Source organism: Notamacropus eugenii, chromosome 2 (genome assembly GCF_028372415.1).
Source record: "Notamacropus eugenii isolate mMacEug1 chromosome 2, mMacEug1.pri_v2, whole genome shotgun sequence".
Taxonomy (NCBI): domain Eukaryota; kingdom Metazoa; phylum Chordata; class Mammalia; order Diprotodontia; family Macropodidae; genus Notamacropus; species Notamacropus eugenii.
The window spans coordinates 430391589-430463677 of record NC_092873.1 but is presented as its reverse complement, the minus strand read 5'-3'; the positions used below and the strand labels follow the sequence as shown (position 1 = coordinate 430463677).

At 39.6% G+C, this 72089-nt stretch overlaps 1 pseudogene; it reads left to right on the top strand.

Annotated features, from left to right (window-relative positions):
• The first annotated feature begins 46775 nt into the window (after positions 1-46775).
• LOC140524139 (actin, cytoplasmic 1 pseudogene) lies at positions 46776-47903 on the top strand (annotated as a pseudogene).
• Positions 47904-72089: the final 24186 nt, after the last annotated feature.

The following is a 72089-nucleotide window of genomic DNA, read 5'->3' as shown; positions in this document are numbered from 1 at the left end:
CAGAGGTTTCAGTAGGCTAGATAATAAATTTTTGTTGAAATTGAAAGCAGTGTGATTGTGTTCATGGAATTTGGCATCAGTGGTCTTGGATTTGAATCTAAGCTCTGCCATTTATTAGCTACGTGACCCTGGGGAAGTCATTTCACTTCTCTTGTTTTCTAATCTATAAAATAAGGAAGTTGTCTAGATGGTCACTAAGGTCTCTTCCAACTCTGATACTATGAGTCCAAGAGATTCTCTTATATAATCTGCCATCTCTCAGGGCACTGGAAGAAGTGTGGTTTGTGATGCTTAACAGAATTTAGAAATAGAACTAAAAGAGTATGGGAAGAGAAGTTAACCAACGAACGAGCCAATAGCATGGAGGGCAGTAGTTCTGCTCTCCTGACTAAAGAACAACTGAAATATGACCCCCTGGCTCTTCTAATTTTCTTTGGGGATGGGTTGCCAAATTTAGGGATGTGATTTTTTTTTCTTCTCTCATTTCACACATTTCTGCCAATGGTTTTTCTCCCACAGGGCCCCCTTGAAAGATGTTTCTCTGTGAGTTTTTCCAATCATATATGCTTTGAAAAGAGGTTAGTGAGTTAACTTGGTCAGCCAGGGGTGGCTCAATGCCTGGTCAGCTTGGCTAGGCAAGAAGAAATGGGCTTCATGAACTGGTTTGAGAGTGCCTTCAGGCTTCCTCCAAATTGCTATGATGTAAGGAGTCCCCATTCCACTACCCAGAGTCATTACTAAACCCCTATGTGATAGACTCCTTCACTTAAGAGAGTGAAGGCCACGAACAACTGGAGGAAAGGAAAATGCAATGTATTTAATGGGCCAATTTGGAGATCCATTTGGGAACCTGGATGCTTTGCTTTCTGCCAGATACTCTTGCATTTGTAGGGCACAGAGACAGACCTGGGGGGGGCGGGCTTGCAGTGTTTGGCGGAAAGGCCAGATCAATGAATTTGCTCATTCTATTTAGGGACAAAAAGAAAAGGTATAGTTCGAATTTCTTTCCTTCAAAACCAATTTCTCCACCTTGTAGGCAAGGGAATTGCATATAAGCATCTTTTGTTCAGAAAGCTGGAAGGAATCCCAGCAGGGAAAGGTCAAGTTTTATGTAAGAAGATTTAAACTGATAATCAACCTTTCACTCCAGCCATGCCTGTTGTACTAAAAACTTAATAAATATTAATTAAATACTAAGACTATTCTTATTTCATTTTATAAATATGGTTCACCCAAATCCTTTTAGAAATATAAATAAAGGTACTTCTCTTCCCCTCCTCCTTTATAATAAGTCCCGTGGTATAGTAAGGTTTTAAAAAGCAAGTTTATGTTTTCTTTTTAGTTCTGAGGTCACAAAAGATTTTTATTTTTATTTTAAATATTGTACCCAGAGTGGTTTTCATCTACTGTGGTCAATAATAGGAAGCAGATCTGAGAGACAACAGAGTATTTCCCCACTCTGACCTCCTCTCAGAAGTCCCCTTTGTTTGAGTGAGGGTAGCAAAAGATCATGCACTCCCTAAAGTCCTCCCCTCTCACCCCTATATCTCATCAAGTCCCTTTCTTCAAGACACAACTCAAGCATCATTTTCTGCATGAAACCTTTCCTGATCTTCTCAAGTGCTAGTGCCTTCTTTCCTAAACTACTTTATTTTTCTAAAAACTATTTGCATTTATTTATATTTGTTGTTTTTATGTTTATTCCATATTTACCTATATATGTATATATATACGTATGTATGTATGTATACTTATTGTCTTTCTTAATAGAATGTTAAGTTCCTTGCAAGGAGATGTTGCTTCATTTTTTTTGTAATTATATCTCTAGCATTTAGTATGATTTCTGGCATATAGTAGGCACTTAATAAATGCTTGTTGACTGACAATATTAGTTGAATTATCCATCCTGAGATCTTCTTCTCCATACCAGAATAACAATTTCCTTCAAAAGTGATATAGTAAAAACATACCTTTTCCATCAATATTGCTCACCTCATCTTTATTCATTCATTCATCCACTCACTCACAGTCATTCATCATTTAAAAAAAGGAAAACCCCATTTACTTAGTGACTCTTATGTATTCAACAAACCATATGACTCTTTGGGGAGATAAAAGGTATACTGAGAACATGGGATCCATCCTCAAGTTGGTTGTAATTTAGTTGGAGATATTAGTCTTGAAATCTGTGATTTCATTGATATAGGGAACTCCCAGATGAGGACATTCCCTCTGCCAGTGCAGGTTGGTACCTTCTCTGCAACTTTTAGTCTTAGAGAACCACCTAGAGTAGTTAGAGGTTGAATGACTTGCCCATCAGTATGGTATCAAAAGCAGTACTTGAACCCATGTCTTCCTAGACCATCTTTGTTTCTCTCTGTGCGTGTCTCTGTCTCTCTGTCCTTCTTTCCTTCCTTTTTCTTCCTTCCTTTCTCTCAGTTGGGATTAAGTGACTTGCCCAGGGTCACACAACTAGTAAGCCTCTGAGGCTGGATTTGAACTCAGGTCCTCTTGACTCCAGAGACAGTTACTCTATCCATTATGCCACCTAGCTGCCCCCAAAACTTTCTATCCTCTACCCCACAGCAAATTCTTTTTGGGGGATAACTTCAAAAAGGCACAGGGACAAGTGTGCAACAATAAAGAATAGATTGAACTGATGGAATTCTAAGTAAAGGAAATAGAGATGGAATTAATCAGGTTAAGCTTTATGTTGGAGGTAAACCTTGAGCTTGTGAAGGATGTTGGAAAGGAAAGAGAGAAGGAGAGGGACATCCTCTGATGTTAGGACCAGTATGGGCTGAGGAAAGAACAAACAAAGGGTAGGTAATTTGACAGTAAGTCCTCAGTATAAAGTAGATAGAAGAAATATTTGTTTATGTTTATGGGAAAAATGAATCAATCTACTGGAGTAGAGTGGAGGAGCTATGTTAAGAAGCAGTAAAAGATGATTTTGAATGGGTAAGATTGGATCAGGTTGCAGACAGCCTTGAATGACAAGTGAATGCCTAAGGAGTTTAGATTTGATGCAGTAGTTCAGGACAATCAGTTCTTGCAAAGGAATTCATATGATGGGAAGAATATTTTGGGAATATTTATTTGTCAATGGCTTGCAGAATGGATCACACAGAGAGGTTTGGGGACAAGACAAGTAGCTACAAGGTGATTTTTGAAAATCAAGGTAAGTTGATGAGGGATTGGGCTCAGGTGGTGGTTGTGGGAATTGAGAGAAAAGAGAGATTCTGTGATATGAAATAGGAATTAGTGTTGAGACACTGGGAAAATGTCCCAGGATAGTCCCTCTGATCTTGACATTATGAGATGAATTCAACAGTGATTTCCTCAAGGATATTAGAGAAAGTGGTATCCCTCTGGATCCTGACAGTCTCTGTCTGATTTAGGATGCAGAACTGCCTCCTACATCAGATTAGCAAGATGCCTATGCCAAAGAAAATGAAACTACAGTAAGAATGGAGCCAGGACAACCTGGAACTTGTTAAAATTAGGAGACACTTCTGCTCACATTCCTACCATTTCTTCTACCCCAGGGACTAAGCAGTTTGGAGAACCCCACATCAATAATTTATAAGGCATTACTTAATGGGAAGCCTTTGTCAGACCAACATGGGAGACATTGTTCCTGTTGACTATGTCTTTGATACTGCCTCACCTTCTCTGTTTCTCCCATGCTGAATTGACCTGTACTAACCATCCAATGCTGTTGACCTTCTCATGCTATCTCGGTCTAATGAAGCACTAACCTGCTCTAGTGAAGACTCCTTGTACTCTCCTGATCTAATCCCATGCCAGCTCCTAACCCAGCTGGTAATATCTTCAGATTGGATTGGCCTAGCCAAAAAGTCTGAGCCAACTCAATGTTATGAGATGGAAGACTCCTAAGTCCAGGTATCTTTTCAGCATTATAGGATGAGAATTTACTAGCACAAAAGTGGTCTTTGGGGTAAGTGAAAAGAATCAGAATATTAAGGTCCAAACCTTTTGGATGCTTAAGGTTTTCTGTTCTCCTCCTGAACCTCCCAAACAAAACTCTGGTTAACCATGAAAAAAGGGAGTGGATCTTAGAATCGTTGGCTAGATTTTTGTTGTTTATTTTTTGTGGTGTATGTATATATATATATATTTACAAAACACAAACACACACACACACATATGAAACCATAACCCACAAACATTCCCACAGAATGATTGAAATCTGCTTCATGATGAACTAATTAAATGGGCAATCTTTATAGTGTCACACAGGGCCTTCTGCTGTGCAAAACGCCCCGGAAATTCTTAGCCTCAGGTCAGATCCCCAAACCCCAGTGTCTTTCACCTGTGAACATAAGGCTGACTTTATCCAGGCTCCCTCATCTCTTTTTGAGAGAAAAACTTGTTTCCTGGGTGACATTATTCCTATTTTCCTTCAGATGTCTTCTCACTGAGATCCCTTGTGGTAAAAGGACACTGGCCTTGAATTGCTTTAGGTTGGGGTGGCTTTTCTTTGGTTTATCAGAGAAAAGGAGAGATAAGAAGGGGCCTGGATAAAAGCAAATTCCTGCCTTTCCTGGAGCCAAGTGAGGGCACTCTGCTGGACCTGCTTTTCTAGTTGACCAATTGTATCTAAGGTTAGGAGAAACACATTGGCCCTGTTCTAGTGGAACTTTCAAAGAGCTGGACTACCTACTTAGGTTATGACCTAGATTTTTAATCTCACTCTTCACTTTTGTAGCTGTTTATGAATTTGGGGGCCTAGGTAGAGTTTATTGAGCAGAGTCCATGAAAACATCAGTGCTTCCTATTAACAGCTGTTCACTGGTAATACATGAATGAATGAATGAATGAATGAATGAATGAATGAATGAATGAATAATGAATATATTAATTGCTTACTATGTGCCAAGCACTGTGATATACAAATGGAGAAGATAGTACCTGCTCTCAAGGAGTTCAAATTCTATTAACTTATAACTTTCAGGTGATCCTTGGAAATCACTAAGAGAATGCTGAATGCTACTTGGTTTCCCTGGTGGTCCTGCTTCAGACAATTACCAGCTATATGACCCTGGGAAAGTCACTTAAACTCTCAGCCTCATGTTTCTCATCTGTAAAATGCGGATAATAGTGGCACCTACAGAGGTTTGTTTAAAGGATCACAAGATTGAAGATGCATAAAGCACTTTAAAAAACTTAAAGCACTGTATTAATGCCACCTGTCTAAAAATATTAGTAAGTGGCAAAGCTAGAATTTTAAACCGCTAGGTCTTCTGACTCAAAGAAACCAGGCTTTTTCCATTCTGCCACAGCTATGAATTCTATCCATTGAGAGCAATTTGTGATGAGGTTTCATTTGTTTGTCTGCTTCCCCTGCAGGGGTCTCAGTCCTTTTAATTAAAAAGAAATACAGGGAACCGTGGAATAGCATTCTCAAAGTCATTCATAGTAAAAATAATAAAGATGCCTATAATAGTAATAGTCTTAATGTTATTATTAATAATCACCATTGTATTACCTTACACATATGCAAGTTGTTTTTTTAACTTACAAAGTGCAGTTTCAAGTAAAATAGCTCATGTACTATTTGCTTGTGCTTCTTATGGGATCCCTGTATGAGGCTGTATGAGCTAACTGAAGTGAAAATACACTTTGTAAGTTAAAAAAAAGACAACTTATGTAAGTCTAAAGTACTATTATAAGGATTTTATAGATGATGAAACTGAGGCTCTGAGAAATAAACTGACATGTTCACAAGGCACTTAATAAATCCTTATTGATTGATTAGAAATAGTATGGTTGAAAGAACATTAAATGGTGAATTAGGAGATTTTAATTCTAGCCCTAGGCTTGGTACCAACTGGCTGTGTGACTTTGGGCAACTCGCTTTTCTTCTCTGAGCCATAGTTTTTTCAGCTGGAAAAAGGATTGTATTAGATGAGCTTCCAGGTGTTTCCCACACTTCAGATTATTTGACTGCACTGGCCCTATGCTGAGGTCTGAACTAAGGTCTTTTAGTCTCAAATCTAGTGCTCTTTCCACCATTAATTTCTCCCACCGATCCAAAATTTGTTCAGCCACTTGTGGATGGCTTTGGTCTACACCAAACAGGACTTCCCAGGAATATATATCTAGATCTAGAAAATGGAATGAATGGATAGCTCCATTCTGGACTTTAAATTGGTCATTGTGAACATATCACCATGCTGACCAGGATATTTAAGGTAAAAATTGTATTCCAATGAAACATTTGGCATTGATCTTTTGATACCTGTCTGAGACTTAATTGTCATCTTTGAAAAACCAAGTGTTAGAAAAAGGCTTGTTGTCCAGACAATGAAGTAGTTGGACAGGCAACCCATAAAACTTCACCTACTTTTTTTTCCTGCCAGTTTATGCCTTTAGGGCAGAAACCCAGGATCTGATGGGAATGTTGTTAAAGTCTGGGTCAAACATACTAATATAGATCTTATGAGGTTCTGAGCCAGGAATTAGCTCTCCACGATCACAAGAAACTGGGAGAAGCCATAGCACTGTCTCTAAAGGTGTACCTAGAGCATGGGTGGGTGTGCCCAGAGAAGGAAAAGGGTAATAGTAATGCTTACTCCAGCTGTAAGACTTTATGTACTTCTTGGCCTCTCATATCAGATTCAGTGGATTCTTGTTCCAAGTAGGATGAAGCCACTGCCTTTACAAAGGTACATGATTCCAACTCCCTCACACACAACCCAGTCCTCTTTAAGGGTGGGAAAGACAACATCCCCATGGTACGGCTCACATTAGACTGTGTGAACTTTTTTGAGAAAAGGGACTATTTTTGCCTTTCCTTGTGATACTAGTGCTTAGCATAGTTCTTGGCACATAGTAAATGCTTAATAATCTTTTTTACTTGACTGAAAGTCTTCATTTTCTTGTTAAAACTTGGCATTTGGTAAGCCTCTGTCATTGTGTCTTGCTGTTCAGGAAAAGATTCCAGCTATTGTCAGTGACCCAGTCCATTGACCATACATACCCATTCTCTCATCTCTGCCTAGTGTTGACTTCTATGTCCTACCTTCTGTAGTTCTTCTTTACCTATACTATTACCTATTCGTTGCCAAGATATACCCTAGCTTGCCTATTCTGGTGAGAAGTCTGTGTTTCCTTTCCCACCTGCACCCTTTCCTGGCCCCCTGACTACCCTTGCTCTGACTTTGGCTCAGATTCCTCAGTATCTTTGCTAGTACTTGCCAATTCCTGACTAAGGAGCCAACCTCAACACCTGTTCACTAGTCCTAACTGCCAGCCTCATTTCATTTCCCATGAACTCATTCACAACACCTGTCAACCTGACTTTAGCTTCTCCCAACCTGAGCAGGAGAGGTTTTGGGACACACCCCAGTGAATCTTGGATGAATGCCACTCATCCTGGACAGTTGACAAGACTGGGAAAATGATGAGTTCTTTTGAAGGGGGGGAGGACTGATGAAGGAGAAGAACCAAAAATACTTTATTAAAAAATAATTTTTTTCCAATTACATATCAAGACAATTTTAACATTCATTTTTATGAGATTTTGAGTTCCAAATTTTTCTTTTCTTCCTCCCTCCTTCCCCTCTTCCTAAAGTGGTAGGCAATTTCATATACATATGTTATCATGTAAACACATTTCCATATTAGAAGAAATAGGTAAAGAAGAAATAGATAAAAAACATGAAAAAGAGTAAAGTAAATGAAAAAAGTATGCTTCAATCTGCATTGAGAGTCCATCGTTCTTCATCTGGATGTGGATAGCATTTTCCTTCACAAGTCCTTTGTACTTGTCTTGGATCATTGTGTTGCTGAAAAGAGCTGAGTCATTCATAATTGATCATCATACATGTTGCTGGTACAGTTTAGAGTGTTTCCCTTGTTCTGCTCATTTCACATTGTATCCCAGTACATACAAGTCCTTCCAGGTTTTTCTGAAATCTACCTTTTCATCATTTCTTGTTGCACCATAGTATTCCATTCCATTCATGTACCATAGCTTGCTCAATCATTCCCCAATTGATGGGTATCCTCTCAGTTTCTAATATTTTGCTACCACAAAAAGGATTGTTATAAATATATTTGCACATGTAGGTCCTTTCCTGTTTTCTGGATCTCTTTGGGATACAGACCTAGTAGTGGTATTGCTGGATCAAAGGGTATACACATTTTGGTTGCACTTTGAGCATAATTCCAAATTGCTCTCCAGAATGGTTTGATCTGTTAACAACTCTTCCAACAGTGCGTTAGTCTCCCAATTTTCCCACATCCTCATCAACATTTATCATTTTCTTTTTTTATTATATTAGCCAATCTGATAGGTGTGAGGTTGTTTTAATTTTTTTTAATTTGCATTTCTCTAGTCAAAAGTGATTTAGAGCACTTCTTTTTAAAAATTTATTTATTTTCAGTTTTCAACATTCACTTCCACAAAATTTTGAATTTCAAATTTTCTCCCCATCTCCTCCCTACCCCCATCCCAGGACAGTGTGTATTCTGATTACCCTTTCATCCAATCTGCCCTTTCTTCTATCGCCCTCCCATCCCCTGCCCTTCTCTTTTCCTGTAGGGCAAGATAGTTTTCTATACCCCATTGTCTTTTTTCTTATTTCCCAATTGCATGTAAAAACAATTCTTGACATTCATTTTTAAAGCTTTGAGTTCCACATTCTCTCCTTTACCTCTCCCTCTCCATTGAGAAGTAAACAATTCAGTATAGGTTATACACACGTAACCGTGCAAAACACTTCCATAACAGTCATGTTGTGAAAGACTATATTTTCCTCTATCCTGTCCTACCCTCCATTTATTCTATCCTCCCCTTTGATCTGTCCCTCTACCAAAGTGTTGGCTTCTTATTGCCCCTTTCCCCAATCTGCCATATCTTCTATTATCTACCCTTTCTTATACCCTTGCCCCTTGTTTTCTTGTAGGGTAAGATAAACTTCCATACCCAATTGAGTGTGTATGTTATTCCCCTCTGAAGCCAAATCCAATGAAAGTAAGGCTCACTTATTCCCTCTCACCTTCCCCTTTTTCCTCTCCATTGTAAAAGCTCTTTCTTGCCTCTTTTATGTGAGATAATTTACTACATTGTACCTTTCCATTTCTCTTTCTCCTGGTACCTTCGTCTCAACACTTAATTTTATTTTTTAGATATCATCCCTTCATATTCAATATGCATATATATTCCTTCCAACTATCCTAATACTGAGGAAGGTCTCATGAGTTACAAATATCATCTTTCCATGTAGGAATGTAAACAGTTCAACTTTAATAAGTCCCTTATGGTTTTTCTTTCCTGTTTGTCTTTTCATGTTTCTCTTGATTCTTGTATTTGAAAGTCAAATATTCTATTCAGTTTTGCTGTTTTTAACAAGAATACTTGGCAGTCTTCTATTTCATTGATTAGAGCACTTCTTTATATGCTTATAAATAACTTTGTTTTCTTCATCTGAAAATTTCTTGTTCATATCCTTTGACTATTTATCAATTGGGGAATGGCTTGTATTTTTATAAATTTGACTTTGTTCTCTATATATTTGAGAAATTAGGTCTTTATTAGGGACACTTGCTATAAATATTGTTTCCCAACCTTCCACTTTCCTTCTAATCTTGATTGCATTAGTTTTGTTTGTGCAAAAGTTTTAAATTTAATATAACCAAATAATCTATTCTATGTTTTTTAATGCTTTCTATCTCATGTTTTGTCATGAGCTTGTAACTCTCTTAACTTCTCCTTTAAGAATTTGGATGCTATACCATTTGTTACACATATGTTTTATTGATATTATTTCATTTTCTAACATTTAACAAGATATAGTTTCCTTCCTGATCTCTTTTAATTAGATCTATTTTTGCTTTTGCTTTGTCTGAGATTAGGATCCAATTCCTACATTTTTTTTACTTCGGCTGAAGCATAATAGATTTTACTCCAGCCTCTTTCCTTTACTCTGTGTATGTGTCTCTGTTTTATATTTGTTTTTTATAAACAAAATATTGTAGGGATCTGATTTTTGATCCACTATGCTATCTGCTTCCATTTGATGGGAGAGTTCATTTCATTCACATTCACAGTTGTGATTATTAACTGTGTATTTCCCTTCATCCTATTTTTCCTCCTGTTTGTCCTCTCTCATCTTACTGTTTCCCTCTTCAACATTGTTTTGCTTCTGTCAGCCACCTCCTCTGGTCTGCCCTCTCTTCTATCATTCCCCACCCCCTTACTTAATCTTTTCTCCTCTTACTTTCCAGTTGGGTAAGACATATTTCTATATTAAATTGATTGTGTATATTATTTTCTCCTTGAGTCAATACTGATGAGAGTAAGGTTCAAGTGATGCACATTGCCCCTGCCCCCCATATTGCCCTCCACTGTAACAGATTTTCCACTCTTCATGTGAAATAATTTACCCCATTATACCTCTCTTTTCCTTTTGCACACTGTGTACTTCTCTTTCTCATCTCTTAATTATTTTTTAATATCATTCATTCAAATTCCCCTCATAGCCACGCCCTCTTCTATGTATATTCCTTCTAGCTGCACTATTAGTGATATGATTTTTAAGAATTACAAGTATTATCTTTGCTTGTAGGGATATAAACAGTTTAGCTCCATTGAGTCCCTTACATTTTCTTTTCCTTTTATTCATTTTTAGGCTTCTCTTGATATTGGAGATAAATTTTTTTTTAAATCTAATTCTGGTCTTCTCTTATGAGCTTGAAATATTTGTATTTCTTCGAATGATTCTTTTTCCTTTGAAGTATTATGCTTAATTTCACCAGGTAAATGATTCTCTGTTGTAATTCTAGCTCCATTGTCTTTTGGAATATCATGCTCAACGATCCTTTAATGTTGCAGCTGCTAAGTCTTGTCTAATCCTGATTATGGTTCCTCAATATTTGAATTGTTTCTTTCTGGCCACTAGAAGTATTGACCTGGTAGTTTGGTAATTTTGCTATAATGCTTTTTGGAGTTTTTAATTTGAGATCTCTTAAGGTCATTTGTGGATTCTTTCAATGACATTTTGCCCTTTGGTTCCAGGACATTAAGGCACTTTACATTGATAATTTTTTGAAAGACACTTTCCAAGGTCTCCTTTTGATTATGGCTTTCAGATAGTTTGATGATTCTGACATTGTCTCTCCTGGATCTATTTTCCAGGTTAGCTGTTTTTCCCATAAGGTATTTTACATTTTCTTCTATTTTTTTATTCTTTTGATTTTGTTTAATTGATTCAGGATGTCTCATTAGCTTCCACTTGCCCAGTTTTAACTCTTAAGGAATTGTTTTCTTCAATTAGCTTTTGTACTTTCTTTTCCATTTCACCAATTTTACTTTTTAAGAAGATGTTTTTTCTTCAGTGGATTTTTGTATCTCAAATTCTACTTTTTAAAAAAGCAGCTGTTTTCTTTTTCTAAGCTGTTGACTCTTTTTTTATAGTTCTCTTGCATCACTTTCATTTCTTTTCCCAATTTTTCTTCTACCCCTTTTCTATGATTTTAAGCTCTTTTTTGAGCTCTTCCATAAGTTCTTTAATAAAATCATTTCATATTTTTCTTTGGGGCTTTGCCCGTAGGTGTTTTGATATTGCTGTTCTCTTCTGAGTTTGTGTCTTGATCTTCCCATATTAATGGGAATTCACTGTAATAATTTTCTGTGGACACATTCTTTTTTTTGTTGTTTTATGCTCATCTTTTTTGGCCTTTTCCCTCTCTTTTAAATTCAAACTCTACTCCTGGGGTGGAAAGGGCACTATTTCAGGCTTCTTGTGTCAGGGGCTGCAGGCCCTGGATGTTTACCTGGTGCTGCACTAAGGGCATGGGGTGGGAAATGGCTGATGCTGCTTGAGGCCACAGGGGTCTGGCAACATACCTAGTGCTGAGCTGGGGTCCTAGTACTGGTATCTGGCATGTGCTGAGGCTGCTGGGGCATTTCTGCATTTTCTGGGACTACACTGAAGCACTAGAAGAGTGGCCAATGGATACTGCATGTTTTCTCAGAGCTGTGCTGAAACACATGGGGCCAACCCTGGCAGCTGCCTGTTTGCTTAGGCACCCATAGGGTTGGCATCTACCTTTTTCCTTGGGGCTGTGTTGAAACACATGGATATTCTCAGAACTAGAGTTTGCCCATTCCTCTGGCTATGGTGAGGCATGTGGGGGGTCCTGGCATTGGTGTTTGCCTGTTCCACTCAGCTGGGATTCAGGATCTCCCACTGGTTTGCTGAAGTAGGGATTGCTGCTGGCTTCCTATCCTGGACTGTACTACCGTTTTACCCAAGTGAGATTGACCTTTCTGACTGCTCTTCCAAGTTTCTTGGGCTAAAATACTGCTTCACCATGTCTTTTTGTCAGTTCTGCTACGGTAGGATTTATTTTGGGGTGCTATTTTATAGTGTTTTGGTGATGAATATGGGAGAGTTACAATGATTTATTGCTTACTCTGCCATCTTGGCTCTTGGAACCCAAAGATACTTTAAACTTTCAAGTTGATACCAGGGGATTGGTGATAGCAAAAATGGGGAGATTGGAATGGGGAATTTTGGAAGGATGAGGATAAATTTGATTTTAGACATGCTAAGTTTGTGATGACAATGGGCTATTTGGCTAAAAATGTCTTGGTAACAGATGGAAATTTGGGACTAGAGAGCTAATCAGAATTAGTGATACAGAATTAAAAGTCATTGACATAGGGGTAACAGTATATGATAATAATAACTACTATCTTGTTATATAAAATAATATTAATGATAAAAATAGCCCCAAAATATCCTTGAGTATTCAAGGAATAAACTATCTTGGAACATCATTATAGACAGAACTGTTACCAGTCCAAATGGAATAGTATCCATTAAAATTTAAGAAGAATGTTCTTAATAGATATGAGTATACAAAATACACACAATATCCAAACTACACAGAATGAAAAGCTTTCAAAATATTGGAAGAATTCAATACCATATGAGAACAGGATGTAGTATATGATATCTCCATCATTCTATCTGCCCCTGCAATTGTACCAGAGATGTCTTTAAGGAGCTTCCAGAAGATGAACTGACATTCCAATGCCCTAAACCCATTACAAAAAACCCAGTCATTTTACCCACCTGTAAAATAGTCTTAAGAATATTAAATGCAAAAAGATAATAGCAGGACAGTGACATGTTTCTATATGAATTTCATAAAATCAGATGTGGACAATATTAGTTAAAGTCATGAAGATAGATGAGTTCTCTAAAGGAATGAGTATAAAGAAAGAATGGTAATAAATAGATAACATTTATATAACACTGTAATGTTTGCAAAGCACATTAGATTTATGTAATTTTTATCCTTAGTACAACTCTGTGAGTTGTGAGGTAAGCACCATTATTACATCCATTTTACAGATGACAACTAATGAGAGAAGAAGCTAAGTGACTTACTCAGGGCTACACTACATGGCTAATAAGAGTCTGAGACAGGAATCAGGCTTAGCTTTCCCTAATTTTAACTAAGCATGGCAGCTGATTCCCAGAGGACAACCACAGGTTGAGGTTATATTTAGGAGGAGATAATGGAGTTATAGATAGGGCGTTTTAATTACATTATAGTTAGGAGGAGATAATGTAGATCACACACCTTTGGAGGAGGAAAGAAGGTGATGTGCAGGAAAGACCACGAGATTAAGTGAAATAAAGTCAATAGAACTTTAGCCCCTCAATAGCAGGGACTCTTTCATTTACTATTCATATTATCTACACCTACTATTTGTATTGTCTAAACCAATGCTCTGCATACGTTCTTATTGTTGCTGCGTCATTTTTCAGTCCCGTCTGACTCTGTGTGACCCCATTTGGGGCGTTCTTGGCAAAGATACTGAAGGGTTTGCCGTTTCCTTCTTCAGCTCGTTGACAGATGAGGAAATGGAGACAGAGTTAAATGATCTGTCCAGGGTCACACAGCTAATAAATATCTGCCACCAGATTTTAATTCAATTCTTCCCGACTCCAGGAAGCTGCCACCCAGCTGCCCAATCTGAATACAGAAGGTGCTTAATAAATGCTTATCAAGTATTTGTTGAATAGAATTTCCAAGATAGGGGAGAAAATTATATTTTAAACTAACAGGAAAGGCATCAGTGGAGAGGGACAGACTACAGTAGTTGCATGGGGGTTAGAGGCAGACAAGTCACACCTAACCATAAGCTTTTGCTTGGAAGAAAGGACGTTCGTGCAACAAGAAAGGAACTTACAAAGATAAAAAATAAAAAGTGAAATCCATTTTACTGTATAAAATACCCTATACTTAGACAATGTGTTTCTCTCCCCACCACACACCCCCCCTCAAGCTCAAAAATGTATATGTGGATTCGTGGATGTGTATGGACACACAGACACAAATGGATTAGGAAGGTGTCTGAGAGTGTGCAGTAGGCTGAGATTTAGAGAAAAAAGTGACTATAAAAGCAATCCAAGCAGAATTATTTTATGCAATGACAGCCCGTGTGGCTTGTTGCCTTTGGCAGCCAAATTCTTGTCACAAACCGAATCAAATCTGCGTTTCAGTTTTCTCATCTTAGTTTGATAAGTAACACTCAGACACATATACTCAGGCACTCAAATGCAGGCTCAGATACCCTTACAACATATCAATGGGGAGTTGGATCCAGCTGTGATTAGGCCCTTCACTGAGGACTGTGGTTTTTGAGGTGACGAGGAGGGAATGAAACATATAAAGAAGGCCTATATATATAAATTAAGGATGACTTTACAGCATTTTAGAGAGATCAAGACAAACCACACCTAGACTCACATATATCCCCAGCATCCATCCATATACACATGGAGGAAAGTTGAGTTTAATAAGATCCAGACTGATCTGACTTTAAAATACATCAGTGCTTTTAAAATAATTCATATTGGCTTCAGTTCAGCCTTTCATATAATAACCAAAGTAAACCCATCTTCTATATGCATCTGTTTTGAATCCCTGAAATAGAGCACTGCAATCCCATACAATGATGAGTCTGTGAAGTTAGAGGTGCCCCTCTCTGCCTTGATATCCTGTTTCTTACACCTCAGAGAAGACTAGTCAAGGAGTGAGCAGATGGGTCCCCTGTCTCCTGTCTTGTGTCCAGATTTGAGCAGCCCTAGGGTGTGGATGCCAGGTCAGAGACAGGTTCAGGCTCTCATAGGTAATGCTTATGCAATTCCCTTAGCCACAAATGCAGCAGATGTGACTCTAAGACCTGTGGATGTGCTAAGAGGACTTTTGGATCCCAGCCCATGCTTTAAAAGGAAGATTCTAAATGATTTGGTTTTTCTTTCTTTCTCCCCCTACCTCCTTTTCCCAAGTCAAGATAGATATTCAGAAATAGAAGAAAAATGAGGGAGGATAACAAACAGAGGATGTGTCAGAGAGAGGCAGAAAGGGAGACGGAGGGTCAGGAGGGAGGGAGGAGGAGAGTTTGTCTGGAGCAGTTCATCTGAACAAAATCAAACTTCCCACAGGCAGCTGCTCTGGTGGCTCAATCCATCATTCATATCTGAGGCTCTTGCAATCAATGGAGAGAGTTGTCATTTGGCCAGCCATGTAACATCAGAATCATTAGAAGCCATACGCCAGAGACTGACTTATTGGACTCCACCAACTGTTTGTGCCAGAGGTAGAGAATCCTGAACAAATAGATTCCTCTGTTATATTTGGGAGAGTGTTTGGTTTTTAGATTTAACCCTTTGTTTTACTTTGTTTTGTTTTTCCTGTGATCTAAGAAATCAGTAGGAAAGCCAAGTTCTCAAAACACTGCCCTTCTTATGTCCCCTGCCCTGACTAATGCACCAAAGAATTCAGTGCTAACTCCTCATCCTGCCACTGAAGGCTCTCTGTAATCTGGTCCCACCCATTCTGTCCAAACCTGTTTCCCATTATCTCCCAATATGTTCCCTTTACTCAGGGGGGGTCAGTCTCTTCACTGTTCTACAAATAGGTCATTGACTTCTCTCCATTGGGAAGGGAATTCATGCTGTTTCCCCTTGCCTGTAAGATTTAATGCCCATACTCTTGATCATTACTTTTCCATGTTGTGTCTAACTTTCCAGGCTTAATTTCAACCCCATCTGACAATTCAAGACCACCTTCTGTCCCTTACTTGCCCCTGCCTCATTACCTTATCCCCTTGTATTATCTGGCCAGCATTGATCTATTTCTTTTTATTGTGTGATCCTCTAAAACAGTGAGAATCTATGATTCATGCTATGGAATTATATTATTGGGTTGTTCTCTTGTTTTGTCTTGAAAGCTCCCTGAGGACAAGAGCTTGTTGTATATAAAATATGTCTGCAGAATAATGAGACTGATTCTGCACAGCACACATAAAAATCAGTCTCTTTGCTTTGGAACTGAAGTTCTTACTCTGGGCTCCACAAGAGCTCCAAAGGGTCCATGGGTAGATTTTGGGAGTTCTATAAACTTGTATGGGAAAAATATATTGATAATCATATTCAATATACTTGGTTTCCTTTGTCATCCAATGTATTTTATATTATGCATTTAGAGTGCTATTTTGAAAAAAAAAGGTTTATAGGCTTCCACAGGGGTCCATGACATAAAAAGACTAAGAACCCCTGCCTTGGAGTTTCGTTCTTGTACTTTTCATGGGATCTGGTTCCATAAGAGATTCACGGAATGAAGATGTCACTCACATTCATCAAATTTACCCTGTTCCATTGATGCTAAACATGCCGGGAAAATATATAATAAGAATATAGGTGCAGCCTCAATAATGTGGCCACTACTGGGTCTCAGTTTTTGTCTGGATGCTGAATTATGCTGCGACAAACTCTCAACCCAGAGACTGTGTCCAGGGCAATATAAAAATCCGAGCAGTCCCCTACCCCCAGGGCTTCCATGCTTATATGTAATACATATTATGGAATACATGAACTTTTTAACTGTGCTTTACAAAATCACAAGTCAAAGTTAGTCAGAGCCTTGAACACATACAAATATAGCAATCATAGGCAAGTCAGACCTGAAAGTGAATCTGAGTTGCTTCAATTTCTTTGGTTTCTAGGGGTTGTACCTTATGAATATCCCAGAAATTTTGACTGTTTGTGGAGGGACTAAATATGATTTGCCTATGTCATCTTGAATCAACAACCAAACATCGACTGAAAACTAACAGTGTACTCAGAGGTACACTATAGGGACTACAGAAAAAAGCATAGAAGTTTGAGGGAACAGGCTAACTGTGGAAAACAGCAATGAAACTGACCCTATGATAGGGTGTGTAATAGAAAGTGGGGTATTAAATTACTGGGTGGATAGAATGGAGTCAGATTGTGGATATCCTTGAGAGGTAAGCAATAGTGTTTAGATTTAATATAGTAAGCAGGCAAGAGTCCTTGGAAGTTCTCAAGGTGAGTTAAATAGTGAAAGTGGAATTTCTGGAAGACTAGGCTAAGTGCAGATGGATTCAAAATTGAGAGACTGGCATCAGGTATTCCATCCAGAGACCAGTAGAAATCTAGGCACATGGTATCAATTGACTAATCAACCAATCAATCAATGACCATTTATTTTAGCACCTGTTATGTACCAGGAACTATGCTAGGCACTGGAGATCCACAGGTAAAAAAAATGAAACAGTCCCAGGCCTCATGGAGCTTATGTTCTATTGGAGTAAGATGATATACAAATACAATCACATATGAAATATGAGCAAAATAAATGGGAGTGTGGGAAGGGCACTAGGAATGGAGAGAATCTGGAAAAGATTCATGTGAAGCTTGGAGTTTAAGCTAAGTCTTGAAGGAGACTAGGGATTCTAAGAGATGGGTATGAAGAGGGAGTGCATTCCAGGCATGGTGGATGGCCAATGCAAAGGTAGATGGGAATTGGAATATTATATTCAAGAAATAGTGAGAAGAACAGTTTGGCTGGAGAGTAATATACAATAAGCTTGAGAAGGCATTAAGTTAAGACTGCAAAGGGCTTTAAAAGTCAAACAGACCGTAAAGGGTGTAGGGAGCGATTGGACTTAGTGAATCAGGGAGTGACCTGGTTAGATCTATGATGCTGTTCAGTCATTTTTCAGTTGTGTCTGACTCTTCATAACTCCATTTGAGACTTTCTTTGGCAAAGATACTGGAGTGATTTTCCATTTCCTTCTCCAGCTCATTTTATAAATAAAGAAACTGAGACAAACAAAATTAAGTGACTTGCTCAGGGTCACACAGCTAGTAAAGTGTCTGAGGTCAGACTTGAACTCATCTTCCGACTCCAAGCCCAACACTGTAATCACTACACCACCTAGTTTCCTAGTTAGACCTATACTTTAGGGAAATTACTCTTGTAACTGCATGTTGGATGAATTAGCATGGGAAGAAATTTAAAGAATGAAGAACACCAGAATCCATTACAAGAATTCATGAGAGAGGTGATTAGGGCCTGAAGTATATGACTAGAAGGAAGGAGACAGATGAAAGAGATGGTCAAAAGTGTGCTGGCTGTGGAGACTCCATGGTTAAGTTTTCAATGTGAACACTGACACATTTTTGAAATCATCAATTGCTATAAATCAAGACTTGATTAATTGTTTTATTGATTGTCTAGTTTTTAAAAAGGGTTAATAATGCAGGTTAAACTTGGATCCATTGTATTATGTATGCATACATTTTTTCCCAGAGTCCAGTTATTGAACATTTACCAGCATACCCCAGTATTGCTATGTAAACATTGTTTGAGCTTAAGCGTAATCTAGTAGAAGGCTCATGGGATGAAGTCATCACCAGACAGAAGACCTTGTGACTATAGGACAATAATAATATATAGGATGATGATAATGAATAAATAATAATAACTGACCTTTACATAGTGCTTTAAGGTTTGCAAAATATTTTACATCTATTATTTTATTTGATCCTTACAATACCCTCTGGATATTATCTACATAGAAATTATTCCAAGACTTGGCAACTGATTGGTTATGTGAAATGAGGGAGAATTGAGGATACTCAGTGGAAACAGGGAAGCCTGGAAGAGGGGCAACTTGGAGGAGAAAAATAATGAGTTTTGTTTCAGATGTGAATTTGAGGTATTGATGGGGCATCCAGTTTGAAATGTCCAGCAGGCAATTGTAGATGCATGGCTAGAGCTCTGGAAAAAGCTGACAATGTTTTTGTTCAACCAATGATATCTGGAAGGTGATATCTTAACTTTCCAGGGGCTTGAATTTAAGTGAGGCAGGGCTGTGCAAAGTCATCAGACTCACTCTGTCCTCCAGAATCATCAATGGCCAATGGTAAGACATAGGTGAAGACAATTGGTGATGCCCCCTCAGGAGAAACTAAGGCCGGATAAGTAGATCTGCAGAGAAATGACAATTAACCCCATGTGAGTTGATGAGGTCGCTAATGAGAAAGTATAGAAAGAAGAGGGAAGAGGGCCCAGGAATGCTTGTATGCTTGTTGAATCAAATTACTGCAAATTCATGAATTCACCATCAATTCAATCTATTGACCATCATATTTTTTGGCAGGACAACCTATTCCAATGATAGTCTAGCTTCACACTGTTTCTGTTCCTTGTGTGACATTCCATTTTCCATCATCAGGCCTTTGTATTGGCATTCCTAGTAGCTTTTCTCCACCTCCAGAGAAAAGTGTGTTGGAGTCTAAATGCAGATTCAAATATACTTCTTAAAATTTTCTTTATTTTTCTTGGTTTTTTTTGTCTGTGTTTTCTTTCATAGCATGACTAATATGAAAATATGTTTTTCATGATTACACATGTATAACTTAAAGCAAATTGCTTACTGTGTCAGCGAGGGGAAAGAAGAAGAAGAGAAGGAATTTGGAACTCAGAATTTTAAAAAATGTTAAAAATTGTGTCTATATGCAATTGGGAAAAAATAAAATATTACTTAAAAAAGAAAAATTCAACAGTACTACATGAGGCCTCTCCTGATTCCCCCAAGCTATTGGTGCTTCCCCAAATTACCTCATATTTTCTTTTTGTGTGTGTGTATATACTTTTAAATGTCTATATTGTTTCCTGCAATAAAATACAAGTTCCTGAAGAGTAGAGACTGTTCATTTTTATCTTTGCATATACAATGTCCAACACGGCAGCCGCCATGTTGGATCCATTTCATAAATGCTTATTGCCTGAACACTAAAAATTTCAAAGGCAAATTATATCCAGGCAAGGACCTCAAGATTTACCTAAAGAAAAAAGCAAATCCAAAAGCAATTAAAACCAGTTTCCAAGAGAAGCCAAACAATCCCACCTTAAAAAAGATTCTTTCTAAGTCACAGCTTTGTCTGTAAAAGGAATATGGTGTCAAGAGGCAACACAACCTAGCAGAAAAATCATGGGAATTGAAGTCAGAATTTCTATGTTCAAGTCCTTGACTCTGCTGATCGTTAGTTTTGTGGCCTTAGGCAAATTTTCTTTCTTCTTGGGTCCTCAGTTTCTTTTCTGTGAAATGAGCAGGTTTGAATATATGATCATTGAGTTCCCTGCCAGGTTTACCATTCTTTGATTTTATGAATGTTAAGAGCCAGAGCTGCTGAGAGATAGCATGTGAGACACCAGAACTCATTATCATCCAGTGCTAATGCTCTTTATAGAGCTCTTCTTTTATGCCACTCCCTTTCATTCTAATGTGCTTGTATACTCCAACCTAGCAACATACCCCTCCTTAACTCAATGTATTGCATCCTCCGAGTAATTTTTTCTTTTTTTATCTTTCACAAACAGCTGGAAAAAGAGAGGTGCACCAGGCGGTAGGCTCGGTCAATCCTGTTTAAATATTGATCACAAACATCGTTAAAATAAAAGTCTATCGACTCAGCTGGTGACTTTGCAGCTTCAACACTTTATAGAATGCAATTTTCCATGTGCACTGACTCTGAGCAACTTGCTTGAGTTATGATGTTAATAAGCAAGGTCCCTCTTCCAAGAGAGCCCCACTGTCCCCTGGAGCAATTGCCTAAAGGATCCAGGTCCCTGTGTCAAGAACTGGTTTTTGTTTGTTTGTTTTTTTTAATCTTCTAGTACTTCAACTGGCCAGCTTTAGGGATGCTATCAAAAGACTGCCCTTTGGGAACTGAGGTTGTGGGACATAAGGAGCATAGTGGAAAGAAAAGAAGATTGGATTTGGAGTTGGGGGATTTGGGTTCCAATCCCAGTTCTATTTACTAGTTAAGTGGCTTTGTCTAAACCAAAGCTTTGCTTTTCTTACCTTTAAAGAAGTGAGTAGAATGATGGAGAGATGATTTCCAATTTTTACTCAGCTATGATCCTATAATCCAGGGAAAATACTTACTTTGTTTCAGCCTATTGCCTCAACTCTCTGAGCCTCTGTTTCTTTGGCTGTCCAATGGGAATAATTACGCTTGTACTATAGACCTCACAGGAGTGTTGTGGGTATGCAATAATGGATATAAAGTGCTTTGTAAACCTTAAAGCTATACAAATAAAAGCTATGCCCCAAATCTCCCCAATCTTGCTATCTCCAATGAAATCTCATCCTTTAAAGTCACCCTTAAAGCCCAATTGACACGTTATCTTCCCCAGGAAGTCTTTTCTAATCTCCCTAGTTCATAATGATCTTTTCCCACTCTGATCTCACAAAGCACTTTGCATCTCTTTTATGTATTTATGATGTACTAACTATATGTACCGAACCGGTCCAGAATGACTTGTTTCCGGAATGTTTTGGGAATGAGGGCCTTGTTCTTTGGGGAGAAGTCTTCAAATGCTATCTCCCAGGAGTCTATGCAAGAGCCTCACATGCACAGTTCAAAAGGAAGATGGAAATCTGGAGGGTGGGGACTGGGGTGATGATAAATAGCTAGAGGGAGAAGTCAGGGTATAAAGATGGAGAGAGTTGGAAAACAATGATGGGTAAGTAGCTACAAATAGGAGGGTGTGGACATGGAAAATGGTGACCAGAGAGAGCAAACAGCTGGATAGAGCCATGATCAGTAAATACTGATCATGAAGAGCCTCAAAGGGATGGGAAACAAACCTCAAAAGTTTGAGTGTGCCCTTCCCTAATGAGCCAGTAAGTTCTTAAAGGCTATGCCCCTATCACCTTTTCCTCATGCTGGAAACTTAGGAATAGTTAATTGGGAGTCAAGGCTCTGGCGAGTGCAGGTATTCTTTAGAAGACCATGAGATGGGCACCTGACCCACCCTCTAGCCATACTTATGCCTAAGATATAGTTGAGAAAAGGAGTCATCTTTAGTTGGATGCTGAGAATGTTTATGCTTGATCCAATTCCTTGCTATTTACTTTATAACATGCTTCATTGAATGTTTCCTGTCTTGAATTTATGTGCCTGCTGGATCATCTGGAAGATTTATAAACTTTACGGTTTAATAGAAACCAGAGGAACCTCAATCTAGTTTTCAAGGGAATCCTGGGGCTTCCTACTGGACTGAAATTTCCTAAAGAGAAAGGACGTTGTCCCAAATATTATATCTTCCCCAGGGCTTAAAACAATTCTCAATACATAGGATGCTCTTAGGAAGTGTTTATTAATATAATCAAACATTCTCAAGTGGTCTAAGGGTAAACTGGCACGTTCTGCCATTATCCAGGACATGAGGTAACGGCAGTAACTCGAACTCTGGACACTGTTACTTGTGTCAGGTTTCCTGTAGATTAGTCCAACCTCCTTTGGGAAAACAATCTCTTCCCCAACCCTGGCTTTAAAGTCTGTAGGATTTAGCTATGTTCCAAATTCTCAGAGATGGGAAAATCCCAGAGAAATTCTGGAGAGAGAGAGTGATTAGATTTCAAAGACAAGTGAGAAGAAGGCAGCATCTTTCCAGAGGTTTCAGAAGAGAGGGAGGAGTGGGAACCTATAAAGCAAAAAGTTTAAGAAACTCAGTAATCTGTGATTTCAAATATGATGGTTATAGTCAGCCAAAACTCTAGGGAAAAGGGCCTCACTCTTGTGTTTTCCCATGTCCTAAAATGTGGAGAGTCAAGTTGGAAGGATTGGGTCAAGAGACAAGGGAATAACTTTTGGAGGTGCCCAGTAAAAATTAGGCAAGAAATGATGGTCACAGGCAGTCCGTCTCCCCTCTTCTTTATTTTCCCTCCCTCTCCCCATATCTGTACCCAGAGCTAGCACATCCTGATGGCTTGCTCATTGAGTTCCCAGGGGAGAAATGAAATTGAATTCCTTGCTCACCAATTATCACACTGAATGTGAACATTAAGACAATAGGAGGGCTTCTATTACATAGTTCAACGCTGCAGCAGCTATTGGAGTTATATTTTTCTTCTATTTCCATTGCAGCTGCTGGACCCAGGAAACTTGGGGAACAGAAGAAAGGAAGGAGAACTCACATCTCAATTTGCTTTGCTTTTGTAGGCGGTCTGGGCTTTTTTGGATCCAAAGCTGTGCTCTCTCCATATGTAGAGGAAAGCAAACTGTATAAGTGCATTTCCATTATCAGCTTTGAATTGGGAATGAATTAGAAAGCAACCATAAAGCAAGTAGGTTTTTTTTTCCTCTCTCCCATTGGGCAACGCTTGTCAATTTTTCCTTTCTGAACTTTCAGCTCTGAAAGCAACAGCATGCTGGTAAATTTTTCAGAAGTCTTCACTGATGCAGTGGTCCAGGCCTTCTGTGGTTGCTTTAACCACATTGCTTATAGAACCTGCCACTTTTCACTTAAGGCTAAAGATAAATAGAGGTGGTTGAAGTCTCAGAGGGTCTGATTGGGGATAAACATCTCCAAATGTTCCTTTAGAATTTGTGGGACTTAGTTAAAACAGCAGAGGATCTGTATATATAGACTAGACGTCCCTCTTTAATACAAAATATGGATTACAACTACAGCTAAAATACTAATTCTTTTGAATAGCTGAAGAATTCCGCTAATGGAAAGGACCTTGAAAAGACATTCAGCTCATCTTCCTGTGCGCCCAGGGCTGTACCTAAATACAGAGACTTTGTATACCTGAAAGGGACCTTAGAGAACATTTAGTTTATCTTCCTTAGTTTACACTATAAGACTCGTGTCAGAGGCACTCTCCTAAAACAAGGGACCTGGGAATCCTTTGGGAGATTTCTATTTCTGGCTTATTGCCTCTTCCCAAAGTACTTTGGAACCTCAGTATCTCCATACAAGCACACAGGCTCACAAGGCTCAAAATTTGAGCAGCTTTATTTACAAGTTCACAAAAACAGAAGACTTACATCAGAGCTGTTAAAAAAACCAAACAAACCAATTCTAACTATTAAAGAGGCCTGGATAGTCTCAATGACTTTTAGAATACTATACTGCTGTAGGGATCCAGCAAGATTTGGTTGAATTTTAGTTCTCCAAATTGGCACTTGCCACTTTTGTCTTTCTGTAGAAATGCAAATTTCTGGCTACTCTTTCCTCCAATTGCTTATAGCAGGTATCACAAGTCTCTGCTCCCTGTTGTTATTCTCTGAAATTCTATTTCTTTAAGTTCTTGTCACCTCTCAAGAGGTAGTGGTTATTTTCTCTAATGCCACTCAATCTACCAACAATTGGAAGTTCTATTGGTCTTCTAAGTCTTTGGCAGGTGGCACTAATTTCATTTCACAGTGGACCAGCTCTCTGACAATTAACCTATAAAGAGTGAATGTATTTATAGTTGTATTTATGTACGTATGCATGGTTGTATTTATGGTTGAAAAATGCACCTCTGTATAAAAGTCCCTTTGTTCTCCAAACCTTCTTTTGTATCCTGGTTCCCACACTGCCAGAATTTACCTACAATAAATCCTTAATGGAGTTAAAGGAGTCATTTCTTATTGACTTTTGCAAGCTGATCTTTCTCTCCAAGTCCATGTTGGCCCAGAGTGACATGACCATTTGTGTTCTCTTATTCCCACTTGTATTGCTGACTTGTATCAATATTTCCTGCTAGGTCTAGGAACTAAGGGGGAGTACATCGATTCCCATCCAATTGTCCTTCTGCTTCTTCTTCTCCACCCCCAAATGGGTGGAGTTATTCAAAGTACCTGAATCACTTCCTTAAATCTTTAAGAGCCATCAAGCTGGGAGAGAAAGACTATAATCCTTACTGATACTGTTTTTGAAGAGGACCAGTGACTTCGTGGGTGATGTCTTGACTTGCACATGAATTGGATTTAAGTGAGGCAGAATTGCGCAATCATCATCCTCCCTCTCTCTTTCAGAGTCATCTAAGTCCAGTGATAAGACAAAAGTTAAAACAACTGACAATGGTCCAGATGAATTAGCATGACTTTGGATGACCTTGGCATCTTCAGAGTCTGACCAAGCTCTAGCTCTCTATAATGCCTGCTTTAGTAGCCTTCATGGACAACAGAACAAATTGTTTTCATCTGCCCATTCTGCTAGGGGAAGTCTTTACATGCTTGGGATAGAATCTTCCTAACTCACGAATGAGTAATCCTTATTATACCATTAAGGAAAGAGGTTCAGAGAAGGTAAGTGACTTGTTTGATATCATACATGTAGTTAATATTACATCAGGCACTGGAACCTAGATCTTCTGATCAGTAGGCCAGAGATAAATGCTAGAGAAATACCTGCTACCATTTTCTTATAAAATCTTCTGAGAAATTCCATAATTTCTATGGGTAGAGGTGACCTGCTCTGGAATTCCAAGACATTTGACCACTGAAGTTGAAGTTATCTTGCCCTCCTTCCTACTTGTCCTCCTTCTGATCACCTTGTAGAGACCCAATAAATATTTGTTGACTTAAATTTAAACTGATCAAATACACTGTTCAGTGGATACCATATTCTAATCTCCCTTGGTGTGTATAGTATGAAGAGAACTGGATTTGGAGGCAGAAGACCTGGTTTCAAATCCTTGCTCTTCCATTTACTATCTAGGTGATTTTGGGCAAATTCGTTCACCTATTTGAACCTCAGTTTTTCATCCATAAAATAAAGGGGTTGGGCTAGATGACTTTCAAGGGTCATCCCAGCTCTAGGGCCATAATCCTATAAAGTCACTTCATGTATTTGGGCCACATCTTCCTAACTGTTAAAATGAGGGTGTTGAGCAAGAAAACCTTCAAGGACTATCCTAAATCTAAATCTATTACCTTTATAGTCCTGGGACCTGGGCCTGCCTTTATAGTGTTTTGGGGTGGGTAGGAACTGAGGAAAGTTCTGAAAGGTCCTGGAAGACCTAACCATGGGAATGTAGAAATCTTTTAGAATGAATTAATTAGAGTGCTCCCATAATGCCTTTACTGGAGGTCCTCAAGCAGGACCTATATGAACACTTGTTACCAATTTTGTAGAAAGCATCCTTGTTAAAGTTCCTCACAACATGCCCCCGCTTATATTTCTACTCTTCTAAACATTTTACAGTGCAGGTAGGTGGTGTGCCAGGCCTGGAGTCAGGAAGTCTCATCTTTCTGAGTTCAAATCTGACATTAGATTTTTATTATCTGTGTGACCTTGGGCAAGTTATTTAATCCTATTTACCTCTGTTTCCTTATCTGTAAAATGAGCGGGAGAAGGAAATGGCAGACCACTCCAGTATCTCTGGCCAAGAAAACCCCAAATAGGATCACACAGAGTCAGACATGACTGAAAAATGAATTAACAGCAAACACATTACTCTAAGGTTCATCTATACTCTTGTTCCTTATCTGGTGTTCCATCTACCATATCCAGACCTTTGCATTTTCTAAATTCCATGTCTAAAATGCTCTCCCCTCTTCATCTTCATCTCTTAGAATCTCCAGCTTCCTTCAAGATTCCACTCAAATGATACTTTCCTTCAGGAGGCTTCTCCTGGCTTCCCTATCTCTGAGTGTCTTTTACTCCAAAGTTATCTTCTTTATAATCTGTATAGTATACAATTCCATGGGTTGTTCAGAGAGGACTAGCACGTCTGGTGTGAGGGCTTGCAAAGCCCTTTTCAGGACTGCTTATCCACCTTTGGTGTCCACCTATTACCTAACTCTCGCTTGTGACTCCAAGACACTGCATGAACAACAGCCACACACTGGTAAAACCATCTTGGCAGATGGACTAAAACAGGTTGAAGGTAACTGATTAGCCTCATTGGTGAGTTAGAGGGTGTCTATCCCAAGCATGTGAAGTCTTCCTCTGGCAGAATGGATGAATGAGAACAATTTGTTTAAGTGGCCATGAAGGCAGCTGAAATAGGCTGTGTTGAGCCCTTAGAACTTGGTCAGACACCAAGGTCATCTGCTGCATTCAGGAATCTTGTCTTACCACTGGTTTTCAATGACTGTGGAAGACAGTGAGGCTGATGACTTTGTGCAGCTCGGCCTCACTTAAATCTATGTCATGTGCAAGTTAAGATGTCACCCCATGATGTCATCGATCCTCTTCAAAAATGAAGGATGAACAATTATATTTATGTACCTATTCGTACCTGTGTTATCTTCCTTATTAGAATGTAACCCTTGAGGGCAGGGGCTGTTTTGTGCTTTTTCCTTGGAACCTCAGACTGCAGAGTGCCTGGCACATCAGGAGTGTCTATACCTCTTCCCTATGACACCTGCTCTTTGACCATCATCATCACTGTCCCACCAGAATCTTGGATCCTAACCCTGGCTCCAATAAGAGAACTGTTGCCTTACCTGGCCCAGGCTCAGGTCGCCAGATCATTTCTGGGTCAGTTCACCATGCTTCTATTTTCCCCCTCCCCTCGCCTCCCCTCCTTTTTTGTACCCCTCTATGTGTTTTCTTCCCCCAGTAATGTAAGCTCCTTGAAGTCAGGGCCAGCTTTATTTGCTTGTATTTATATTGCAAGTACTTGCAATATAACACAGAGTAAACAGTAATAGCTAGAATTTATACGGAGCTTTAATATATACATAGTACTCTGTGTGTGTGTGTATGTGTCTCTAATACATTATATATGGTATCATTTGATCTTCACAACAACCCTGTGAGGGAGATATTATTATTCCCTTTTGCAGATAAGGAAACTGAAGCTGAATGAGGGTAAGCCACTTGCTTGTGGATCCATAGCTAGTGCGTCTAAGGTAGGATTCAAACTCAGATCTTTCTGACTCCAGGTCCAGAGTTCTATCCACTGGGCCATCTAGCTGCTTTATTAAGATAAAGTATCTTAATAAATTATCCATCTAATAAATGGTTATTGATGGAGGCCCCTCCTAACTCTTAGAATATATGGTTCTGCAGCTCACCATCCTTAAGCCAGTGGAGATAGATATCCCTTGGAAGATGTGATTTAGGAGGCTGTTGTACAGGTCCTGCGCCACATTCATGTCCACTGTGCATTCACTTCACAAATTCCTCTGGCTTTTCTAGCAGCTGCTGTGATGAAGCACTTTGTTTCCCAACTCTGGCCTCTACAGCAAAGGGAGTTCTTAACAGCCCAGAAGGAAAGACATCTAGAAATCAATCAGAGAGCATTAACAGCCTGTGCTTGTTAATAGTCTAACAACAAATAGTAAATCCCTCTCTCTGTGAAGGCCTCATGTATTCCCAGCTGGGTTGATTACCTGAAGGAAGAGCAAAGAGAGTCAGTCTTCAGCTGAGACTCAGGCAAGGGAGTACTGGACTGGGGTAGAAGGGGGAGAGACAAAAATAGCCTGGGTGGGAGGAGGTAGCTCGGAGAGAAGCTCCATGCCCTTCCCCTCCTCTGGTCTTTCAGATTAGCCAGGTGAAAAGAGGGCTAAAATCTCAGCTCTGCAGGGTGCAAGGCTACAGTGAATAGGGAGGAACAGGGTCCCAGACCTGCTGACATCTGAAAAGCACAGTTATCTCTGGCAGCTGCTGCTTCCCTAGTGAGTGAATCTCCATTTAGGAATGCTTTATCTGGTGAAACCCCAAACAGTCAGGGTGGTGCTGGTGCTGGTGCTCTCTCCTCTCCAGGTCTCCAATGTTGATCATGTGTATGGAGTTGGGTGATGGGCCAAGGCCCAGAGGGGAAGAGCAGGGCTCTGGTAAAAAGCAGAATAATTTATGAAAGGCTATGTGAGTAGGTACCATAGAGGGAGAGCAAAATGAACAAAGTTGTTTCTGAGTGGGAGCTAGCCAGTTAATAAATGTTCAACGAGCTACTACTACCTTGTGCTCTGGGTGGTGCCACACATGTTGGGAGTTTATATGGGTCCCACTGTTCATGTGTACAAGCTAAGCCCCATGTTTTAATGTATCCCTTCCAGGAGACCACATGTAGCATTGATTGGAAACTGTACTGGCTTTGAAGTCATAGGTTCAAATCCTACTTACCCTCTCTGGACCTCAATTTCATCATCTATAAAAGGACAGGGATGGACAAAAGGGCCTCTCTCAGGCCCTTTCCAGTTCCAAATCTAGGATCCTATGATCTCTGCCTTTCAGTACTCTAATGTGAGCATTTATATCTCTGTTTACTACAAATCAGGGTTTGATTTATTGTTTCGTTGATTGTCTAGAGTTAAGAAAGTTTTAATGCAGATTAAGCTCACAAATGTGTCCTGCCTACAATTTCCCTGCTTTCAATTCTCACCTCAGCAGTAGGAAGTGAACCACTCTTGAGATGAGAGAATAGAATGAGAATAACTAGAATGAAAGAATGAGAGAATAACTAGAACATTGGACCTGAGTTCCCATTCTGCTTCTGCCATGATGGGACTTGGGAAAGTTCACTTCCACTTTCTAACCCCCAATTTCCTTCTCCTAAAATGAGAAGGGTAGGATGAAATCTACTCTGAGGTTATAGAGTCAAAGGATCCTAGAGTTGCAAGGGACCCTAGAGTCATTAACAATAAGCAGCCTCTTCCTACATGGTCTCTGAGTCCCTTTCAATCCCTCAGTCAACCAACCAGTCAATAAGCATTCATCAGACACCTACTTTGTTCCAGGTAACGGTAACGCAAAGACAAAAATGAAACACATTCTGCCCCCAAGGAGCTTATATTTTAGAGAAGGAGACGCATAGGTAGGTAGGTAGGTAGATTAGATAGATAGATAGATAGATAGATAGATAGATAGATAGATAGATAGATAGATAGATGATAGATAAAGAGATAGAGGTATAGATGTAGAAAAATAGAAAAGAGACAGAGATAGATAGCCTTAGAGACAGAGAGAGATATATGTGTAAATGTGTGTGCGCATACGTATCTATCTCTATCTCTATCTCAAAAATGTAAGTAGACATAAGGTAATTTTGGTGGGTAGTCCACCAGATCAGGAAGGGTCTCATGTAGAACATGAAGCTTGAGCTGATCTCACAAAAGGCTAGGGATTCTGGGAAACAGAGATGAAGAGGCCATGCATTTCAGACCCAGCAGACAGCTGCTGCAAAAGCACAGTGTTATTTGTGAAGAGCAGTAAAGAGGCCAGTTTGGGGGGACCATGGAATTTATGAAGGCTAATATATAATAAGGCTGAAAAGGTAAGTTGGGGTCAGGTTGTGAAGGGCTTTAAATGTCAAACAGAGGACTTTATGGGTTGTGCATGTGAATGAGAAGGTAGATTGGTTGTGTGTGGCTGCAGAAGGCAGAGCTAGAAACAGCAGGTGAGCATTGCAGATGTGCAAATGGGAGCCTGATGTAAGGAAAAGAACACCACCTACCATTCATATAAGCATTTACTACATGCTGGTCGCCCTTCTAAGCACTTTACAAAAACTTCCCACCAATTAGAAGTGGGATGGGATGCTTTGAAGGTCTTTTGAGGAAAGGGGGATGATCCCTTGTCTGTTCTCTTGGAGAGGCATTTCTTGTCAAGGTACAGGTTGGGCTGGGTTGCCTCTGAGGTTCTTTCTAACCAGATTCTATGATTTTGTTATTTGTCCAGCCATGAGAAAGACTGACCTGAGGCCATCTTCTCTGGGGCTGAGGATGTGCTTCTCCTAGGCCTCTTCCCCACTCTGCTAATAAGATGATCTAAACACCACCAGGCACAGAGATTTCCAAAGAGCAGTGCCCTAGCCTCCACCTCTGGGCAATTGCCAGCAAAAAGCTGTTCCCAGTGTTTTCTTAGCTCCTTACCACCCCATTATAGCATCTGATGATGAAGCCCTCTCTCTTCCCTTCTGGCTTCCACATGTCACAGAACCTGTTGCCACATTATTCAATACCCCATTCCAATTAAAGTTAACCATCCCCTTGAAAACGAATGCACAGTTAACAAAGTGATAAGTTGACGCTTAAACTTTAAGCAGATTGCTTCCAGCTAATCACAGTTAAGTGGCAGACAAAATCATAGGCACTGAGATTCATGTAAGGAAGCCCCAGTACAGAGACAATGAATTGGGCTCTTTGGGAGGACAGGGGAGGTAAACTGTGAATATCTGTCCTTTTTTTTTTCTTTTCTCAAAGAGCTATTCTAGAATCTAAGGGTTTCAGGTACGAATGGGGTGCCCCTCCCCCAAGCTGAGTAAGGAAACATAGACAAGCATAATGCCTAAGCAGCCCCTACACTTGCATGAGTCTCCTTGAAAGGAATATTGCCTTCCTAGCACCCCAACTAGAAATCTCTTTACTTGGCACTTAACAAAGGAGAGAGAGAGCTTTGTTAGTTTTTTCACTCTAGGAACAGAGGATCAGAATGAAAAGACTCTTCCCATTGAAAGGAATGTAACAGTATTTAGTTTCTACTCCTTGACTTCTTCCTATTTCCTCTTGGCTTTCTTCTTCCTTCTTGGTTTTCCCATCTCCTTCAGCATAAGCAAAAGGTAAAAAGAAAGAGAATGCAGAACAGAGATAGAAGGTGAGGCACACACATACATACACACAGAGACACAGAGAAAGAGAGAAAAGGAGTGAGAAGATGGGGAGGGAGAGAGACAGAGATAGAGAGACCCAGAGACCCAGAGACAAAGACAGAGACGCAGAGAGACACAAACAGACAGAGACAGGGAAACAGAAACAGAGGGAGAGCGACAGAGACAGACAGAGAGAGAGAGAGAAACAGAGACAGAGAGAGAGAGGAAAGAAAGGAGAAGAAAGAGAGAAGAGGAGAGATCAAAGAGGGAGAGGGAAAAGGCAGGGCAGAGAGAGAAAAAAAGACAGAGAGAAGAGGAAGAGGAGGAGGAGAAGGTGGGACAGGAGAGGAGAGAGAAGAGGAGAAAGGAGAGGAGAGGAAAGAAGAAGAGAGAAGAAAAAGGAGAGAGAAGAAAAAGGAAAGAGAAGAGAGGAGAGGAGATAGGGAGAGAAGAGAAAAGAGAAAGGAAGGAGAGAAGCAAGATATTGAATTAACACAGAGTCAGGTCTAGGATTCAGATCTTAGGTTGCACACCTTCTTCATGGGGCTCAGCATTCCTAGCTACCTGCTATTCTGACACTGAACAACTTGACCTCTTGGCTGACTGAGGAGCCCTTGTCTCCCATTTCTAGATGAATAAGAGAAGCCAGGCTCCCAGGAGACACTGAACTTGGGTGGGGCCTCTATGGTCCCATCCTCTTTCATCCCATGCTTCATGAAAATGTGCCTCCTTCTGAAGCTCCTTAAATGAAAGTCATCCAGTGTCTATCTCACATTATAGAGTGATAGAGCAGGAGAGTCAGGATGGATCTAGGTTTAAATTCTGTCTTAGCTACTAACTAGCTTTGGGACTATGCTTGAACCTCCAAATCTCTCTGAACTTCAGTTTCCCCATCCGTAAAATAGAGGTAATAGCACCTGTAGCACCTGCCTCACAAAGCTGTTGTGAAAATCACAAATTCAAATGAGATGAGATATGCCACGTGCTATAAAAACTTTAAAGTACCATATAGATGTCAGCTGTTCCCAAGGATATTTTTAGCAAAATTAGCAAAGGTGCTAGGAGTATGAGAGCTAAGGTTCTGTGATGAGGCATCTCCATTATTATTATTTTGGTTTTCAGCAAAAAGAAAAAAATAGTGACTCACTTATTAGCCAACGATGCAGATGCTCACATTTTAAAAATACCCAATCCTTGAGCCTCATTCTCTAGAAGTGTCAACTCCTCCAACTTTAAATATCTCTCCAGTAGGAATAACCAGCTGTCTTCCCCAAAGGAAAGCTTCATAGTCTTGACCAGAGGGGACACTGTGACAAATCATATTTGGAGTGCGGTGTGAGGAGAGAAGAAAAAATCTATTTCTTCTGGGAATGTACAGCTGAAGAGGAGTAAGATTTGGGTGTTCCTGGGGGAGTGTGTCCTTATTTAGATAACATCGAGAAAGAGCTGCTTTGTCCAGAGAGAGGGATACCTTTGAACTCTGGCAACCCCCATCTGAATTTGGCAACCCTGAAATTAGGTCTCTTGCCTGTTAGTTACTGGCCCCTGCTGAATAGAGCTTTGTGTCCAATAAAACCTTATAAGTACTCTTTATGTTCATGGAGCAAAGGCTAGCATGCAGACCCCTCATAGGAGGAAGGAACCCTGTATGCATTAGGGGCCTGCTCTGTACCTGGCACTATGCTAAACACTTTTCAAATGTTATTACATTTGATCCTGGAAGGTAGGTGCTTTATTATTTCTATTTTACATTGGAGACAACTGAGGCAGACAGTGGTTAAGTGACTTGCCCCAGATCACAGAGTCAGTAAGTATCTGAGGCCAGATTTGAACTCAAGTCTTCTTGGCACCAGACCAAGTACTCTATCCACTGTGCCACCTAGCTGTAAGATGGAGAGCTCTTTGGAAGGATGCTTAACTGAAAGTCTTAGGTAGCAGGTATTATACTTCAAGATGTCTTACTTTGCTCTATAACATCCTTCTGCAATTCTATAGACTGTAGAACTGGACTTGTACTCTGTTCATAGGGCCATACTGAGATTACCTGAGGCCTCTTGTTCTTGGACTAAGGCCCAGACAGGAAATGGGAAGAAGTGAGATGTAATGACAAAGACTAGTCTAATGGGATTAGATTCCTCCCTTCCCTTCTTGAAAAGATGTTAGCTGAACAAATGCAGCCTCCTGGGCTCCCAGTTGAAGAAATGGGAACTGGTAAACTTTAGGGTAAAGGCCCATGAAAAAATAGCCACAACTCATATTTGTTTAGCGGTTTTTCATTCTTTATTTCATTTGAGCCTCATAGCTACCCTGTGGATGGGTACTAATGTTATAGATTCTCTTTTTACAGAAAAAGAAACTGAGAACCATGGAAGGTAAATGACAGGTCAAGGGCAATAGTCAGTGACAGGGGTATGAATTGAATGCTGGTTCCTGATTCTAATCTTAGCTCTCTTTTCATTAGAGACAGCTAGGTGGCACAGTTGAAGTCAGTAAGACTCGAGTTCAAATTCTGTCTCAGACACTTACTAGCTGTATGACCCTGGGAAAATCATTTAGCCTTTCTTGGATTCAGTTTCTTCATCTATAAAATGGGGATAATAACAGCACCTTCTTCCTAAGGTTGCTGTAAAGATCAAATGATAACCTACATATAGCGCTTTCCAAATCATAAGGCTTCTACAGAAATGCCAGGCATCATTATTTCCATGATGGTACAATGCCTCTCTGATAACATGCAAATTTTTTGTTACCTCCCCCCCACTAAACAACGCTTGATCTTTCTTCTGTGCTTTTTTTCACTCTTGGAGAATATAATACTTAATGCTTTATTAGTCAATATTATAGCAATAGTGTATAATGGGTCAACTGTAACTTCTTATTCCAGTGAGTTAAAAATGGCTGCTCTTTTAGACGTGAGATCCCCAGGTGACGGATTTACTGCAATTTGACTTTTAAAGGCAAAAAATATTGAAAAAAAATTTCCATTATAGAGGTTCATCACCTCTGTGCTGAAATGTATGGACAAAATGTTTCTAGCGTACAAAGGATAAATATCTGTGATGTGCAAAGTCTCCAGAAGGGAGGTAGGGGGCTAAGATGCTTCTCATAGTAGTGCAGAGTACAGATCAAAGGATCAGGAGATCTGAGATCAAATTTTGTCTGTGAGACTATCTATCCATTCATTTATCTATCTTTTCATTAATTCATTTATTTGTTTATTTAAGGAAGAACTAGAATAGATGACTTTATTAATATTCATATAACATTACCTCCCACTCACAATAAAGTACATTAAACCCTAATCAACTAGAAGCAAATGAATGTGCTTATTGGCAATTCCCCAATCTTGCTGTTCATATCTGAATATAGAATCTGACTGAAAAATGTTTCCTTCTTTACTTGGAGCATAAAAGGCATTACCTTTTATGTTGAGTTGGTATGTCATTTTCTAAGACCAAAATTGTAAGATTAAGTCCTAGGGGCTTAATAGCTTTTTTTTTTTTTGGTCATATTATACTCTATCACTGATGTGCAAAATAACTTTTCAGGAAATCAAACAGCAACTATCTAATTACCTTAAAGAATTACCTTAGATTCTGTACCACTATTTAGCTGATGACTTGGGTGCAAATCACTTCCCTTCTCTGGGGTTTGATTTCCCCATTTCTTAAATGGAGGGGATTTGAATGACCTCTAAACTTTGATGCCCCTTCCAGCCTTGACCTTCTGAGATCCTGGGATCCTGGACTCTGTGACAGAGAAAGCAAAAGCTAACAGCTCTACATTTTAATCAACTGGGTTCAAAAAGTTTATTCCACATTGTGACAAAGATTTGAACTTGTTTGGGAATATATTCAATGTTCAGTCATTTCATTTGTGTCCACCTCTTTGTGACCCCATTAAGGATTTTCTTGGCAAAGATACTGGAGTGCTTTACCATTTCCTTTTGGAACTCATCTGATAGAGGAGAAATTTGAGGCAAAGAAGGTTCAGTGACTTACCCAGGGTCACACAGCTAGTAAATGTTTGAGATCACATTTGATCTCAGACCTTCCTAACTACCAGCTCAGCACTCCATCTACTGTACCAGCTAGCTGCTCTTGGGAATATATGTAAAAGTAAAAATAAGTTATTTATCTACTTTGCTTTCAAGAGATCGTATGGCATAAGGAAGTAAGAATCAAGAAAATGTGAATATACATATTGACCCTGACTCTTAGCAAAGCTTCAGTTGTCAACCATCCTTATTCTTGCTTGCCTGGGAATAGAACTTGCCTCTTAAAAACCTTCATGAACTTAATTCTTGAGTAACTCCTCTATTTGTTGGAAGATTAGTTAGTTGATTGATTGAAGCCACTTTAGCAAATGACAGGCATGGGATGGCAGGGCCTTTGAGGACTCACTCTGTCCTTACCCCACAGGAGTTTCGACCTTCCTTCATCAGCAGGCACCCCTCCCAGTCCCAGAGCTTGATAATATATGCTCGTATCTCAGGTCTGAACAAAGCCGACGGACGCTTCTGCAGAGCAAACAGTCAGCCTACAGCTTTGACACTGCTTGGCTGGGCCTGTTTGTTGAAGGGAATTGGGTAGTTCAAGCACTGTAAATGTGCTTGGCATCTTTGGTTTCCTCTGGGTGGAACATCCCTCCACAGGGCCCTTGCCTCCTTAGGGTTTCTTCATTTCGGATGCTGTTTGCTTTGGACTCAGAAGAGAATCAGGGGCTTTGGCTAATCTCAACATGGCCTTATAAACAGATTGCCAGCTCTGTTTTCCACAGTCTATTGAATTCCAGGTGGACATTGGGCCCTGGAAGAGTTCTGTTAAGTAAGACGTCCTGGCTTTACTAGAGAAGGATGCTGGTTCCACCTTCTACTCTCTCATAGACCTGACCATCAACAAGTTCTTTCTTCCCAAATCTTTGTTGTTGCAATTCTGTGAGCCTCCCTCTTAATGTGCTGCTCTCCAGCACCTTTCATTTTAGGAGGTAGCATCATGCAGTATAAACAGGTCCTGGAAATGGAATCAGGGGACGTGATTCCAATTTCAGACAAGCTGTGTGATCTCAGGAAGGTGCTTAACCTCTCTGGTTCTCTGAATTCCTCAATGTAGCTGCTTTAAGTATAAGGCAGTAAGCTGTCAGATTCAAAGAGCAATGTGCTGGAGGTGGGAAAGGGGGGTGGTTTACAAGGTGAAAGATGTTTATTGGACTATACATGGAATTAGCAGCAACCCTGTATCTATTTTCATTTTTCCTGAAATGGCATCCAAAATTCATCATAGCCTGTACCAATCCTTAGCTTCCTAAACTCTGGGGTGTACTGAGGACTACTTAAAAGATGTATGGTGAAAAGCAGCCACATGCCCCTAGCATGAACCATCCCACAATGTACCATGGTGTCAAGGTTTTTATAACTCAAAAGAGGACTGAGTAGGACAGTATTGGCAGATATAATCACACATAAGCAGGACAATTTTAAAAATTATATACTGACTTTATTATATTAAAATTTATTTGATTTATTATAAATTATTTATAAATGAAATTATAATATTTAAAAGAAAAGCAAACTAAACATAACAAAGATTCAAAGTTTTGCATGCAATCCTTCCCCCCCATTTTACCATATGTATTTGGAATCCTCGTTTTATTTAATTTTTTCAAGTTAAGAATAAAAATTATTAAAGAAACAAAAGACATGAAGTGTCTTCATGACTTCTTTCCTGGGACAGTCTCCTGCAAGGAGCCTGGTGAGGGCACAGGTGGCTAGGAAACACTATCGACATGAAAAATGAAATTTATTTCTTGATGGGATCGTCAAGCATGGAGGATGAATGAATGTTATATCCCACCACACTGGAATTATGTCCTTCTGATACTGTCCTTGGGTTCTTAGGCTCCAGCAGCCCTCTGTGGATACTTAGAAAACTGAGGAGGTTGGCTTTCTTCCCCATTTCTCTCTCTCTGTCTCTCTCTCTACATATACATACATACTTACACACATACATACATATATGTGCGTGTTATTGCTCAGTCACAACTGACTTTTCATGACTCCATTTTGGGATTTTCTTGGCAAAGATATTGGCATGGTTTGCTACTTCCTTCACCAGACCATTTTACAGATGAGGCAACTGAGGCAAACAATCACTTGCCCAGGAACACATAACTAGAAAGTGTGAGGTCAGATTTCAACTCAAATCTTCCTGTCTTGAAGTCTGGTGCTCTATCTACTATGCCGCTTTAGCTGCAAACGTCTATATCTATCTATATCAACTATATCCATATCCACATCCATACCTATATCCACTAACACACACATATATATATCCATATATATCCATATATATGCATATATCATCTCCTTAATAGCATATAAGTTCCTTGCGGGTAGAGAGTGTTTTGTTTTTTCTCTCTCCACCCCCAGAGCCTGGCACACATATCAGTAGGACCCAAATAAATGCATGACAATTGACTGAATAAGTGAAGAAAGCTTTCTCTTTCCCCACTCCTAGCCCCCTGCCTTGCCTTGTTTTTCAGCTGGAGTGCCTTCCTTCTCCTTCTGGTTTATCCAGCCCCTCTAAGGGAACAGACCGCATGGGGAGCAGGGCCTCATTAACACTTGCCACAGGTCTCTTTCTCCAAATCGCTGCCCTTTTACTTGTTAAAGATTTTCCCCCGCACATTCTAGAGCTGTCTATGACATTCAGAGCACGACTTTCACCTCCAAGCCTCTGACTGTTACCATAGAAATTAGTAGGAGGGGCATCCTCAGGTTGCGGGAACATGCCCAAGGTGATCACAGAGGTTCCTTGTCCCTATGAATATTCCCATTTCCCATCATTTCCTGTTAGCCTTGACGATGTTTGGAAGGTGGATGGGTTGAGGGCAGAAGGGAGAAGTGGATCAGCTGCCTTGTGGACTTCACTGAGGTGGGAGAAAGGCTTGTTTCCTTGCCTTTTTAACTGGAACAGTTAAGGGGAAGGATCCACATCATTTAGGGGAAGAGAACAGAGAAGGGGATTATTTTTGTTTTATTTCCTGCCACATTTACTAGCCATTGTCTCTTTATATCCCAAGTCACGTTGGATTTGGGGGACACCCTTAATGAGGAATGCTAATGTGTAGTGACTTCATTATTAGGGCAATGCTGTCCTACCCAGATTCACAATTTTAGATTCATGTTTAACTCTACACTCTCCCTCATCCCATGCTAGTCCAACTGATATCTACTATATGTCTCTCACCTCTCTCCCCATGCCTTTCTTTACATTGTCACCACTTTAGCCCAGGACCTCATCAGTTCTTACCTGGACTATTGCAATCTCTTCCTCATTGGTCTCCCTGACTCAAGTCTCTCCTTTCACTAGTTTATTTTCCACATGCCTGACATGAGTTTGCCCATATTGCTCCTCTACTCAGTAAGATACAATGACTTCCAATTGTTTCTAGTATAAAATATAAACCCTACTACTTGGCTTCATAATCTTGCCCTAGTCTACCTTTCCAGGCTTTTCATATCTTAGCCTGCTTAGCACGTTCTATGTTTTAGCCTACCTAGACTAGTGTTTCTTGGCCATGACATTTCATCTCCTATTTTAGTGTCCATGCACAGGTTGGTCCCATGCCTGGAATGCACTTACTCCTTACCTCTACCTATGAGAATTCTTAGATTCTTTCAGGGCTCAGCTTAACAGCTTGAGAATAGGAAACTTTTCCTATTCCTGCTATTGTCCTTCTCCCAACTCCGTGAAATTATTTTGCAATCGCATTGTATCTTTTTGTTTATACTTATCTATATGTCTGTTGCATGTCCCAATAAAAAACAGGCTTCATGATATCAGGGACTGCTTTGGTTTTATCTTTGTATTCTAAAGCCTTGGTCCAGTGCCAGGCACAGAGTAGGTGTTTAAAAAACTGTTTGTTTAATCAAATTGGTAACTTATGGAAAAAAGGAGGTGAGTAGTAAATTAAATTAAAGAAAGGAGGTGAGATTTACTGAATGGTCTGTTTTTCTTCAGTCCTTTCAAATCACTCCACCATTTTTGTATCATTTGTCTTTCCAAAGTCCTTAATTTAATGATAAGGGTGATTTTTCCCTCTTTAAATAAGAACAAACTAAGGTTTAAAGAAATTGAGTGACTTGACTGAGATCACACAGTGCATATGGAGCAGAGCCAAGATGAGAACCCAGGTCATGTGACTCTAAACATCCTCTAATGCATCAGTTCTCAAAGTGAAGTGACTTCTCCAAGGTCAGACACTTATGCCACTGGACCCAGATGGTTCAGGGGAAAAAGTGAGGTTGGTGACCTTGCACAGCCCTCCATCACTCAAATCAAAGTCAACTGCAAATCATGTCATCATCCTGATGTCATGGTCCTCTTCAAGAATGAAGGACAAACACACAAAATTCTCAAAGTGAGTCCTCCACCTTTTCAAGGGGTCTCAAAGTCAAAACTGTTTTTCCAGTAATGTTAAGACATTTTAGTTTCTAATATGGTGAATATCAAGAGCTATAACCCACATAAACAAAAGTTCTTTAGAGTATCCTCAATAACTTTTAATAGTATAAGGGGGTCCTGAAGCCAAAAAGTTGGAGAATTGCTACCCTAACTCATTCTACTAGATCACTCAGCCAATCTATGTCATGTGTGCTCCTTTCATGAATCTTAGATCCTTGGGTTTATTTACCAATAAAGATACCAGAATGTTTGATAAGCGTAGGAATAGAAGAAATTGAATATGTTCATTCCTAACTCATTACACTACTCAGTGTGTTGTGGAGATAGCATCAAAATAGGATTTAGGATTCTAATCCCAGCTTCGTCACTCATTAGCTGCATGACCTTGACTAAGTCATTTCCTTTCAGTCTCAGTGTATTGGAAAGGTATGATCCCCTCTTGTCTGGAGTGTCCTCAGTTTCTTCATCTAGAAATTTATGGCATAATGGAAAGAGTTTGTAACCATAGGACCTGGATTCAGATTCAACTTCTGACACTGCCTGTGTGACCTTGGGTATGTCAGCTTATGCATTTTGTAGAATGAGAGAAGATTAAATAGGATGATGCCAAGGACCCTTCCAGGTCTAAATCCTATGATTCTAATTCTATGAAGGAGCAGAAGAAGGAGGAGGAGGAAGAAAAAGAGGAAATATTTATATAACTCTTTAAGGTTTTCAGAGCCCTTTGCAAATATTATTTAATCCTCACAACAACTCTGGGAGGAAGATGATATTATTTCTCCATTTTACAGCTGAGGAAATTAAGGCAGACAGAAGGGTCATATAGTTAGTAAGAAATTTGAACACAGATCTTTCTAACTCCAGGTCCAGTACTCTATCCACTGCTTTACCTAGTTGCCTCCAGAGGATTATTTGAGAAGAAACTGCTCAGCCAACTTTCAAAAGCTGAATCAATCCATTACTGTACCAAGCTCCACTTCCTCATTCAGAGTCGCTTACTGTGGTTTCAGTGGATTGTGGCCTTGATTTTCCCAGCTGTACTTCTGTGGCCTGCGTTGGTTCTGAGAGCACTTCATTCTTGAATCGACCACATTAAGGAAAGTCAAACAGATGGGCTGAATCTCCTTTTCATGAGCCACATCCGATATTTTTCCTTCCCAAAAGACTGCATTCTCTCTGGCTGCCTTCATTCTGAAAGGTCAGAGCACAACATTGTCCTTTCGATGATCTCTTTTCCATTTCCTTTCCAATCACTCCCCTGCTCTCTGACTATATCTTTTGCCACAACTAATCTTCCCCTGAGCCCCCTAACCCCTTGGGTTTCTAACACCCACAAATCCCTTGGATAGGTCCTCTGATTTTCCTGGGCAAGATGCCCCAAAGGAGTGGGTATGGGGGTGGGGATTGGGGAAGAAGATAGGACACCCAAAGACTGAAACTGGTTGAAGACTTTATCTGCTCTCTGCAGCTGCATCTTTTGTGAGCTGCATTCCCGGCCTCGTCAATACTGTTTCCCATTAAATTAAATAGCTTATTGACTGGTGTTCAACGTGGCCACCAGGATGATGGGATCCACATGGGCTCCTCTCCCCCTGCAAACAATCACAGGTCAGTGCACAGTAAATCAGTTGGTAATGGAGTTTGAACTCTCAGAATCAGCTCTGTGTACCCTTTTTATTTGTTTTTAATTTGTATCAATGGTAATTCTGTCTGTTTCAATTTATGTGATGGTGGCAGCTTAGAAAGTGGAGGAAGTGCCATGTTTTGCCCCGTTAACCATGAAGGGGGCAGAACCCTTTACAGCCTTTCTCTATAGGAAATCTGGCTCTGGAAAGTGAAGACTCTTTCCTTTTCAGAGGCATTCGTCGTTTTTGCTGGGGTTCGATGAGTCTCTTATTCAAATTTCAGAGAACAGGGTAAAAGAAGTCTGTTGGACAGAGTATGGAATTCTTTTTCCATGGCATATACTTCTTTTGTATCTCTATTGGGATAGCTGACATAGAGTATGTACCATCTGTTCATCTGGAAGAGTTTGGGTACAGACCTGTTGGTGACAGGGGTTTGAACCAAATGACATCGTTAACTGTCTTTGTGATTCTGTAATGACTCCTTGGCGTAGGTCTGTGGCTGCGTCTTTGTAAATACCAGTTTAGTTGTAACTCACCATACCAAGGGATTTATTTACTGACAAATAAAACCATTTCTTTGTGTTTCACTTTCAGGAGTTCTGAACCTGAAGGGGCATTTATATGCATATATGCATACATACATATATACATACCTACACACAGTTTGTAGACAGAGAGAGAGAGAGAGAGACAAAGAGAGACAGAGAAGAGAGAGAGGAGAGAGAGACAGAGAGATAGGAAGAGACAGAGAGAGACACAGAGAGAAGGACAGAAAGAGTACAGAGATAGAATCAGACATACAGAGAGAGATAGAAGAGAGAGACAGTCATAGACAAAAAGACAGAAAAGACAGAGAAACAGACAAAGAGAGACAGTCAGGTGACATACACACTTCTATGCATGTACGTACATACTCACACTGTATTTCAATGTAATTGATTCTTTTGTAATCCTATGTATTTTATTTTTTACATTTAAAGCCATTATTCTGAGAAGGGTATCACTAGGTTTGACCAGACTGCCAAATGGTTCCAGGATACACAAAAGGTTAAGAACCCCTGTTTCACAGACCATAGGAACTTCATTAAAAACAAGACCTTCAGCAGCACATGATGTAACATGCCTGTAGTCTCTGCTGATGGGGAGGGCGATGCTGGTGAATTGCTTGAGTCTGGGAGTTCTGAGCTCCAGGACTAAAGCTAATCAAGTGTCTGAACTGTCTAGCACCAACATGGTGAGCCCCTGCAAGCAGAAGGAGGTGAGGGGCCAATCTGCCCAGTCAGAAAATCAAACATATTGAACCCTCCATGCTTGTTAGTTATGGTATCACACTTGGGAGTGGCTATTGCACATCCAATCAGACTGAGAAGAGGAGAGAGAGAGACTCCAAAATAAAAAGAAAAAAAAGCATAAACACTTCTACTTAGTGTTAGATTTCTGTGAGCAGAATAATGTTGTTATTTTTTAAAATCCTATTGATCTCTAGGTGAGAGGCAGTAAAGAACAGAACACTAACCATGGGCTCAGGAGGATCTGGGTTCAAGTCCTGCTGCTGACATGCAAAAAAGTCATTTAACTTTTCAATATCCAAGGTAACCCTCTATAACTGTAAACTGAACACTAGGTATTGATCTCCATGATAAAAAGTATTTTCTTATCAGTAGTTTCCTATATGCAGGCAATAAAAAAGTTTAATGGAAATGTCTGTGCACAAACACAATTGTGAAACAGGAAAACTATCCCATCCTTTCCTATTTTGGGGTCACCCTCCCCTCATCCCATTCAGTGGCTTGTATTCTCCTCAACATCCCTCCTCAAACATGTTCTCACTTATCCTTCATTTGGAAAATATATGATAAAATAAGCTTTAAAATTCTGCTTCTGTAAATACATCCATGATAAAGTACAAATGACTGATAATCAAATTAGTGTGCTACTTTCCCCCTCCCAGGAATATTTACATTCTGTTGGGGAGCTCTCTTAATTCAAGGACAATCTCTAACAGTAGAATTTTGAACTGAAGCAATAAGTAGGAAAGGGGATCATTTGAAAGCAGACAGAAGCTTCTCATTGCTCCTAAAGGTATACCCTACAGGCAACCAATTACCCTAGCTATGCCCAGTGCTGCTGAAGTGGTCATCTGCTATTTCCTTCCAAAACAAACCTCTCAAATCCTTACCATCATGGCTTTGAAGTTAGCTCTAGCTCAAAGTATTAGTTTGAGTTCCAGATTCGTTCTCTGGCCCAATTGGGTGAGTCAGGTCTGATCTTTCTCCTACCAGTGTTCTAAGGTCTATCTCTGTCCTTGGTCCTTAGAGGAGCCACTGAAGTTGCCCTTCAACAACGCTCAGGAATTCCATCCTTCTGACATGGCCTGTAGCCCTAGAAAGTGGAACAGGTTTACCCATTCGATCCTCTTGCATCTGATTCCTGGAAGCCTCTAGGAGCTTAATGGATTCATTTAAGTGATAATATGAGCTGATCATATGTCAGGCTGTTAAAATGGTGATAACATATTGCACTAGGAGAGCATTATCTACGGTAACTGCATTATAATGGTTAGGGGATGTCGACAGAACTACATATGATATTCCCATAAACACCAAATGAATTCAGAGTGACTGGGTTATTCATTCAAAGTGTTGCCAAGACAAGAGGTAACACTTCATCTTAGAAACTCACGTTTTCCAAACACCAAAAAGGGAGACATATGCAGAGAAATGCTGGTGTAGAAAGTCAGACAAATACACGTGCTTCTCTGATTCCTAAGCAATCTTAGAATCCATTCATGCCACCTAAGGAAAGGGACACTCAGGGCAGAAGGGGAAGCTACTAATGGGGTGGGAGAGAGAGAAGAGAGAGGCAGAGAGACAGACAGACAGAGAGAAGGACACAAAGAGAAGAACAGAGAAAGAACAGCACAGAGATATAGTCAGACACATACATAGAAAGATAGAGAGAGGAGAAAAACATAGACATAGACAAAAAGACAGGAGAGACAGCGAAACATAGACAAAGAGAGACAGTCAGGTGACAGAGACAGACAGAGAAAGACAGACAGAGAGAAGAGACAGGAAGACAGACAGAAGCAAAAAGCACTGCCATAACCAACTCTCAATGCAAGAGGGAAGATAGGGTCATATTGTCCCAGCATTATACACTGGAAAGAGTTCTGGCTATAGAGTTAAAGAAAACTGAATTAAAATTCTGACCCTATTGGTGTGACTGAGCAACTCACTTAATTTCCATGAGCCTCAGTTTTATCATCTGTAAAATGAGGAGATTGGGTAGAATTACCTCTGAGGTTCCCTCTATCCCTAGATTTGCGATCCTATGATTAGATATTTGGACACAACTAGATGAGATCTGCTTCGAAAAAATAAAAAGCCTTTACCCAATAGAGCACTGGGCCTGAAATCTGGCCTCAGACATTTAGCTATGTGACCCTGGACAAGACATTTAACCCTCTTTGCTTCAGTTTCCTCAGCTGTAAAATGAGTTGGAGAACAAACTGGCCAACCACTCCAATATCTTTGCCAAGAAAACCCCAATGGGGTCATGAAGAGTCAGACATGATTGAAATGACTGAACAATAACAACACATTGGGATCAGAAGGAGCTCCAGAGATCATCTATTTCACCCTATGCCTGATACATGAATCATCTCTAGAAATTGCTAGACAAGTGTCAGACAAACTTTTATTAAGCACCTATTATGTGTTAGGCACTGTGTACAAAGAAAAGTAAAAGACAGTTTCTGCTTTCTAGGAGCTCATAGTCTTTTGGGGATAATGACATGTAAACAACTACTTATAGAAAAGCTCTATGCAGGATAAATTGGAGAAAATCACCAGAGGAAAGACACTAGAATGAAAAAGGATTAGGAAAGGCTCTTTGGAGAAAATGGTACTTTACCTGGAATGTGAAAGAAGCCCAGGAAACTAGGAAGTAGAGATGAGGAGGGAGCCAGCTTCTGGCATGGGAGACAGCCAGACAACATGCATAGGGTTGGAAGATGATGTCTCTTGCTTTCAGGTACATGGATCAACCTCTCTTTGAATCCCTTCACTAATTGGAATTCAGTGACTTCTGAAGCTGCTATTCCCATTTTAGGCAGATGGATATCATGGAATTTCAGAGTTGGAAGAGACCAACTTATAACTAATCTTCCTACAACATCCAGACCCTGCTTGAAGACTTCTACTGAGGAAAACCCATTACCTACAAAGATAGCACCATCCATATTTGGGATGATCTCATTGTTAAGAAATTTTTCTTTATTTCTTTATGCCTTCATTCAGAGTGCCTTTCCTTTTCCTATACCCCAAATCCCTGAATTCACATGGACCAGAGCAGTCAGGTGGGGTAGTAGATAAAATGCTAGATTTGGAATCAGAAAGACTTTATACTCAGGAGGGCTCTGATAAATGTTTAACAACCATCTCTCCAAAAAGGGAGATACTTTTAAAGGCATACTTTTAAGTTTCACTTGCTTTGTCAACATTTTTCTCCATCACTTTCTTAAGTCTAGATAAACAACAAAACAATAAATTAAGCCCTGCTTATTTTTGTCTAAATTTCAGAAGTCTAAGTGCTTAGACTGAAAATATAACAATCAGCTCTCAGAGAGTTGGTTGTAGCTTGCTCCAGAACACTCTGGATTAGTTTAAATCCTTCTTTAGAGACTAACTAGTTGTATAATCCTGGGAAAGTCATTTAATCTCTCTGTGCCTCAGTTTTCTAATCTATAAAATGAGAGTGTTGGGCTCTATAACTTTTAACATCCTTTCCAGCTTTGAATGTATACTCCTATAATTCTAAGGAGTCATTTTTTCATGTGGCTCATCACAGCCTAGTTGGAAGTTGACTCTGAAGACATCTACAGAGCTGTGAGCTCTCCTACCCAGCATGCACTTGCCTCCCCCTGACTCCAGGTGCGGCACCACCTCCTCTCTCTCTTAAGAGTTTAAACCTGCCACTTCAAAGTTCGCCATGGATGATGATATTGTTGTTCTTGTTGTTGGCAATGGCTCTGGCGTGTGCAAAGCTGGCTGTGTTGGAGATGATGCCCCTCGGGCTGTCTTCCCCTCCATTGTTGGGTGTCCCAGACATCAGGGTGTGATGGTGGGTATGGGCCAGAAAGACAGCTATGTGGGGGATGAGGCTCAGAGCAAGAGAGGTATTCTGATCCTGAAGTACCCCATTGAACGTGGTATTGTCTCCAACTGGGATGACATGGAGATGATCTGGCATCATACTTTCTACAATGAGCTCTGAGTGACCCCTGAAGAGCACCCTGTGCTGCTCATAGAAGCCCCCCTGAACCCCAAAGCCAACAGAGAAAAGATGACTCAGATTATGTTTAAGACCTTCAACACTCCAGCCGTGTACATTGCCATTCAGGCTGTGCTGTCCCTGTATGCCTCTGGTCATACCACTGGTATTGTGATGGACTCTGGTGATGGTGTGACCCACACTGTGCCCATCTACAAAGGTTATGCCCTTCCCCATGCCATCCTTCATCTGGATCTGGCTGGCCATGATCTGATGGATTATCTCATGAAGATCCTGACCAAGAGAGGGTACAGTTTCACTACCACAGCTGAGAGGGAAATCGTGCTTGACATCAAGGAGAAGCTGTGTTACATCACCCTAGACTATGAGCAGGAGATGGCTACTGCTGCATCTAGCTCCTCTCTGGAAAAGAGCTATGAGCTCCCTGATGGTCAGGTTATCACCATTGGCAACGAGAGGTTCCGGTGCCCAGAAGCTCTCTTCCAGCCATCTTTCTTACGTATGGAATCCTGTGGAATCCATGAAACTACCTTCAACTCAATCATGAAGTGTGATGTTGACATCTGTAAGGACTTGTATGCCAGTACCATATTGTCTGGTGGTACCACCATGTACCCAGGCATTGTTGACAGGATTCAGAAGGAGATTACAGCCCCAGCTCCCAGCACAATGAAAATCAAGATCATTGCCCCACCTGAGAGCAAATACTCTGTTTGGATTGGAGGCTTCATCCTGGCATCTCTTTCCACCTTCCAGCAGATATGGATCAGCAAACAGGAGTATGATGAATCTGGGCCCTCCATTGTCCACTGCAAATGTTTCTAAATGGACTATGTGGTTTTTTTTATTTTTTGTCAAAAGGGTGTGACATGATAATTGCCCGAAAAAAGAGATGAGATTGGCATGGCTTTATTTGTTGTTGTTTTTTGTTGGTTTGTTTGTTTTTGGCGCTTGACTCAGGATTTAAAAACTGGAACGGTGAAGGTGATGGGCATTCTAAGTATGTTAGAGGCAAACATCCCCAAAGTTCTGCAGTGCGTCTTCAGGACTCTTGATTGTACATTTGTGTCTTTTTTTTAAATAGTCATTCCAAATATTGTATAATGCATTGTTACAGAGAAATTAGCTCCATAAAAGGAACTAAGTAACAAATCCAGATGGGGAGGGGGGAAGGGGAAGGTACTAGTATTGCTTTACATGTAAATTAATGCAATCTTTTAAAAAAACTTTTTGTATCTTCCGCCTTAATACTTGTTCCTTTTTTAAGAAATTGTCAGCCATATTGAATGGCCCCCTAAATTCCCTCCCTGCTCCCAACATAGATGTGAATGAAGACTTCACAGTCTCCCTGTGAATTTTATGAGATTGGTGCCAGTACTTGGGGGGAGGGGAGGAGCTTTACCTGTTCACTGACTTAAGACTAGTTCAAATAAAAGTGCACACCTTAAAGAAAAAAAGATCTACAAAACAAAGTTTAAATATAGCTCGTGTCTATATTTTCCCAAGTGTGGGTAGCATAGTCCCTAGCTTCTATGCAAGTAGTCAATGTAATAAACTCATATCGTATGGGATAGCTTTTATTTTACTTCAAAGAAAAATTCAAAGAACTCACAAGAAACTATAAACAGACACACAAAAAACATATAAGATACTCACCTTAGTTCAAGTATTCTAGTGAATCCTACTCTAACCCTATAGAAATGCTCTGAGGGCTCCAGATAGAAAATATATTTTTTGGTGCTGCTAAAAAACCGATTTTCCCTTCTTGCCAGACCTACGCTGTCTGAGTAACTAGCAGTACTGAAGTGGTAAGGTCTAGCTTTTTTTATTTTTCCCTTCGTCCCCACATGATGTAGGGAGAGACATACTCCAAATGATGAGATGGGGTCAAGGATATCCCCCAATCATCTTTATACTTCTATTATTTAATCAGACTTTGAAGAACAAAGCAATAAGACCTTCTCCATACTGCCAACACCACTCACAGCAAAGTTTAATCAACATTCCCAGTCTCTCCTTTCTTTATTCTTCCTCTAGTTTTCTGTGCTGGCAGTGTATAGAACACTAGAATGGAAGTCCGGAAGACCTGGGTTTGAATTCTTTATTAGAAACCTACTGTTACTATGGACCTCTCTCAGCCTCAGTTTTTTTATCTGTTTTTTTTTATTTTGGGGAGAGAACAGACCAAAACAACGATTGAATTGTTAGAGTGAACCCTTAGTGATGAAATTCCCTCTACAGATGCAGGTCTATACCTGCAATTTATGGTGTTAGTGAGCTGTCCAAGGCACTGAGAAGTCATTTGCCTAGGGTCACGCAACCCAGTCAAAGGCAGAACTGAAAACCACATCTTTCTGACTTTCTGACTTCTGACTAGTTTTCTAACCACTACATGGTACTTCCTCTCTTTTTCATCTATAAAATAGGGATAATTATAGTGCCTGGAGGGCAGTTAGATGGTCTAGTAGATAGAACACTGGGTTTGGAATCAGGGAAACTGAACTTTACAAATGCAAATCCAGCCTCAGACACTTACTAGCTCTGTGATCCTGGGCAAGTCACTTAACCCTATTTGCCTTAGTTTCCTCATCTGTAAAAATGAGCTGGAGAAGGAAGTAGCAAACCACTCCAGTATTTTTGCCAAGAAAACCCCAAGATGGGGCCATGAAGGGTCAGACATGTAACGACTCAACAACAATTATAGTGTCTGCCTAGGAGAGATTTGGTGTCAGTTGAGATAATCCATGTAATAGCACTCTGTAAACCTTTAAAAGCTTTATAAAAAGAGCATGAAAAAGACATTGAGGAGCCTGTCTGTGATCACTTTGACTGATAAATTTACTCACACTAAGATACATCAATTCAAAAAGTCCCAAACAAAACCTCGTAACATGTCCTTTTAGAAACTTCCCTTTTTCCCTTGGAGGGTTCCACTATCCTCCCAGTCTGCCAAGTTCACAACCTTGGAGTTAGCCTTGATTTCTCCTTCTCTGAGACTTGCCTCATTTAATTAGGTGCCAGGTCTTATGGATTTTCCTTCCACAGCCTTAAGGATCTGACTCCTCTTTCAGAAGTCAGGTGCTCATCACCTTTTGGCCTGAACAATTTTAATAGCCTTCTAAGGGGACCCCTTGTTTACAGTCTCACCATTTTTCTCCAACCTGTCCTCCCCTAAGCTGTCATCTTATTATTACAAAAACAGGTGCCTTACCATGTCACTAAACTGCTCAAAAATCTCCTTATGGCTATAGGATAAACCTTCAACTCCTCCCTCATATTTACATTCAAAGCCCTTGAAAGTTGACCTCTAGTATATGTTTCTGGATTTATTTCACATTATTTCTCTTCACACACTCTAACTCCTAGCCACATTGGCCTCCTGAACTTCATCTTCCATCTTGCATGTCCTTTGCAGAGATAAGAAATGAGGCAAAGTAGCCAAATTCCAGAGTTCCCAGGTCAAGGAGAAAATATTTCAAGCAGCTAGAAAGAAACAGTTGGAGTATTGTGGAAATACAATGCAAGATTTAGCAGCTTCTACATTAAGGGAATGAAGGGCGTGGAATAGGATATTCCAAAAGTCAAAGGAACTAGGATTAAAACCAAGATCACCTACCCAGCAAAACTGAGTATAATATTTCAGGGGGAAAAATGGTCATACAATGAAATAGAAGACTTTCAAGCATTCTTGATGAAAAGACCAGAACTGAATAGAAAATTTGACTTTCAAACACAAGAATCAAGAGAAGCATGAAAAGGTAAACAGAAAAGAGAAATCATAATGGCCTTTCTAAAGTTGAACTGTTTATATTCCTACATGGAAAGATAATATTTGTAACTCTTGAGACTTTTCCCAATATTTGGGTAGTTGGAGGGATTACACACACACACACACACACACACACATACACACACACACATACATAGACAGAGAGCACAGGGTGAGTTGAATAAGAAGGGATGATATCAAAAAATAAAATAAAATTAAGGGATAAGAGAGGAATATATTGGGAGGAGAAAGGGAGAAATTGAATGGGGCAAATTATCTCCCATAAAAGTAGCAAGGAAAAGCTTTTTCAATCGAGGAGAAAAGGGAGGAGGTGAGAGGGAAAAAGTGAAGCTTACTCTCTTCACATTTGGCTTAAGGAGGGAATAACATGCTCACTCAATTTGGTATGAAAATATATCATACGCTACAGGAAAGTTGGGGAGAAGGGAACAAGTAGGGTGGGGGAATGACAGAAGGGAGGGCAAATGGGAGGAGGGAGTAATTAGAAGTAAACACTTTTGGGGAGGGACAAGGTCAAAGGAGAGAATAGAATAAATGCTGGGCAGGATAAGATGGAAGGAAATATAGTTAGTGTTACACAACATGACTATTATGGAAGTCTTGCAAAACTATACATATATAGCCTATATTGAATTGCTTGCCTTCCCAGTGGGGATGGGTAGGGAGAGAGGAAGGAAGATAAATTAGAACTCAAAGTTTTAGGAATGAATGATAAAAATTGTTTTTGCATGCAACTGGGAAATAAGAAATACAGGTAATAGGGTATAGAAATCTATCTTGCCGTACAAAAAAAGAGAGAAGATGGGGATAAGGGAAGGAAAGGGTGTGATAGAAGGAAGGGCATGTTGAGGGAAGGGGCAATCAGAATGCAAGGTGGTATAGGGGGGAGAGGAGAGGTGGGGAGAAAATTTGGAACTCAAAATTGTATGGGAATGAATATTGCAAACTAAAAATAAATAAACATTTTTATTAAAAAGTGAGGCAAAGAATGACCTCTTTTACCTAATCAAAAAATAAATCAGCCTGGGAGGGTAAGTCTCTCAGGGTTTCTGGCCAAAACAGAAACACTTGCTAGCCTTAATCACTGATTGGGTTTTGCCTCAGACAAACTTAAACCTGGGAAAGACCATACCTTAAATAGGCTAAATCTCCCACTGCATCCGGGGTCATCTTCAGTCATCCTGATCTAAATTTTGGCACTGGGCACAGATGGTTCCTGAGGAGAGTGTGAGGCTGGTGACTTTGCACAACCCTGCCTCCCTCAACTTCCTGATGTCATGGTCATCTTTGAGAACAAAAAACAAGCAACAACAGTAACCTTTGCAGAGAATGCCCTCCCTCCTCACTTCTACCTCAAAGGATCCTTAGATTCCTTCTTGAGTTTGTTTGAATGTAAAACCTTTCCTGATTTGCAAGTGAATATAATTAGTTCTCTGTCTCTGCTTGAATTCATTTAATTATTTGTGTACTTGATGTGGGCAGCTAGGTGGCACAGTGCGTAGTGCTTTGAACCAGGAAATCTCATCTTCACTAGTTCAAATTCACCCTCAGACACTTCCTGGTTGTATGACCCTGGGCATGCCATTTGACCCTATTTGCCTCAGTTTCTGCATCTGTAAAATGAGGTGGAGAAAGAAATGCCAAACCACTTCAGTATTCTTGCTAAAAAAAACCCCAAATGAGGTTATGAAGTGTCAGACTCAATAATAACATATGATGCATTCTGCTTCCTTCCTGCAAGGTAGGAATTGTTATAGTTTTCTGCTTCAAACATCTATCATTATACATAGCAGGTGCTTTGAATTGAAGGTGTTGGGGATTCAGTGTTTTAATTTTCCCAGAAATATCTTAATTTTAACTGAGTTTAATTCAAGAGGGAATCACTATTGGTTGAAAACAAATGGAAGGCATAACTGGGGGAAATTTGGTGGGGGGCGGGGAGGGAAACTTCCTGTAGGTTGTCCATTCTCCAGAAGGCTGGCTCTCTCTCCCTCTTTCTCAAATGAGAGTTTTCAGTTTCAACCTGTGCCTCTCACAAAGGAATAAGATTGAGATCAAAAAAGTCTGCAGGGGTTGAGGCTTTCCCAGTACTGAGGCCTCAGAGTCCCAAGGGATCGCCCCAGGGCTAGAAGGAAGCTGTCTTTATGATGTTAGAATGTTAAGAGAAAGGGTGCTGGGAAACAGTGCTGAAGGATGCCCAGGGAAGCCCTGAGGCCAGAGAGGCTTCTGTTTAGCTAAGGCCAAGGGGGCCCAGTGGTGCTCCACTTAGCTTGGTGCAGATTTAATGTACTCATTCTTATTCTCCCTAGTTAATACAGGAAATTTATCTGCTTCCCAGAGGTAGTGGAGGCTGAGGTTTTGAAGAATTCTTCTCTCCTATTCATCTCTTGCTTTTCCCCACTACCTCTTTCCCACCCTGCCTTCCCACCCCACTCCCAAACCCTCAGGACCCTATTCCCGAGCTGTCACTGCTTGCTTCAATCTGCCCAAAACTCTCCTGGTTAAAAGGCAACACAGTAGGTCTTAAAAGGAAATGCTGAAAACAATTAGCACTCTTCACACCTCTTTCTCCAGTCCTTAACTCCATCTCTCAAGGAGCAATCTGTCTCTTTGCTATTACCCCTTCTACTCATGGCCTTTTTCCCATCCCTGCCTTGGTCATGCTCATTCTCCATTTATTGGCTCCTTCTCTGCTGCTTCTAAACAGGCCCAGATTGTGTCCATCCTAAAAACAACAACAATAAAACAAAACAAACCAAAAAACTCTTCTTTTGATCTCACAATCTTCTGGAGCTGTCTTACTGTTTCTTTCATTGTCATTGTAAGAGATTAACTGATTGAGGTTAACTGATTAAATGGAAATTGTACATTAATTAGTAGTGACTAACAGTGAGGGGATCATACATATCAGAATAATGGCTTAATCCTATAAAATTAGAGAAGATCCACCTGATCCCTAGAAGGGTACCCCTACAATGCAAAACAGGAGATAGCCTAGCCTTGTTCTAGGAGACTAAGGCCAAAGTAATCTCCAGCACTGTCTATATCTTGTTCGTAAGATGTTTCATCTGTTGTCTCCTGCATTTGAATATCAACCCCTTAAGGAGAAGGCCTTTGATTCCCCTCCCCATTATTTGTACCCCTGGCACTTAGCACAATGTTGGCACATAGTAAGCACTTACTAAATGCTTGTTGACTAAAAACATACTTCCCATCTGTTCCGTGTACATGTCACTGCATCTCCGTTCTCTGTTCTTCCATTAAGGTTGTTCCCAGTGCCTGGAATGGACTACCTTCTCATCTCCAGTCCCTGAAACACCTAGTTTCTTTCTATGTTCAGGTCAGGTGCTGCCTCCAATATGAAACCTTTCCTAATACTCCCAGTGATTGATGTGCTTCTTCCACCATCACTTTGTGTAAATGCTGTATTGACTTTACTTCTACATGTTGCTACCCCCAAAAGAATGTAATCCCACTGAGTAGAGACTATTTAATTTTCATCTTCATATCTTTATTACTTAGCCCAGCACCCTGTACATAGTAACTTAAGAAATCTTTTTTTAATAAATGAAAGATTTCCTCTATATAATTAAAATCATGAAAGAGCAGAAGAAAAGTAAGAGCTTTGGAGGGAGAGTGGGAAGTTGTATAGAACAAAGAGGATCTCTTGAATGTATCTTCTCCAAGGGGGAAGGTATCTTGAAATTGTGATTTGTATATACATCTATAGTGGGAATTCCTTGAGGGTAAGAATCATGCCTTATTATAGAACTCTGCGTAGTGTTCATTATTTTGCTCTGCACACATGGAGTATTTAACAAATGTTAGATAAATAAGTAAATGAGGGACTGATAGGAACCTTGGGTTGAAAAGTATTGCTCATTCCATCTCCTCCAGGCCTGAAACACTCATATCATCATTTCATCACAAAAAAGAATTCTCTGCATTTGGGTGACAAGGAATTCTGGGAAGAGCTGCTACTGTGTTTTCTTCCTCGTGTGACTATCTTGAGAGGTGTCATGGAATAATGGATAGAGAGCTAGGATAGAGGGTAGAGCCAGAAAGGCCTGGATTTGAGTTCCACATCTGACTTGTCCAGTCTGCTCACTCTGGGCAGTTAAGTCACTTAACCCCTCTGTACCCCCAAGCTACTCTTTGAGCCTTTACATTTTTAAGAAGGTGTTGGTCCATTTTGGTAGAGGGAGGCTGTTCACCAGGGAATTCCCCACACCAGGGAAGTCACTGGCCCAGCCCCTCTCCCTATCATGTTCCCAACATACATTGCATGACTCCAGGCCAAAAGACTAAATGATGGATTAGCAATGTATGGGTCCTGCTAATTTAACTTCACATGAAAGATTTAGTTAATAAAGAAAGCCCCAGTGGAGGAAGATAATATGGAGGAGTGAGAGAATTTAGAACTGAAAATGTTAAAAAAAAATGAAAATAAAAAAGACAGCCCAGTCCTTGGCTTAGCTGCAGAAAAGACATTAGGACATCAGGGATTAGGTTGTTGTAATATTTAATGTCTATTAGAGAATGATTGATTGGTGGTAGGGAGGGGTAAAACCCTCCACAACTTCCTTGCTCCTACCAAACCCTGAGGGCCCTTCTTAAATTTTTAGAAATAAAGCCACTTTGGAAGCCTTTGGATCTGTGCCCTGGCATAATTCAGGGCTGCACATCATATTGGATTAGACCCCATAGTGCAATGTAACACCATACGATAGGTTCTATGCTAGGTCATCCATCAGAGTGAGGAGTAAGGCTAACATTGGAGGAGCCACATGGGAGTCTGACCAAGGGTCTCAGCCGTCAATTAGGACTCCCCCAGAAACATCTGCAATAGACAGAGCTTCTTTGGAACAGCCCACCTCTTAATCCTGTAGAAGACTCTGATAAAAATAGAGGACTACTGGCACCAGCCTCTCTTTTATCCTGTCTCCCTCAGGCCTCAGTGTGTCTGTATTCCTTTTTGGTTACTACTTATACCTGGGAACTCCCAGTAGGCATAAAGAAACCATTTGCAAACTCACTTCAGTTAAATTTTCTGGAAAGGCTAGAGGTGGTATGAATAGAAAGTTCCCTGGGATGGAAGTCAAGAGACCTGGGTTTTAGCTCCTGGTCCGGCATTCATCACTTCACTGCGTAGCCTAGGGAAATCATTTGACCTCTCTGGTCCTCATTTTTTCAACTGTAAAATGAGTGAAGGTGGACTAACTGATTTTTAAGATCCTCTCCAGCCTCCAAATATTCTAGGATTCTAACACATTGACTATGCCTTATGTGCCCAGCTCGTATTATGCTACTGTAAAGCAGGTTGGGGGAATAGCCATGATTCTCTAGGTGGTACATTGGATAGAACATTGGATTTGGAGTCAGGAAGACCTGAATTCGAATTTAGTCTCTAGATACTAGTTAGGTGACCCTGGGCAAGTAACTTATCTTCTGTGTATCCTCTATTTTATCCTCTAACTCCCCAGGTTGTTGTGAGCATCAAATGAGATGATATTTGTAAGGTGCTTTGCAAACCTTAAAGCACTATATATGTTATACGTATATAATTATATTATATTATATATAACACGTATATTATATATAATATACGTATAATTTATTATATATAGCAGTAAAGCACTATAGATAATAATAATAATATATAGCATATATATAATGCTAACTTTTATCATTATATATTCACCTATTCTCCAGTCTCTAGCTCGTTCTGCTTTTTGGATTCTCACATTCAAGAAAGGAATACACAAAGAGTCTTGAACTTGTCAAAAAGTTAGTCCAAGTGCTCCCCTTGCTCCCAAGAGAGATGTGGAGAGATCATGATGCAGCTTTTGAAAGACTCCTTTGAAATGACCGGGTTGAACCCCAACACTTTATTATGGAAGAAATGGAGGCTTAGAGAATTGCAGGGACTTCTCTTAGATCACTAGCTTAGCCCAGACTGAAGCCGTTATTACAGCCAGTGCCTTATTATAGCACAGTACCTGGTACATAGTAAGGACTTAAAAAATGTTTTTGGATCGATTGATCTCTTGACTTGGAATCCAGGTTTATTTCCTTTGCATCTGCTTTCCTTTGCAAAGACTAAGAGAATATTAGTGAAATTAGGATAATAGTGCTAGAAGGGACTTTAGAGAGCATTTATTACAGTCTCAGGTGGCACAGTAAACGCCTAATCTAGAATCAGGAAGACCTGAGTTCAAATCCAGCCTTAGATATTTATCAGCTGTGTGACCCCGGGCAAATCACTTAACCCCCTGTTTGCCTCAGTGTTCTCATCTGTAAAATAAGTTGGAGAAGGAAATGGTACATCACTCCAGTATCTTGACCAAGAAAATCTCAAGTTGGGTCACGAACAGTCTGAAACAACTCAAAAACAATGATGTCATTTTAGAGATAAAGGGAATAGAGGCTCAGAATATATCTGGGAAACGTTAAGGAAAGGACAGAACCCAAGTATTTCTTACTCCACCTGCAATGTACTAGCCACCGTGCCATCCTTCTGACTCAGTTCTGCACTCATAGTTTATTCAGGTATAGCAAATATATGAGACTCAAGTTCAGTGAGAATGATAGAGTATTTCATGTCCACATGGAAAATTGTTTTTAAAAGGCCTTTCCTGATACCCCCAGAGGCTAATGATCCACCATAAAATCATTCAGCATTTATTTAATATGTGGGGGGGGGAGGGGTCCTTTATCCCCACAGTAAAATATAAGTTCATTGTGGGCAGTTTCTCTCTTACTTTTGTGTTTGTGATCAACATTGTGACACAATCAAAAGGACAAGAGATTTGAAGTCAGATGACCTAGTTCACTATTCTTAGATCTAATTTATGTATTTCCAGTACATGAAAATTGTCTGAGTTAAAGGCTTTGCAATAATCAATAAAAGTGGTGTATATACATTACAAAGCTTGTAAGTGGCTTGTTCCATAATCACTGAACTGATCAGGTCTTGCTCTTTGTACACCTGGGAATTTTTGGCTCACAGATTTTGCTCCTCATTCAATTCATTGTTTTCTGATAAATGTTCACGGTTTCCCCCCCCAGCAATATAAGTACAAGTATAAATGTATGATTGGCCTGTATTTGGAATGGTCACTGGTATTCTCAACTTTTGGTAATAAATATGGGATACCTTCTGTTAAGAAGCATGTGATCAAGATTAAATCAGAGAGGAAGCTGGTTAAGTGTTTTACTCGTAAATAATTCATGCACCACTGTGAAACATTTGGGCCAATAATTATGGCTCCTAACTGGATCTGCCACCTTCCAGTTTTTTAGAGAAGTTAAAACTTCTGGCAACTTTCCTTGATATAACCATTCTGTCATTCATCGTAGTAATGGCACACAAGCTGTCTCGGTTTTTATTTTACTTGGACTTTCATTGTGTTGGACTTCTTTTGATTCTATAAACAACCAGAAGTTCTTCACACTCTCATTTCTCAGCTGGTATTCATCTACTTTGTTACTGCTACCCCAACTCTCCCACCCCTCATGGCAAGGATGATAGTTTGGTCTTTGAAGGACTTTTTATGATTTTGTTATTATTATCTTTATCACAGAAAAAAAAGTGTTCTTATAATCTGTGAACTGTTGCACAGGATGAGAAAATAACTACTTTCATAGTATCATTGCTGTAGTCTCATCCTTTTTAAGAGATCAGATACTAATGACACTGGGATCTCACCTGCAATTTTGTTCCTTCTTAAAATTCTATAGAATGGTTCCTGATTTATATTGAATTATTTTGTTCTTTGCATTACTTTGACTTATATTGCTATAACCTTAAAAAAAAAAAAAACCTGTTGATCCAGGGTATCGGTAATTTCCGATTTATGTTTGTTTAACGATTTGTGTCCTGAGTGATTTGTGTTCTTTGCCTGCAACATGGTATTCAAGTTTTCTACAGTCTATACCAGATAGATACTAATATAGTCTTTCAATGGTTTCTCCCCTAGGCCTTCCAGACAGTAGCTTTCTCAAGATGCTTCTCCCACAGCAATGTTTGACACTTGTCCTTAGGAGTATGCCTGCCAGGCTTTTGTAGCAACTACAGTTGTCCTGGGGCACATGGAGAGACCACCTTATGTCACCCTGGCAGGTATTTGTCTACTTTGCAATTGCCTCTCTTTTCCACTGAACCCTCATGATAAGAAAAATAAGTTTGGTTTCATGGGGGAGGGGAAGAGTTATTATTAATATAAGAAAAAATTATCCTCTTATCTGATGGAGTTCAGATTGAAGTGATCCTGAAAAAAGTCACTATCCTATTGTTATTATTTTATATCATTATATATTATTAAATTATTTTATGTTTAATGTTTCATGGGTTGATAAACTACCTGCTTATTGTATTACTATAACCTTGTTCTCATCTTTTTGGTGGGGTTTGGAAAAAAATGATCCTGGAGTAAGTTGTTATCCTGTTATTTTTCTTTTATATTTAATGTTTCTCTAACTTTTGCATGGGTAGATGAAACAACCAAGTTTTTAAATTAATTAATTAATTAAAGTGGTAGACTGTCTTTTGTAAGCTTACTGAAAATATTCTCAGTAAAGCTTCAGAAGAAATAGAATGAATAACAGGGATGATGTACAGCTCATTCTCTTTCCACATATTTTTGATCATCTGCTAGGACTGTAGTTTGAAGGAGGATTTTCTGTTGTTATTGGTGGCTTGGAGATCATAAGCATTTGGTATGGTGAAATCTGTTAAAATATTGTTCTTAAGTTTTGATTTATTATTGTTATGTCTAGGTAATGGTGGGCAAAAGTTCTATGTGTGATAATGCTCCAGTCCTGGTACAACTTATTGATTGAGTTTTTTGGGATAGTTTGGCAAATGTTTTGTTCTGTAGGGATTTGTTATCTTTCAGTCCATTAATGATATAATTCTGGACACCAGTAGGTGCTAAATTTTTACAATCTGTAGCAACATATTGCATGTTTTCTATTTTATTAAATAATCTACATTGATCACTAAAGCCTGAAAGACCTGGTTTCTAATCATTGTTACCAGGACAATCAGAACCACAGCTAGTAGGAAAATTTTTTGACTGAATGCTATAAGCTTAGGATTCCAGAAAGAAGTGGGGAAAGTCCTGGTAAAGACCTGCAAATGGCTACATGAACCTTCCAGCATCACTTGCTTTATTTGGGTGGAATCTTTAAGGAACTAATTATGGAAGTCACTCTTTATTCAGACCACCCCTAGAATATATGACTTAGTTGGTTGAGTAGAAATTTGTTGTGGATAAATAAGCCATAAATGGCTGAATTAATGTAAAATGTTAGGCTCCTGGTGGCCAGGTTCAAATAGTAGTAGAGAACACTGTGTCAATTCCATCTTTCCATAGAGAGTCTTCTGCAAATACCATCTCCTACAGTCCACCCCTTGAACAAAATGGACTCTAATAGATCTCCAGTTTGTTTGTAATTGGTGGATGTGGTGATGGGACGTGGGTTAAGTAGAAAGTTGTATATATAAAGCAGTTTTAATAATGAGTGACTTTTTTTTGACAGTTTGGAAACTTTGTGTATGCAGTTGAGCTCTGGATATAGCTAATGATGATCCAGGGTGGTCTTCATTCCTTTGTGGTTGTGCATGCAGGTTGTCTCTCGTGATAGGGTCAGCCTCTCTTTATTATGCCTCTGAAGGCACCATGTATTAGAACCTGGTGAGAGAAGAATACTCTCTACACAATTACAACCCTCTTTTTTGCTATCTCTATCCCCTCTAGGGGCAGCTACCCAGTGGGTAGAGCACTGGGCTTAGAGTCAGAAAGAACTGAATTAAAATCTGGCCTTAGACACTTAATAGCTGTGTGACCCTGGGCAAGTCACTTCACCCTGCTTGGCTCAGTTTCTTCATCTGTAAAATGAGCTAACAGCAAACCACTCCAATATCTTTGCAAAGAAAACCATAAATGAGGTCACAGAGTTGGACAGGACTGAAAAATGACTGAACAATCTCTAATAGGGATTTTTAGAGAAAACCCAGATAAGACAGAACAAGACAGTTACTCAGTGGAGCACCTCCTATGAAGAAAGGGGCATCAAATCTCAGTCCCCTCCATCCTACATGTGCACTGGGTACTTCCCTTGTCCCTTTCTCTGCCTGCTCTGTTTGACTTCTATTTCATTCAGGTGTCAGAACAATTAGCTGGACAGTTATTCAGTCTGATGTAATCTCAAGTAGTTCTGGTTAGCTCAAGGATGACCTCTGAAAGATCCCTTTACTATTTCCTTTTCTTCTTCCTCCCATTCTGAACAGCTGATGACTTTACTGTCACTCTATATCAAGCCTACCAACCCAGCTTCAGGGGTTCTACCCTGAGCCCTCCACCACCACAGGCTCCTTAATCATGAGTAGGAAGGGGGCTGATTTCCCTTTCTCCTCTTTCTGTCCAGCCTTGATGACCTTCTCTGTGAGAGTCCATCCAGTAATCAAACAATCATGCATGTGGCAGAGCATAGTAAGTAGTACCCATTTCAAACCATCTTCTTCCTTCAGCTCAATTCAGCCCAAATTCTTCTATTTTTGCCCAGGATGTGGGTGTGGTCTCTACCACAAAGGTACAAATCAGCCAACTAGTTATGTAAAAGGTCCCTGGGCAGCAGGAGGCAGCCACCATCACTAAATGAATGCTTGATGTTACCTCCCTCTTTTTTAGTTCGTAATTTTTTTGCTCTAATAACATCATGACCTTGACCTGAGGGTCCCACAATCCTTCTAGTTATGGCAAATATAGCTTGATGCATGTATGGGTTCAAATTGCAAAGTCATAAAGGCAATGAAAAACACAATATGGTTGCAAAAAAGAATATTTATTGTAAGATTAGTTCATGTTTCTAGTAGCAGGGAAAAACACTGGTAAAAACTCTGCCAAACTTCAAACAGGAACCCTCTTACATTTCTGGCTGAATTCTGATAGAAGCTTTAGCAAGCCAAGAAAATAAAGAAGGTCCTTTTTAATCAGACCTCCTAGAGATACAACCTAGAGAGTCCTATAGGTGTCTGGATACTTGTTACAATTAAGGGAGTGCTTTTCCCTAGATCTGACTCAATGTTATGAGGTTGCATATGAAACTCACACCTGTTCTGGGATTATCCCTCAGTTCCTACTTGCACTAACCAGCTGAGTCCTTAGAGGGTGACTGCTACTGCATTTAGGATCCTCTGGGTAAACCTAAGGGACTGACATGAGCGAACCCCATTTGGTGTTTTTTTTATTGACAATTGGCCAGTCAGACTTAATTACCTTTTAGTAAAGTGATTTTACTGAGAAAATAGAGCAAGAAGAGTAGTTACAAAAATATTCTCCCCAAACTGAACACATGTTCTCCCTTCACACAAGAAAGTCTCTGAGGAGAGTGGTCTAAAACCAAAGGGACAGTGGTTGTGAGCCAAACATGTAGAAAACACTTGTGGCAATGGGGCATGTCATAGTTAGTACTGGCAGCCCTTTTCTTTCTTTGTAGAGGCCCCATGAAGCTTCCCTTAGGTGTAGTTCTCTGTTGGTTTATTAGCATGTAATAAAAGTCTTCATGTCTTCATCCCATTTCATAGATACTCAGAGTATGTACACTTTGGTGGTTGGTCGCATCCACGTTGACACATTTCCAAGAAACAGTGTACTAATTTGTTCCAACACATTTTCCTTTCATAGTACCAGAATACAGTGGAGTATGTGCCATTCTGCACTCTTCCATGTGGAGCGCATCATCATGATGGCTTTGAGTATTAGGCCATCTGGTGATCCAGTGCCATACTGTCTATTTCTTAGATTCCTAGAAACAGTTATATCACTCTGGCTGGTATATGAACCCATTCAGTGGTATTGCCAGAGCCCCACTGGCCAGTGTTTCAAGGTTTCTGCCAGGCCTTGACAGTCATTATGGCAGTCTCAGTAGTCGTAGAATCCCTACTGTACATAACCCCAGCTGGCATTTCTTACTTTGCTATGGATCAAGCCCTCAGAAAATGCTTGATGGGTTGGGTTTTTATCCCATTATTTTTGTTGGGAGCAGGGTAGAACATGGCTGGGGAGGGGATGATGATACGTGGTCCCAGAAAATACAGGATGCATGGCCTAGCTCTCCCCAGAGGTGGTATGTGAGGGTTTAGTTTGGAGGGTGGAATAGAAGCAGTACTAGTGTCAGGAGAAAAAATGGAAATTTGAGTTAGATTTGGGCTAATGGTGAGAGAGAGACAGAGATAAAGAGAGAGAGAGAGAGAAAGAGAGACTAGTTAGTGATTTGCATGGAATTGTCAAGCTAATAAGTATCTGAGGTCAATAAACTCAGGTCTTACTGATTCCAAGTCCAGTGCTCAATACAATGTGCCATCTAGCTACATAGGGGTGGGGTAGGGTGGGCAAAAGCATTCAGGGAGTAAGAAGCAGAGCCCAGAGAAGAATGAAAGAGTGAACTTAGCTGTCCTGGGCACTTTCCTAAAATAGATGTTCCTGGAGGAGCCAACCAATCAGAGGATGAAACCACAGGGACAGGATGATCTATAGTGAGAACACTGCTGAGTCATGGTGGAGAAAGAAGTCTGGAGAGCCAAGAAGGATGCCCAGGGAGGAATGAAGGAGTGTATGTGCTAAGGAAAACTTCTTTACCCTAAGATAAACTTTCTAACCATTAAAACCATTCCCAAGCAGAAAGAGTTCCCCATCACAGGAAGTCTTCAAGTAAGATACTAACTTGTCAGGGATACTGTGGAGGTTATGCTTCCCTTATGTTTCATGCTGACCTCTGGCTGTGCTGACTATACCTCCAGGTAATCTAAGGGCATAAATGACCCCCCATGTGAGGTTGGTGCCTCACCAACTTGATGGATGCCAGAAAAATATGAATCATCACACTCTGCTCTGATGAATGGTTGAATTTCCTTATGTGGACAGGAGTTTCCAATCCATAGAGGCTAAGTACTCTTGTATCCTTGGTGCCTATCCTTAAACTTCCTTTTGTTAACTGTTCAGTGACCTTTGAGTTCAGTGATCTGTTTTATCTCAGCATTGAGCTTGCCTATGCTATTGCCTCTGACAGTACCTCTGTGTCTTTGGGCAAGTCACTTAACCTTTATGGGCCTTTCTAGTTGGGCCAGTGGATAGAATGTTGGGCCTGGAGTCAAGAATATCTGAGTTCAAATCTGGTCTCAAGTATTTACTAGCTGTGTGAATGTGGGCAAGTCATTTAAGTCTGCCTCAGTCTTCTTACCTGTAAAATTGCAACAATGACATCACATACCTTGCAGGATTGTTGTGACAATCAAGTGAGATAATATTTGTTGATTGCTTTGTACAGTGCCTGACAAATAAGGGCCAGGGTCTCCCAGTGCATCCTGGGCCATCTCCAGTCATCCTTATGAACATCTGGTCACTGGACCCAGATGGCTCTGGAGGAGAAGGTGAGGTTGGTGACCTGCACAGCCCTCCCTCATTCAAATCAAAGTCAAGTACATCATGTCATCAGCTCCCTCATGTCATGGTCCTCCTCAAGAATGAAGGACTAACACAGCAGATTGACAAATAGTTGGTGCTATATACATGCTTATTCCCTTTCCCTCCTCCCTTCTCCCCACTTTCCTCATTCATAAACTGGATTAGATAGCTTCTGAGATGCCTCCTATATCTAAGCTGATGATTTAAAGGTTAAGGGTGGGGGATGGGCCATTGGATGAAGGTGTACTATGGTCATGGTATCTTGGGAGTATTGACTGGGAGAGTGCATGCATGGGAGAGGACCACTGGAGAATCATGAAGAAAGGTAGAATATTATATGCTATTGTGCATACGGGGAGAAAGCACACTTTTGATATTAGTGCTTGAGGCAAAGCCCTATTTGCCTGAGTAGTTAAGTCCCTGTCTATGTTTAAAAACTCAAGAAGTAGAAGAATTGTGAGGTGTTAGAACTTGGTGAGCAGGTGAATAAACTGTTGATCCAATCTAGACTAAAATCTGTCAGTGATGTTCACTCCATGCATCTCATGGAGAAAACAGCATCGAGTGCATTTGTGAGCCTGCACCCACACCTGAACCAAATGCCTGATGTTTGCATTTCTTTTACCCCAACAGTGTCCTCTTCCCTCTGCTCCCAACACCTAACAAATGGGAATTGTTTTTGCTATTTAGTCTTCTGAAATGTCAAAGCCTCTCTGGAAGACCCTGGTCATGGAAAGGAGAAGGAATCATTTTTGTGGTTAAATATAGTCTCTGACCCCCTTTCTCACCTCCCTCCTCACAGCCAATCAAACGCAAGGAGAGAATGGCAACCAGGCCAGTTGTGCAGCTTCAGAAGGGGAAGGTATTGATCAGGTGAAGAAGGAAAACAAAACAAAACAAAAAAAATGAGAGAAAAGAAAGGCAGCAGTATTCAAGTCTCAGAAGCTTCATGGGTTGAATACAAAAGGCCCCCTTTTGGCTTAGCGTGAATTTCACCTTCAGGTTCAAAATGGGAGAGAAAAGATCTGAGAAGTTAGAGCACGCATTGAAGGCTTGGCATTTGCAACAGGAGAATTACTGGATATGATTATTATAAATCAAACTACTGAATCCTTAAGAAACATTTCATACGAGTGGAAAATGTGACTTGGCTGGATTAGAGGCTGTGCTGGTGATTGGAAGTCTGGTGACAAGAAAATGGGGTGGTATGAAGGAAGAGAGAACAGTAAGAAAGAGATCAGGGCTCTCCTAGACATTTCAAGCCTGACATGCCAAAAAGACAGTGAAGATAGCCTTGAGATAAGGAGTGGAAAGGGATGGATAGCAACACAGTTTAACTGCTCAGAATCCCAATGGCTTCTGGAGGATGCTATTGGCCGAAAGCCTACAAAGGAAGATATAAGAGGCTGAAATGAGTAAAATTAGCAACATACCCCGAAGTGTTGTCTCTGGAGTTAGCACACCTGAATTTAAAAACCAGCCCCTGATGCATGCTGCTTGTGTGACCTTGAGCAAGTCACTTAAATTCTTTGAGCCTCAGTTTCTTCATCTGTAAAAGAGGAGTAGATGGAGTTCTCTTCAAGATCTCTAGATATGTGATCCTTTCTGCTTATACAAACCCAGCTTCCCTGACCCACATTAAATTCCTCTTCTTCCACTGAAAACTCCCTAGCCTACAGTGCTCTTTACCTCCTCTGAACTGCTAAACTTTTCTCTTCATTCATTTGACACTTGTCTCATGCTGCCCAGAGATATGCATGTTGTGGTGGAAAGAGCCTTGGATTTAGGGTGAGGAGATCTGGATTCAAATTCTCTCACTTTGCCACTTCAATTGAACAAGCATTTATTCACTTCTTTATTTATTCACTAACTATGTGACCTCGGGCAAATGTTTCTTGTAGGTTTGATTCATTTTATTCTGAAAATTTAGCTTGCTGTTTTTAAGGCTCCCTCAAGAGGTGATGTATTCCCCATGCTTGGAGATCTTCCAATAGAAGGTGAATAACCACTCATCAGGTACATTAGAGTGAGGACTCCTTTTCAGGCATAGGTTGAATTAGATGGCCTCTGAGATCCTTTCTAATACATATTCTATGACTGTGTTAAGTCATTTCATATCCAACCCTCTCCAGGCTGCACTGCTAACTCATCTCCATAGGACTTTATCAGGACTTTACCCCACACTGGCCACTCACCCATCCCCACCTTTTCAGCTCTCTTTTATATGTGCAAGCACCTTAAAGGCAGTTCCAGTGTTTAGCACAGAGCTTGGCACATGGTAAGGACTTAATCAATGCTCACTGATCGACTTGCCTTTATACCTCAGTCTTCCTATCTGTAAAATAAGGGGTTTGGTTTAAATGAGGATGCTTGTCTGTTCTAAAATTGTATTGACTATTTGCCTCTTAAGTTATTTAATTTTTAAAAAATTTATCACGTGTAATCTAATCTTTCTCTACAGTCCTTCATTTGATGTTGACAGGAACAATCCTGCTGAAAATGAAATGCCCAAACAGACCAAGCAGCAAAAGGTAAATTTGCTACAGATGCCAAGTGAACTGTGTGACCTTAGGATAACTTTGTCCTTCTGGTGATTGTGGAGTTTAAAATAGTATTTTTTTCTCATTGTAGAATAAAATAGAGAATTTTGTTTCATGGCTGACAAATAGTCCTTGTAAGGCTTGATTCTATCTATATCTGTCCTCTAATCAAATATCTTCATTGATTCCCCATTGTCCTCAGTTAAAATACAGACTCCTTAGACTGGCATCATCATCATCATCATCATCATCATCATCATCATCACCTTCATCATCTTCATTATCATTTCTGTTGTTACAAAAGACAAGGAGAAGAAATATTGCTTCCTAACTCAAGGGAGGGAATCCATATCTGGCTCCAATCTATGTTTTCATATTCATTTCACATTACAAATATTTGTATACTCTAGATTCCAACCAAACTGGACTATATATACTATAGAGTCAAAGAATATCAGTTGGTAGGTACCTCAGAGGACATCTGCAATCCCTACCTGAATAAGAATATACTCCATAAAATACCTGGCAATGGTCATTCAGCCTTTGTTTTAAGAACTCTATAGAGGGGAACCTATCACTTCACAAGGTAACATATTCTATTTTTGGACAGTTCTAATTAGTTTCTCATCTGTACAATGAGCTGCAGAAGGAAATGGCAAACCACTCTAGTATCTTTGCCAAGAAAACGCCAAACGGGGTCATGGAGAGTTGGATATGACTGAAACAACTCAAAAACAGCAACAAGAAAATGGTCGGGAAATTTTTCCTTTATGTGGAGGTGAAATCTGCTAATGTAAATGACTCCCATTTCAAGTCTATTCCTTCTTATATATATATATGACTGCCCTTCACTAGAGTTATTACGTCTCTCCATCGGTCTCCTCCAAACTTAACATGCTCATTCCTTTAAATAATTCCCTTATGACTTGAACTCAAGCCTCTTTACTATTCTGGTTGCCTTCCTCTAGATCAGGGCTTCTTAAATTCTTTTTACTTTTCAGGTTTCAGCAGTGTTAGCTGGCATTAGGTGACCTGAGGACATGCACAGTGGAAAGTGCACATGCTTTGTGTTTAGAACCAACGCTGCTATGTAATTGCACCATACAACATGGGTAAGAGCTGCCAGAAACACCTCGGATTCATTACACATTTGATTTTTTATTAATTTTTGGTTTTGTTTGTTCAGAAATCTTTTACCATTGCCAAATTTTTGTGATCCCATATGCAGGCACAACCCACAGTTTAAGAAGTGTTGCTCTAGATAGTGTGCTGCTCAGAGTTAAAAAGAATATTTTATATGAGGTCTGCCTTGGACAAATACAGAAAAACTATCACCTACCTACTTCCTACTCCTAGACACTGCAGCCTAAAATCTTAACTTTATTTTGGGCTGCTATATCACATTGTTGACACATATTGCACTTGCAGTCTACTAAAACTCTCAGATCTTTTTCAGACGAATTACTGTTGTTATGCCTCCCCATCTTATACTTGTGAAGCAGATTAAAAGTTTAAAAAAAACAGCATAGAACATTTACCCTTGTTAAAATTCATCTTAGATTTGGCTAGGTATTCTAGCCTGTCAAAATCCTTTTGGATCCTGACCTTGTAATACAATGTTTTGGCTCTCCTACCCAGCTTTATGCCATCCTCAGATTTAATAAGCATACCATTTCTGTCTTCATCCAAATCTTTTTCTTTTTATTTGAAGCTTTGAGTTCCAAATTCTATCTCTCTCTCCCTTCCCTCCTCCCTCCTTGGGATAGTAAGCAATCAGACATAGTTTATACTTGTGCAGTTATATAAAACATTTCCATATTAGTCATTTTGTACAAGAAGACTCAAGTAAAGGAAAAAAATGAAAGTGAAAAATAGCATGTTTCAGCCTGCATTCAAACAATATTAGTTCCTTCTCTGGAGGCAGATAGTATGCTTCATCATTTGTCCTTTGGGATTGTCTTGGATCATTGTATTGCTGAGAATAGCTAAGTCATTCACAGTTCATCATTGAACAATATTGCTGTTACTGTGTATACCTTTTTCCTGGTTCTAGTAGCTTCACCATGCATCATGGATCTTTTGGTTTCTCATATACTAGATTACTATAGTCATTAACTATAATGTAATTCGTACATAATCCATTACAATGATTCAACACTCTAGTTCTTAAAGAGGACCTGATTGTTTTGATAAGTACTGCTTTATACTACAGTTTGAGATCTGGCATTGCTAGACCACCTTTGTTCACACTATTTTCCCCATTGAATCCCTTGATATCCTTGAGTTTTTGTTCTTCCAGATGAATTTTATTATTTTTTTCTAGCTCTATAAAATAATTGTTGATGATTTTAATGATATGGCACTGAATAAATAGATTAATTTAAGTAGAATTGTCATTTTCATTATATTGGCTTGGCCTACCCATGAGCAATTAACATTTTCCTAATTGTTTAGTTAGATCTGACTTTATTTGTGTAAAAAGTGCTTTGTAATTGTGTTCATATAGTTCCTGGGTTTGTCTTAGCAGATAGACTCCCAAATATTTTCTATTGTCTGCAGTTATTTTAAATGGAATTCCTCTTCCTGTCTCTTGCTGCTCAACTTCTTTGGTTACATGTAGAAATGCTGATGATTTATATGTGTTTATTTTTTATACTGCAACTTTGCTAAAAATTGTTAATAATTTCAAGTAGTTTTTTAGTTGAATCTCTAGGATTTTCTAAGCATAACAGCATATCACCTGCAAAGAGTCATGGTTTTGTTTCCTCGTTGCCTTTAATTTTTTTTAAATTCCTTTAATTTCTTTTTCTCCTTTTATTGTTACAGCTAACATTTCTAGTATAGTATTAAATAATAGAGGTGACAGTGGGCATCCTTGCTTCTACTGGGAAGGCTTCTAGCTTATCCCCATTACAGATAATGCTGATGGTTTTAAATAAATATTACTTACTTTAAGGTAAACTCGATTTGTTGCTATGTTCTCTAATGTTTTTAATAGGAATGAGTGCCATATTTTGTCAAAGGTTTTTTCTGCATCTAAACTGTTTAATTTCTGTTGGTTTTGTTATTGATATGGTCAATTATGCTTATAATTTTCCTAATGCTAAACAATCCAGTATTTCTGGTATAAATTCTGGTCATAGTGTATGATTCTTGTGATATATTGCTGTAATCTCTTTGATAGAATTTTATTTACTTTTTTTTGCATTGATATTCATTAGAGAAATTGGTCTATAATTTTCTTTCTCTGTTTTGGCTCTTCCTGGTTTAGATGTCAGTACCATATTTGTTTCATGAAAGAAACTTGGTAGGATTCCTTCTTTGTCTATTTTTCCAAACAGTTTATCTAGTATTGGGATTAATTGTTCTTTAAATGTTCTGTAGAATTCACTTGTGAATACATCTAGTCCTGGGAATTATATATATTTTTCTTTTTCTTTTCTCCTTGATCTGAAAAATCTGTAATTTAGCTATAATATTTCTGGGAGTTTTTAGTTTGGGATCTCTTTCAGGAGATGATTAGTGAATTCTTTCAATTTCTGTTTTACCCTCTGGTTCTAGAATATTGGGACGGTTTTCCTTTACACTATCTTGAAAGATGATGTCTGCCCTCTTTTTTTTATCATGATTTTCAGATGGTTCAATAATTCTTAAATTTGTCTCTCTTGGATCTATTTTCTAGGTCAGCTACTTTTCCAGTGAGATATTTCACATTTTCTTCTATTTTTAATTCTTTTGATTTTGTTTGTCTCATAAAGTCATTAGCTTCCACATGTTCAGTTCTAACTTTTAAGGAATTATTTTCTTCAGTGAGCTTTTGTACCTCTTTTCCCACTTCTACTTTCAATTCTACTTTTTAAGAAGTTCTTCTCTTCCGTAAATTTTTGTATATCTATTTCCATTTGGCCAATTCTGTTTTTCAAGGCATTCTTCTCTTCACTAGATTTTTATGCCTCTTTTACTCTCTGATCTACTCTGTTTTTAGGGTGTTACTTTTCTTCAGCATTTTTTGTGTTCCTGTTTATTTATTTTTTGGTTAGATTTATCTAGTTCTAAGAGGGGAAAGTTAAAGTTCCCCACTAATCTAGTTTTATTATCTATTTCCTCCAGTAACTCATTCAACTTTTCCTTTAAAAATTTAGATGCTATACCATTTGGTGAAAATATATTTAGCATTAGTATGACTTCATTATTTATGGTACCTTTCAGCAAGATATAGTTTCATTCCTTATCTCTTTGAATTAGATCTATTTTTGTTTTATCTGAGATCATGATTTCTACCCCAGGTTTCTTTGCTTCAGCTGAAGCACAATAAATTTTACTCCAGCCTCTTACCCTTACCCTATGCATATCTCTTTGCTTCAGGTGTGTTTCTTTTAAACAACATATTGTGGGATTCTGGTTTTTAATCCATTCTGCAATCTGCTTCTGTTTTATGGGCGAGTTCATCCCATTTACGTTTATAGTTATGATAACTGTGTATTTACTTCCATTCTATTTTTCCCTTGTTTATCTTCCCCTTTACCCTTTTCTCTCCACATAAGTGTTTAATTCTCATCACCACCTTCCCAAATCTTCCCTCTCTTTTACCAGTTCTCTCCTCCACTTTGATTATCCCCATCCCTTTTTACTTTCCTATAGTGTAAGATAGATTTCTATATCCAATTGAATGTTTATGTTATTCCCTTTTTGAGCCAATTTTGATCAGAGTAAGGTTTAAGCTCTGCCCATCACCACCTCCCCCCATCTTCCCCAGCATTATAATAGTTCTTTCATGCCTCTTTAATGTGGGATAATCTACTCCATTTAATCTTCCCTTTCCTTTCAGTGTAATTTTCTTTCTCACCCCTTTATTTTGTTTTATGGTGGTATTATCCCATCAAAGTCAATTTATCTCCACGTCCTCTGTCTATATATACTCCTTCTAATTGTTCTTATAGTAATAAAGTTCTTACAAGTTACAAATATTATCTTGTCATATAGAAATTTAAACAGTTTAGCCTTATGTTTCTCTTTCTTGTATCTTTTTTACTTTTTTATATTTCCCTTGAGTCTTACATTTGGAAGTCAAATTTTTTATTTAGCTCTGGTCTTTTAATTAGGAATGCTTGAAAGTCCTCTGTTTTGTTAAATATCCTTTTTTTTCCTGAAAGTTTGTATTCAGTTTTGCCGAATAGGAGATTCTTGCTTGTAATCCTCACTCCTTTGCCTT